This window comes from Chanodichthys erythropterus, chromosome 24 (genome assembly GCF_024489055.1).
Source record: "Chanodichthys erythropterus isolate Z2021 chromosome 24, ASM2448905v1, whole genome shotgun sequence".
Taxonomy (NCBI): Eukaryota; Metazoa; Chordata; class Actinopteri; order Cypriniformes; family Xenocyprididae; genus Chanodichthys; species Chanodichthys erythropterus.
Window position 1 is genome coordinate 18,329,376 of NC_090244.1, and position 63,561 is coordinate 18,392,936.

A 63,561-nucleotide genomic window follows, 5' to 3' on the forward strand; every position below is an offset into this window, starting at 1 on the left:
GAGAAGGGTTGAAGAAAATCGGTATGCAAATTCACTGCAGTTATCTAAAGAAGTAGAAAGCCAAACTGGGGTGACTATTTTCCGTGACACAATACGGCGTACACTGCAGAGGAATGGCGTGCATGGGTGCCGTCCACAAAAGAAGCCTCTCCTAAAGCCCAGGCACAAAAAAGCCCACCTAGAGTTTGCCAGGGCCCATGCTGACAAAGACTACTGGGACTCTGGAGTGATGAGACCAAGATAAATGTTTTTGGAACTGAAGTTTTCAAAACCGTATGGCGTTGCAAAGGTGAGGAATACAAAGAAAAATGCATGGTGCCTACAGTGAAACATGGTGGTGTCAGTGTCCTTATGTGGGGCTGCATGAGTGCTGCTGGTGTCGTTTCATTGCTGGCATCATGAAGTCACAGATGTACTGCTCTATACTGAAAGAGAAGATGCTACCATCACTCCGTGCCCTTGGTCGTCATGCACTTTTCCAACATGACAATGATCCTAAACACACATCTAAGGCCACTGTTGGACTTCTGAAGAAGAACAGGGTGAAAGTGATTCAGTGGCTCCTGATCTGAACCCAATCAAACACCTATGAGGAATTCTGAAGAGACAAGTTGAGCATCACTCTCCATCCAGCATCCAGTCTCTAAAAGAGGTCATTCTTGAAGAATGGAAAAAGATAGATGTTGCATAATGTCACCAACTTGTTCATCATGCCTGGAATTAAAAATCATGGAGGCCATACAAAATATTAGATGTAGTAGTTTATGTTGTGGGGTGTACTCATTTTTGCATCACCATAATTTGAGTAAAACTGAAAAATGTGTAATCTAAGTTAAATTATTAACCTTACTTTCATGTTATAAATTAAACAGATGTTATATTAAACTTGGTGTTGTCAACATTTTGGAAATTGTTTTTGTGTTCATTGAGATACTGTTTAAAATGTTACTTTTCAAAGGGGGTGTACTCATTTACGCTGAGCACTTTATTTCTATATAGCCAGATTCATAGTATTTACACTTGGGGGAAATCAACCTACTAATGGCTTAGTGTTTGTTTGTTTTTTAATAATATTTTTTAAAAAAAATTTTAATTAACATTTTTAAAGATGGTTTTGAAATCTGACCTCAGTTTCAGTATGTCAGTGTGTTTATAATGGGCTCTGATCCAAAGAAGATCTATTGAAGTGCAAAGAAAATATTGGCACAAGAGTTCATCCATAAGGCTTCAAAAGGGGAAATTTTCTCTTTGCAGAAAGTTCTATCAATTGCAGCCTCTTTTTAAATCCTCCTTTGAAAGTCCTCCCTTTGAAAGTAATTTTATCACTTCACATAATTATTTTTCTTGTTTGAGATTTGTATCTCAAATTAAATTTAGAATCCAGGTGTCACTGGTGTGTACAGGCAGGAAGACAAAGACAGAAGAAGAAGATTCCAACACAAACTTCACTAAGATTAATCCAACAGGTAGTGATCCAAACAGGCAAGGGTAATGCACACAACACATTAACATGACCAGACACCGAACAGAACGCAGACAGGAACATAAATACACAGTGATGATTGAAAAACAACGCACAGCTGTGATGAATGAGTCAGTGTCCATGGTGACTGATGAGTGGCGGCAAATGAGAACAGGTAACACATGTGACTGACGAAAACAAACAGAAGGTCCATGAAAACTGAAATTAAACTGAACAGAACTTGACACTAGGTAGATAAATTAAGAAGTTGATTTTACTAAGTATATTGTATGACTTTCAAGATTTAGATTTTTAATTGTAAAGTTAATGTGCTTTTTTATGCAAATTGAATGTATTTAAAGTACCGAACATCACACAACCAACAAGTCCTGCCCAATGACATCATGTCGGTCATCTCAGGTCTTCAGAGAGAGCGCAAAGACACAAAGTCATCTCCCAAAGAAGCCTCAGTGAGGACAGGACTGGGTCGAGAAGGCTGACTCATAGTTATTTATAACAATTTAGCTCTTCCTCCCTCGTGGGAATATCCTGATTGGACTGAAGTTGTGTGTCTGAATGTCTGGTTAAGTCTACTTGGAGAAAAACAACTGTGTGTGTTTGTGCTATTGTTTCCCAACAGATTTGATTATAAACCTATAGTTATGCCATCACTGATAAACAAGTCACAAAAATCTATATAATCTAATCTATAATCTATATCTGCCATTAAATAATATAATTATGTTTCAGGATACAGGATATTAAATTTCTGGCTGATAATGTCAAATCAATCATTGCTTCCATATTATGGTCGCTTATCAATAAACAGCCAATACTAAATTCTACACTATTTTGTCTTAATACATTAAATATAAAAACAATAACAATCTAAAATAAATCATTGTAATGTTATAAGATGCCTGAATTCAGGCATCACAACATTATAATGTACAGAATTAAAAATTGATGTTAATTTTGTCTTAAAGATTACAGTGCTATTAAATTTGTGTTTTTAAAGATTAACTTCAAAAATATGGGAAATTAGCACAATTATTAAATGTCATATATATTTTTATTCAAATATATATGTGTGTGTATATATATATATATATATATATATATATATGTGTGTGAGTGTGTGTGTGTGTGTGTGTGTTTAATATACCCTTAAATGATGGAAAGCCAGTTATAGTGGTGTCTGAAACCATATTGGACATTATCGAGTGCACTCATTCAATCCAATAATGCACCGGAAAGACGAGTGTACAAACTATGTACACCATAGATGTACACTCAACAGCTAGAGAATACCCATAATGCACTGTGAGGGCCGTGCTGAATGAATTCCTGCGACTCGCCAGAAGATGGCGCCCGCAGCTGAATCCAATCATCCATTTTCCAAACCAGTGGTCCAATGTTAGTACAGTGTAATATCTATTTTATTGATTATTAAATTGTTTAAGTAAGGTTTATACATGCTAGTTTCTATGACGGAGTTCAAGATCAATCTTTTCATTACTGCTGGAGGCGCTGCCAGTTTGCTAAGTTTCAAATGATTATTAAAAATTATCGCTCACTCATTTTCATTCACTCCTTCAAGTGGACAAGTGGAACAAAGCTAGTCTTTGTCTGATCTTTATGTTGATATAACGTTAGTTGTTGAAAAAGATGACTGGACTCACCTTTAGATTATATTGGCTTAAGAAAGACTTACCTGTGTTTCTCCATATTTTTTCTGAGCTGAAAGCTTAGTTATCCTGTGTATTTACCTGTCGTTATTACTAAGAAAGATAAGAAGAGTTCATTTGCAAAAACCGATAAACGCCATTTAAAAAAATAATAAATAAATAAATAAATAAATGAACTAAGTGCTGTGCATTATTCTCCATATATAGCACGTTCTGTACCCTAAATTTTGTCAGAAAAGCCGGTTTTGTCCACTGTCAAGGCATCCCAAGTTCACGTTTTACAGCAGAAGCCGACAAGCGCCCTTGTTGTTTGTGTACAGAAACCGTTTTAGAGTCCGCTTTAGCGAATCAGCGCGCAGTATTCAGGTCAGGTGACAAGGCTTCAAGTCGCTTCAAAAAGACGCGCTAGCTGAGGTAAGTTTTGTCAAAGCTGACTAAAAGTGATCGAGGATTTATAATTTCGACTCCTGTAAGTCTTTGTACACCATACACGACTTACATGCTGAAAAATTGGTTGTCCTTTTGCTTGTGTATGTATGTGTGTGTGTGCGCGCGAAAGTATATATACTTTCAATGAACTTTAATTTTTTTAATTTACCTGTATTTTTTACAGGTTATTATTACTTAATCAAAACAACCCAACTGCAGTTTGATTGATATTACTTGGAATGCACAATAAAAAAAAACATGATTTGTGAGAATTCATAAAAATGGAGTTAACTGTTTTGGCAAATAAACTCTGCTTTGTTTATCAGTTTCGTTATATATTGAGTTGCTTACCTGAATCTTCAGTTTTGTTATGATCTGCAAGTTGATCTCAAATGCATTCCAGTGATTTTGTCCTGTTGAAGGAAAGAAGTGGAAAAGTAATTTTCAGAACTTACCTGTATTACTCACGTGTATATTCTGTTAATGCTCCATATTCTGTTATCCTGTTTATTGTAAAAGGCTGTGATCAGCCAGCCTCCTTGCCTGTATAATTATACTTACCAGATTCTGCCTCTGCACTGCAATAAACTCCCACAATTGGGTTAATCTTTATCTTCTGTCTCAGTGTGCATTATAGAATGAGAGTGCACTACTGGAAGCAAACATTACCCACTTTATAGGGCGTGTTTTGGTGTCTTCCCCACTCTGGCCCAAGATTTTCAGTCATGCCTTTAACCCAGATACAGGCAAAAGGCCTAATGGTCCCCCAGAGATCTAATGCCCTAGATATTCTTTCTGCCCCATTTCTGCCAGACCAAGAACCCTGAATCAATTCCATTGAGAAACCATTGAATCACCTTTCCAGCTGGATCAATATTTTAATCTGATACGATTAAGGAAGACAGCAGTGTCCTGAGACTGACCTTCTGGACAAGTGTCCAGAGATTGTTTATCAATGAAAACCGGCTTTGCTGTTTTAAGCTGTAGCTACACGTTTTTGGGCTCAATTATTTATCTAAATCCCTCCATGGCACGTACAAGGCACACAAAACTGATCCCACTTGTCACAGAGAGGAACATTTACCCCCACCAATATGTGACGCATATTAACAGGTAAGGAACGGAGCGACCTGAGCGGACATGTCCATTAAGCATCTATTCTAAGAATAGGGTACACATACGAGTCCTGAATGAATAATGGAGAGGGCCCTCTAGGAACTCATCTCCTCAGTGTCATCTGACCAGAAACCAACCTAATGATCACACAGAGCCAAAGGATGTCATGCATGATTAATGATGAGCAGCTCCTTATCTTCATATAATTCAGCAGCACTCAACCATCTACAAATCCAATTCTGATATCAATTTTAATCTAATTGGTCAAATCTAGATGAAGATGTCAAAGCCATTATTTCATATGTACTCGTCCAACTGCCAATCAGTTGGTTATTGAGGTAGACTAATAAGTTTGTCGTATTTTGTGTAACATTTTTATTTTATTTATTATTATTGATATTATTAATTTTTGGTGAAGCTTTAAAAATGAAAATTATTTCCTTTAACGATACACTTCAAGACAGTTACCACGACACTTTACACCTGATTTTCCCATCATTTATTTTTCATCAGTCAACATTAATTTGAGGGGGAAATCGCACTGACATCTAGACTAAAAAATATGCAGTTTTTAGAAATCTGGTTACCTTATATGGCATATCATACAATGCCTAGGCCTATGTGGTCTATGTTAATGGAATCACTAATTACAAACAAACGTGAAACTGGGTCATTTGTTTAGCATTTGTCTGAACTGTCTGTTCAGTACATCAGTGGGATTTCCATGCTATCCAAATGTAACATTTGCTTACTAGCATGCTGCCCACGTCCAGATGGTAAGAGTTTGCAGTGCGGCCCAGTAAGATCTGGATCACACAAGTGTTTCCCAGAGATCCCGTATACATATTAGCTGCTCTCCATATTTTTATATAAACCCTCTGTTCCATTTTAGTTTCTTTCTGGTTTGAAATGAACACCTGTCAGGCACTCTACATCCTTTTCTAGAAGTAGTAGGCCTATATCAAATAAACAAAATAATAGTATTGTCTAGCCTGAATACATAAGGAAAAAGTGTAAGGCATCTGTGAAATGTTTTTAAACACCTAGCATCCTGTCGGCAGCACATTTAGGCTGAAGATAAAACGATAAATTGATATGGTTGTTTTTGAGCTGTTAATGTTAAACCATTAGACCCTTTTCACATTTCTGGCTTTCTCAGAAGCGGAAGTTGTCATAGTTTGGTGAATGAGAGAATACATTAAAGGATTAGTTCACTTTCAAATTTAAATTTCCTGATCATTTACTCACCCCCAGTCATCCAAGATGTTCATGTCTTTCTTTCCTCATGAAGAAATGAAAGTTTTTGATGAAAACATTCCAAGATTTTTCTCCATATAGTGGACTTCAATGGAGCCCAAATGGTAAAAGGTAAATATTACAGTTCCAATTCAGCTTCAAAAGGGCTTTAAACAATACCAGACAAGGAATAAGGGTCTTATCTAGAGAAACCATCACTCATTTTCTAAAAAATAAAAATAAAAATGATATACGTTTTAACCATAAATGCTCATCTTGAACTAGCGCTCTTCTTCTTCTTCTCTTAGAATTGCGGTAGTGTAGACACTGCTAAGTGTATAACTGCCCTCCACAGGTCAAAGTTTGAACTAATTGTTATATACTTACACTAGCATATTGTATATGACACTTTAGTTCAAACTTTGACCTGTGGAGGGCAGTAATACACTTAGCAGTGTCTACACTGCCGCAATTCAAATAGAGAAGACGAGAGCTAGTTCAAAATGAGCATTTATGGTTAAAATGTATAAAATGTATTTATTTTATCTTTTTAGAAAATGAGCGATGGTTTCTCTAGATAAGACCCTTATTCCTCGTCTGGGATCGCGTAAAACACTTTGAAGCTTCAACCGTCTGGAGGCCATTGAAGTCCACTATAAGGAGAAAAATCCTGGAATGTTTTCATCAAAAACCTTAATTTCTTTTCGACTGAAAAAAGAAAGACATAAAAATCTTGGATGACATGGGGGTGAGTAAATTATCATTAAATTTTCATTTGAAAGTGAATTAATCCTTTATGTATTTTTTTTGTGTTTCCATTTGCTTAAATAGCAAAAGAAACTCCACAATAGTGTTTTCACAACTTTCAAAAAGAATGGCAGTCAGAAGAGAGAAAGATGTCAACTTTACGGTCACTCCCACAGCCGCTGTATTAGAAACACCCTCACAGCTGTGTTAACTAGTTTTTTGTTATTTGATGCAAATGTAATATAATACTAAGTGTAGTATTATAAATGTACATATGTTTTTTTTAAATGAAAATACAAAAAAACTATGCAGAATTTACGATATTGATGACCGTTAAAACACATCATCACAGTCTGTGAAAGGGGTCTTTTGCCAATTTTAAATTAGCCTACCTGTGTATTAATTCTGATGGTACATTTTAAAAGTTGTTTCATGAAGCATCGGAGCACAAATTAATCAGTGTATCGAATCATGATTCAGATCGCGTGTCAAACCGCCAACGGATGAAATCACGTGACTTTGGCGCTCCAAACAGCAGATTCGACACGCTGATTCATAACGCTCCGAAGCTTACTGAAGGTGTGTTTTGAAATCGGCCATCACTAAATAAGTCGTTATTTTCTTTTTTTATGGCGCTCCAAAAATATTCTCGTCGCTTTATAATATTAATATTGAACCACTGTACTCACATGAACTGATTTAAATATGTTTTTAGTACATTAATGGATCTTGAGAGAGGAAATGTCATTGCTGGCAATGCAGGCCTCACTGAGCCATAGGATTTCAACAAAAATAGCTCAATTTGTGTTCCGTAGATGAACGAAGGTATTACGGGTGTGGAACGGCATGAGTGTGAGTAATAAATGACATGATTTTCATTTTTGGGTGCACTAACCCTTTAAACTCTAATGCTGCCTCAGAAGTCTGTCCGAAATCCGTTTCATGAGGTGTCTTCATGCACAAACGCTGCCTTACAAGTCATTGCTTATTAAGGCAGTGAGGCAGCTGGTTTTCGGAGGCAGCCGTTGAGTCGTGACCATGACCAGCGCGCGCTGAATTTTGATAACGGCGGGAAACCCCTCGGGACTTTAATCACGCACGTTCACTTTTGGCCAACAGAGGGGGACATTTGTCACGGTTTCAGTGATCTTCTGGCACAAGGATTTTTTTTTTCCAAGAACGAAATTTAATTTTCCAAAACGAGCAAATACAGCCTGTATGATCATCTTATGATCTTCAACTTAGCCTAGAATGTTTTTAGAACAAATGTAGCCTAGCATTTAATTTGATTTCTTATTTGATTAAATGACAGCCTATACCGACTGCCATCTTCAGATAACTAACATTATATAGCCTAGATTAAATATTAAATAGAAAACAAATAAAACAAAAATTTTGTCAAAACCATCAGATTTTCTGTTTCATGGGGACAACCATAGAGCTGAAAATCAATTATTTATCAAAATTCATAGATTCATGCTAATGAATGGTATATTTGCCGATAATTATAATAAACATAGATTGCCGGTGTTCAGCTAGATGAGCCAAGACAAAATTAATAATAATAGTAATAATAAAATAAATAAAATGTTATGAAAAAAATGCAAGGGGAGATTATTGCACCCAATCATTGGAAAAAGGGCTATATCTAGCTACTACCACTACTACTACTACCACTAATAATAATAATAGCCTAATCATTTAGACTATACATAAACTTATTCAGTTTCTCCTAGCGGCCTATTCAATCATCAGTTCATATGGAAGATACAATGTCTAACCAGTAGGTGGCGCCGTCATTACAATTATCATAACTTCTGATGTGTGCTGATGTTTGGTTAGCCTGGATTTCCTATAACTTACACGTTCACCCAGATCTAATACATAAAATATTTGTATAATTATTTAGCTAGTTAATTAATCGTATTTGTAGCTAGATCTGACTGTGATTGAATTTTACCTTAAGCTGTTTTGACGAAATTAAAAGGCTCCTTTATGTAATTAGCGTGTGCTTGAGTTAGGCCTATCGTATAGCTTGGTGAAAATATGTAGGCCTACAAGTCTGTAAACAATGACTCCCACATTTGTTTAGGACTATACTTTTGCTAAAGATACACAATAGCCTGGGGCAAAAAAGATCATATGTTAACAGTTCCACAGAAGCAATTATATCTTCATTGTGATCTATTGTGTTTTAGCTTACGGCTACTTTCCAGCAACTGCAATTCATTTTTTGTTTTTAAACGGTAACAGACTGATATCAGTTACACTGGTCGATTATTAGTTGCATCAATGATGCTATGATGGTTTAAAATACACTGGAAGCAGATAAGATAAGCCAGATAGGTGAAGAATTAAGCTATCAGATTTTTCCCATAATTCAAGTTGAAGGCCAAAAGGAAGCTTGAAATTTATTGGAAAGTAAGATTTCATCAGTTATGCGGATATTTGTTGAAGAAAGACTTCTGTGGAAATATATGTGTGTGTACCAAGGGTTTTCTTAAAGGAACACTCCACTTTTTTTTGAAAATAGGCTCATTGTCCAACTCCCCTAGAGTTAAACAGTTGAGTTTTACCGTTTTCGAATACATTCAGCCCATCTTTGCTGCCGTATCATGGCTGCAGCAGTGCAATGATATTACGCAGCGTCTCTCATGGTTGCAAGGCACGCTCCCTGTGCAAGCAGGGGCTCACAGGCGCTGCGTAATATCATTGCACTGCTGCAGCCATGGAACGGCAGCAAAGTTCTGAATGAGAGTATAGTTCCTAGCCATATCGGCCTAGAAAATCACAACTTTTCATTTTCCCTCGGTTTTAAATAGGAAAAATATCAAAACTCTGGTCATTTTTAAACGCGATGCTTACGGTCTAATCAGATTCAATGAACTATGCTAAGCTATGCTAAAAGTGGTACTGCCAGAACCGGAGATCGGCTGAATGGATTCGAAAACAGTAAAACTCAACTGTTTAACTCTAGGGGAGTTGGAAAATTAGCCTATTTTCAAAAAAAGTGGAGTGTTCCTTTAAAAATTAGCCTCATGAATCACTGTTGAATAAACCAAAAATGAAAGCACACATTTACAGTTCAGAAATGCTCCACCCCACATAACTAGGATAGTAAACTCTTTCATTGATAACATGCCAGAAACATTTCCAAAGAATTATAGGTCAATCTTAAATCAAGAATCCAGCCATTCGATTAACTCAAAAATGTGAGACATTGTTGATGTTAATGACATTATGACATGTACAACTCCTCTAATCTCATGGAATAACACATTGGCTGTACATATTAATACATTACCAGAACAAATTGGATGGGATAAGGAAGGATTACTGAAATATGTAGGGCAATGGTCTGGAATGGAACAAACATTGGCACACTTGGTCAAATTCAGCTCATTGTTATTAAGAAACGAGTGAAGAAACATTCATCACAAGAATAAGGAAAGCTTTACATTTTTTTACAGAGTCTCTACATTTTGCTCTGGCCTGACTGAATTAGAGGTGAGGGGGGAAAAAAAAGAGAAAACTGGTTCACTTCTTCCGCCGGATACCTTTCACATTGCCACTGGCCTACTTTACTAATGGCAGTTTATTTAGTTCAGGTCAAGTTTTCACCTCAACTGCGTTCAGCTCAATTGAGCCCAAACAACACTGCTGTTGTGAAACTGCCTGACTGACTGGACACGAGGGCAACATTTTCTCACTAACAGACTAATTGTGACACTGAAGTTTTGATTACAGAATAACACAAACCCAGCGCGGTCACTCTAAGTCCTGACTTTGAATTTACTTGTTACATGATCTTAAAAATCTCTTGATATAAATGCTGAAATGGTTGAAACTGTGTAGACTCTTTCAGTACCTGACCTGACCTTACTAGTGAATCAAAAATAATCAAACAAGCACTTCAATAAATATATTAATCATTTATTACTTCTACTATTTGTACAAAAGGGGCAGTTTTTCAATACTTTTTTCATTTTTTCACATTGTTTGTGAACAACACAAGTACAGAGTCATATCAAGAGTAAAAATAAATGGATATGAGGAGATCTTTTTTTTTTTTTTCTTGAGGCACATTTTACGAATATTTTCTATTTAGAGGAAAATCTGGCATTTATACTTGTAAACAATACTGTTTAGTATGGAAGCCCGTTTCTGCCACTAAATAATAAAAAAAATAAAATAAAAACAGTAATTGAGACTTTTTATCTCAGAATTCTGAATAAACTTGCAATTGCGTGATAAAGTCAGAATTGCGAGATATAAACTCGCAATTGCGTGATATAAAGTCACAATTATGAGATATAAACTCGCAATTGCGTGATATAAAGTCAATTCTGAGATATAAACTCGCAATTGCGTGATATAAAGTCACAATTATGAGATATAAACTCACAATTGCGTGATATAAAGTCAATTCTGAGATATAAACTCACAATTGCGTGATATAAAGTCAATTCTGAGATATAAACTAGCAATTGCGTGATATAAAGTCACAATTATGAGATATAAACTCGCAATTGCGTGATATAAAGTCAATTCTGAGATATAAACTCGCAATTGCGTGATATAGTCACAATTATGAGATATAAACTCACAATTGCGTGATATAAAGTCAATTCTGAAATATAAACTCGCAATTGCGTGATATAACGTCAATTCTGAGATATAAACTTGCAATTGCGTGATATAGTCAATTCTGAAATATAAACTCGCAATTGCGTGATATAAAGTCAGAATTGCGAGATATAAACTCGCAATTGCGTGATATAAAGTCAGAATTGCGAGATATAAACTCGCAATTGCGTGATATAAAGTCAATTCTGAGATATAAACTCACAATTGCGTGATATAACGTCAATTCTGAGATATAAACTCACAATTGCGTGATATAAAGTCAATTCTGAGATATAAACTCACAATTGCGTGATATAAAGTCAATTCTGAGATATAAACTCGCAATTGCGTGATATAAAGTCAATTCTGAGATATAAACTCACAATTGCGTGATATAACGTCAATTCTGAGATATAAACTCACAATTGCGTGATATAACGTCAATTCTGAGATATAAACTCACAATTGCATGATATAAAGTCAATTCTGAGATATAAACTCGCAATTGCGTGATATAAAGTTAATTCTGAGATATAAACTCACAATTGCGTGATATAAAGTCAATTCTGAAATATAAACTCGCAATTGCGTGATATAAAGTCAGAATTGCAAGATATAAACTCGCAATTGCGTGATATAAAGTCAGAATTGTGAGATATAAACTCGCAATTGCGTGATATAAAGTCAGAATTGCGAGATATAAAGTCGCAATTGCGTGATATAAAGTCAATTCTGAGATATAAACTCGCAATTGCGTGATATAAAGTCAATTCTGAGATATAAATTCGCAATTGCGTGATATAAAGTCAGAATTGCGAGATATAAACTTGCACTTGCGTGATATAGTCAGAATTGCGAGAAAAAGTTTCACACAATTCTGAGTTTATATCATGCAATTGCGAGTTTATATCTCAGAATTCTGACTTTATTTCTCAAAATTACAAGTGATGAAGTCAGAATTGCGAGAAACAAGTCAGAATTCTTACTTTATAACTTGCAATTGTGAGAAAAAAGCCAGAATTCTGAGATAAAAAGTCGCAGTTACTGTTTTTATTTTTTTATTTAGTGGCGGAAACGGGCTTCAATAGTTTAGTCCCCTAACACCACCAATTATGTGACTGATGCACAGGAAGTGATGCAATACAGGTGTACATTAACATGCATTGAACATGTTTATACATGTAAACCAAAATATTTTTGAACATGTACAGTATGTAATGTATAAATACACACGGCAAAATGGTTTAAAATCGATTAAAGTTTAATACTCTAGCAGAATGAACATTTTCTCACAATTTTTTAAAGAATTAAAATTAAATGAAACCTTTTGAGCCCACTTAGAAAATGACATACAGATTTATAAGCCCATTGTATAGAACACATTCCTGGGAACAATAAGATTCTACAACCTCTTCCTGCTGGTGATGTATGTAGAGCACAGGGCACTGCATGCAGCTTATGACACACTTTCATTCCTACAATCACATTCAGCCTCAAGGCACTGTAATACAATCATTTACATATGCATAACTGTAATCCAGGTGCTTTACTATTAAAAAGTAAATCCATCCATTTTCCAAAACCCTTGTCCTATGTAGGGCCAAGGGGATACTGGAGCCAAAGAGCCAGACAATGGTGTAACTCCAATTTTAGTTTCAAAAGATATGAATACATGTCTCATTTTTATAATTTTGATAACATCTGATCAATAAGTGGCACAGTCCTAAAAAGTCTTAAAGGGATAGTTCACCCAAAAATGAAAATTCTGTCATCATTTACTCACCCTCAAGTTGTTCCAAACCTACAGTGCACAGCATAAATGAGTACACCCACTCTGAACAAATACAAAATATGTATTTTCTTCATGATCACTAATACAATTCATGGAAAGATGGCAAAACTAAAATGTATTAAACATATACATAAAAACTGAGAAATATATGTCATTAATAGTCTTAAAATAAGTAAATTAGCCAATTTTGTTTAAATTAAAGATTGCAAAAATGAGTAAACCCTAGATTTAATTCAACAAATGTATAATATTCTAGCACTTAGTATGCCCTCCATAATTTTGAACATACTGCTCTGACCCTTCTTGGCACGGATTATACAAGTTCATGACAAATTGTCACATCTGTCTTGTTTAACTCCTGGATGATGAGCTCCTTAAATGCCCTGATCTTTAATGTTGCTCAACTCGTCTCTACAGAATTCCCCACAGGAGCTCAAGAGTGTTAAGATTGAGTGCAATACATGTCCACAGAAAGTTTTTCAGCTTGGGAGAATGCATATCCTCATTGTCGTGTTGAAAAAATGCTCAACAATGCAGGGAATGAGGAAAGGGTAACATCTTCTGTTTCAAGTTTGTGTATTAAATTACACAGTGGTGTGGGAATTCATGACAGCATTGATAAAGCACAACTCCCTCACACCTTCAGCACTCATTCATCCCTATATAAGAGCTTTACTACCACTGAACTTTACTGTGGGAACCAGGCACTTCTCACTGTACTCCTCCTCTAGCAACACCAGAACATTTTGGATGCTGTTAGATTCAAAATGATTGATTTGGTCTCATGAGACCACAGTATTGATTCCCAGAATCGATATTTTGTAAGTATGGACTTTTGAAATGGCTAACTGACTTTATTGTGCTTTGGCTACAGTAGGTACAACCTCAACCATGCATGTCATTTCTGCAGGCTGCATCTTACTCTGTGAGATAAACAGTCACTCTTTTCATAGCTTTTGCTGGCTCTGAGTAACTTGCTTGGTATTTCTCCTATTCTTTGTTTAGCAAAAAAATCCCTCATCACTAAATGAAAGCTTAAAATGAAGACCTGATTATTTCAGGGGCCTTGTCACAAGTCCATTGTTTTTAAAATTTCTGTGTTACTTTTTGCTATATTTTCACACTTAAAACAATGATTTGGTAATCCTCTTGTACCACTGTCCTCTTTTGTGCTAAGAAATAAGTCTCCTGACATTTCTCTCCCAAGTGCTTCCATTGTTGTCAGTTTTAAGTCTGAGAATGATGGGCTATATAACACTTTTAATTGTCAAGACATTACTTCTCTTTAAATGTTTTTGTTCAACTTATCTGTTGACCAAACATTGCCTTAAACTTACACCAGAACATTTTTATTTAGTTTTATTTAGTAACTTTTAGGAGGGTGTACTCATTTTTGCTACACAAAATTTTATCACCTTGATGAGAAAATCTTATTTTCCTTAATAGTTTTGACATGCTTCTTTGGTAATTGATTAAGCAGACTTGCTGGAACAATATTTTTCTAAAGAACCCTCACATATCTTCTAAGTAATTGAGTAATTGCTGAGAAGTTTCAGAGGAGGTGTACTCATTTATGCTGTGCACTGTGTTTTCATCCAAAGTTGCAAATTTTACTTATGCTCAAAATTGGAATATTGCATAAAACATTTGCGAATAAAGCACTGTTTCCATCATGTGTTTAAGAGAACAAAATTGTCACTTCCTATGACATTGGCGCAAAAGATCTGTAATAATAATGGAAGCTGCTGCAATCGAGAAAGCAATTCCTCCATCATAAATGACTTGCACCTCAGACCTTAGTCCAGTTATCCAGTCACATCCACTGTTGAGGCAGTCACATGAGGTTTTTTTGTTGTGCATCAAGAGATTAATGTGTTTCCATCGTAGTTTATGCATGTCTTATCAGATAAAAAATCCACTTCAATTGAGCGCATAACTTGTTTGTGCACATTTTTTAAATGTTTTTTATGCGATATTCCAAAATGTGCATAAAAATAAGTGGATGGGAACATAACTAATGATATAGTACATACAAAGTTTAATTTCACAATCCAACAGCATGCCAATTCCTACTTGTCCTTTCCCGATAGAGGAAGGGACAAAAAATCTACCCTGATCTCAATAAACATAGGTTTTTGAAATCAAAAGGAATGGCATCTGATACATCATTATTGTCTTAAGAGCTTTACAAGTCATTGTCGACCCAGGCTTGATAATTGACCTAAATTTAAGACGCTTAATAGCTAATACATAGAGTATTACACGGTTTTAAACTGGATTTCAAACCCAGTCCATTTGACACTGGCTTGCTTCGTCAAATGCATCCTTTAAAAGTGCGGAAGAAATTTTACATGCAAAAAGGTCCACTGTCAATAGTGTAGCGATATATGAAGCACAGCTCACAAAGAAGTCATTTTCAAGAAATTTTCTGTTGGTCATCGTGCAAAATTCATTTGACCAACTGCAAAATCAGGGTGGGGAGAATGTTCACAAATGTGGATTTAAATATTCGCAATTTCCCACGAAAATCTGCAGAATAACAGTGAATGTGACCACACCTTGAGACAATAATCTGCGCAATAAAAGTATAAAAATGACGTATAACATCAACAAATTTCATACAGAATAAATGAAGTTGGCTATATCAGTAATGCACCGTTTAAATGCAAAAATAATTTGAAGGCGTTTAATAAAGGAAAGCAAAAATGTGGCACATATTAAGACAGACAGGGCTCGAGGAAAAGTGGCGTGTGACGTTAAACATCTCTAATATGTATTTTAACATTGTACAAGTAAACTTTACATACAAACTTGTAATACATCCAGTAAAATCTTCCCTATCCCATTATGTACATTAATACATTTATACTCGACTTTAAAACATGAGCGATCTATATTTGCCACAACTGCACTTGTTGCATCATGTTTACAGACGTGGTGACAAATAATAATTGCATCTCTATGAAGTCAAACAAACCACATACAGACCTCAATGACCCTTTCTAAAAACACTTCAGCCTGTGTGCATTTGGAAAAGGCACACGCGCTGCTGGTTCACCTCAAAACCAGCGTGCGGCTGGGATGCTTGTATTGTGGTCGGTCGGAGGAGCAGCAAGGAATTTCAGGAGGTGCTACTTCTCTTCCTGGTTCGAGGTTTCCTCAGCATCACCTCCTCCTCTTGATCGCTCTCACACTCTCTTTCGAACATGGCCACTGTGCGCCCTACGTAGCCCATCTTGGGTTTGTCCTGTAAACCCCGACAAAGATATTGAGATGCATTCGTAAAATGGTATTCGACAGATACCAACGTGATCTTGAGATCTTAGAGGGTCGCTCTTGTGATTTAACAGGTCATATTATTACCTGGAGAATGCTGGACCAACCAGACAATTAACTTTATTGGGTTTAACAAAGTATAATTGAGCAGGGCTCATGCAGTACCTGTGGTTTGGGGTGACCTTTCTTCATCATGCGTGTCAAGTGATTGCAGAGGGCCACGATTCTGAAAGAAAGCTATTGGAGAGCAGGGAGAAAATTTAATTAAATTTTATTTTAGACTAAACACTACCATTCAAAAGTTTGGGGTCAGTAATTTTTTTTTTTTTTTTTTTTTTTTAAAGAAACAGATACTTTTTTGATCAGAAGTGGCAGTAAAGACATTTATGATGTTACAAAAGATTTTTAATCCAAATAAATGCTGTTCTTTTAAACTTTCAATTTAAAGAATCCTGGAAAACGGTTCTCACAAAGATTTTGAGCAGCAACTGTTTTTAACACTGATAATAATAAGAAATGTTTCTTGAGCAAATCACCATATGTGACACATGCTGGCAAAATTAGTTATTGAGTATTCTTAAATAAATTTCAAAATGATTTATGATTTATTGGAATCAGACAAAAAATGACTGGGCTACACCTGTTTGAAGTCAATAGATTCAGCAACCCTCAGTTTTCTGATCATCATCTAGCAATACCTTAAAATCCCTGGAAATACCACCAAATTTGGCACAAACCAAGTCAAAACCCATATCTATAGGAAAAATATCTATATTCAACTTTTTCCCCATGATTCCCCAATTGTTTGATTAACAGACAGCCTATATATACTGTATCACACGGATCTAATATAATGTTACACATTAGATGTTTTTCCCCAACAGTTAACCAAACATTTACTTAAGACATAACATATAATGTTTGCGTGAATACTCGCCAAGACTGTACTGTTATTCTGTAATTCTGTGTATATCGGGATTGCGCACTGTCTGAGGCTTTGGATGTGTCAGTCAGCGCGAGTAAGATCATTTTGTTTACATCAGCATTGGTTCAGACTCGAGAATTCGCTATGGATATTCACAAAGTTGGAATGCTACACTTTACAACAATACCAAACTTGTGCTGAGGGGAAGCGCCAATCGTCCAGAAGCGAACAGTGAAAAACAGAATTTTTCATGGTGAAAAGAAAGGTATTCCTGTCAGAAAAAGTACAAATAAAGATACTTTTAGATGTTTAATTGCTATTTGGAGCATCGCTAGACGAGGGCTTAATGAACAAATTTTTGTAAAAACCTCAATTTCGACCAAAATTGACATTTTCATTTGTTTTGCCTGTTGCTCGAAATTAGCCCGTGCATATTCCGACTCATTTTACCAGCATGGGTCACATATTAGAATGATTTCTGAAGGATCATGTGACACTGAAGACTGGAGTAATGCTGAAAATTCAGCTTTACCATTACTGGAATAAATTACATTTGAAACATATTTTAAATTGCAATTATATTTCACAATATTACTGTTTGTACTGTGTTTTTTGATCAAATAAAAAAGAGACTTTTTTCAAAAACATTAAAAAAAAGCCTACAGACCTTCAAATAGTTTTCAATTGCTGATAATGCACAGTATTTCAACCCCGTCATAGTAAGTTTGAAATGCATATGCTTATAATTTTAACAAATAACTAAGTAAATTCTAGTAGTATCACAGCTTCCATGTGCCTTACAAATAAAATCACACATTAAGTTGTACACAAAGTAAACCCACAAATAACAAGCAACATTTCTCTCAACCCTGTTACATTCATACTTTACAAGGTTAAAGATCAATGTCTAAAAACAACCGTAGTTTGAAAATTATATTGAATCAGGCCACATTTACAGACAGTATTATTGTTCTTTTTTGTCAAAAATAATATTTCTGTCATGACAGTGTTTGGCATGGTAATGGATATGACAATGTTGATACTGTATGTTTGGTCTTGGTGGAATAGATCTGCTACGCTGCTGCTGTTATTGCTGTTGCAGAGCAAATACGGGACTTGCTACTGCCGATACATACACAACACACTGATATGAGCAAGTAAGACATGCTGCTGCTGACCTATCAGCCTGTGCCATTTAGAGTTTCATGACAAAACTTTGTATTTTTATACTTTTACACCTAAAACAGGCCACTCCCCCAATCCCTATTTTAAGCACTGTTTCCACCTGGTATTAAGATTTTGGTTGATCAGAATACAAGTGGATGAGGAAGACACATAGCCGTTTACACCTGGTATTTTAATCTGTCCCTTCTGTCCACTTTCAACCACGTCTGTCCTGATTTCTTCAAGGGGAGGGTCTACGGGTTTTTTTATAAATCTTTCAATCTAATGGACAAAATAAGCTCACACGTTTTACACATGAACACGCCCATGACAATGGAAAAACATATGGAGTGCAGCCACATTCGTTTCTGCTCTGACAGCCGCAAGACCTACCGAATGCTGTAAATGTGTGTGTTAGAAATCAGGAATGGTGAGAGAACATTGTGATTGGTAAATTTTTCATCTTCAAACCAATCCTGGTTCTTCAGCCGACAAAGTTTAAATCCCTGGCTAGCGTGCTTCCCATAATGTTTTTTGTGGTTGTTTGAACACATTCGACCACATTAGCGTTTACACTACGAAAGCAATCCGGTCGAATGTGTTTTCGACTACCTCTGGAACTGGTGAAAAGTGGATAAGCTTAAAACGTTTTACATCCCGTTTACACCTGTATTTAGCGTCGTCCACTTGTGATCTGATGGACCAGGATACATAATACCAGGTCGAAACAGGGCCTTACTTTAAGGGTAGATGTCCCAACAGGATTGAACAGTGCAGAGATACATTTTAAAAGTATTGGTAAAAATGTAGGTTGGGGCAGCACCATTTCAAGATCTAAAGCGATGTAAAACTCCTACCTGCCACCTCCTCCGGGCGTATTGTCTCCTGAAGTTCTCAATGTTCACCACAGATTGTCGTCTCACCAGGGCTTGTCGGGGGTTTATGGGCTAAAGGACAAACACAATCACATTGTCGTTACCATTCAATATACTGCAAGTCTTCAGATTTCCCCATTTTATCAAATATCAGATGAAAAATGTTAAGTCTGACTGCCTCTCCTCAACAAGCTAACAGTGCTGTGTTCACACCAAACGCGAATAGAGCGTCTGGCGCGAATGATTTCAATGTTAAGTCAATGTACAGACGCGTTTACGCGCGTCTGGAGGTCTCGCGGCGCGAATGAGACGTTTAGCGCGGCGCGTTTGACGCGAATTCGCGTCTGACGCCCAAGTTGAAAAATTTGAACTTTGGCGTAAATTCGCGCCGCCTTAACCAACCAGGAGCCTGCTTGCTGCTGTGGCGGCAGGCCCGCCCGGAGTCACTCATTCAAAATGGAGGAACGACTGATATTATCAGTGAGCAGTTACCCAGAGATTTATGACACAAGTTCATACTTCAGACAGGAATAAAAAGGACCTCGCTTGGAAGAGTGTCGGTGCAGATTGGGCTACCTGGTAAAGGTGCGGTCACACTGCACTTTTCGTTCCATTGACTTCCATTCAAACGCATGCGAATGCGTCAGACTGGAAACGCAAGCTTGTGCGAAAAATTTTGCATTTCGCTGCGTTCCAAAGTTCAAGTTTGGTGAACTCTGACCTGCGAATTCGCATCACGTGAAGACGTGCGACCAATAGAAGATCGATTCGTCATGGCATGACCTCTTGGCTGAATTAAAAGAATTATATTTTTGCAGTAAAGTCAAGTTGGTTCTATATTTTTACATTTTAAATGTATTACTTTAAGTTATGTGTTGAATTCATGTTTATAAAAAAGACGCTGTAGACCGTGACGTCATATCACGACCGTTAAAGCATCCGAAAAAATTTCGCACGTTCAAAGTCTAGTGTGACCGCGGCTTAAGTTGTAAGTACACATTTCACTTTTGAGTCAAGTATACACGTTTATCGACCCGCGGCCTTCCCGCGACGCTGACCCCTACGCCGCTGTTCTGCTCCAGAGTAAATACAAAGCGGTAGCTCTCTCGATGAACGCACGATCAACATCAGCCATCTTGCAAACAGACAACCGCCTGCACTTGCCCCTCCCACAAGAAGCGGATTTCGCCTCGGACGTGCGTCAATTTCGCTTCAAACGCTTGTTTTTTACGCGCGTCAATTTCGCTTCAAACGCTTGTTTTTTACGCGCGTCTATTTCGCTCTAGACGCGCGAATGCATTCAAACTGTTAAAGCGGCAAACTAGACGCGGTAGACGCGAATTTGACGCTCTATTCGCGTTTGGTGTGAACGCAGCAGGGTCAAATCGGTAGCCCGTATAAGCAATAGTAAAAGTGATGCCTTAGCAAATAGCACATGACTGCACAATTTCCAAGAAAAACACAGCCCTGAGGGACTGAATACACTTCATCTCCATGACCAGCTGCAGGACTAATGATCAGTGTGAGGTATATAATCATCATTCCAGTGCTTTATTCAGTGTAGAAAGAAATGACATCTCTGTTTACATCATGACATGCTGAAGAAAACGTCCAAGTGCTGTCGTTCACAAATCAATGCACATCACATATCACAAATATGACTTTTGAATGAAATTAAAGTATAAAGTAACAGGAATATACATTAAATTACATGTGCAAGAAAAAAAAGTCAGTTTAAATGTAAAATTAAAACTGGCAACGAGCATGTAATGTTTCTAAAAGTACTTCAAATAGGTGCATTAAAAATAAATTAGAGAACTTAAAACTAAGAGAGAAAAAAACAAAGCAAGTTCAAATTTATGGCTCTTGTAAACAAAAGAAAGAAAAACAACCCATGCATAAAGATGACAAAAGGAATGAAATCAGAAAGGCTGGCATCATCTCAACTGTTCAATCTTGCCGTTAAAAAAAAGGAAAGAAATGTTTTATGGATGTTTGGTCAGTATTTGACCATAAATAACAACCAACTTAAATAATACTGACAAGAACAACCATATTGGTGAATATGTTCAATTCAAAGTATGCTCTTGAATCCAGTAGGGTACCAACATGTGCATAACTTAAATATTTTATAGTCTCAAGTATATACAAAACAAGCAAGTTACAAATAAACAGCAACATTTTATGCAAAACTGACTTTAAAAGAAGGTACTACAGTAATACCTTTTTTGAGGTACTACAGTAAAATTAATTAAAAAAGTGTCTCAGTTTAAAGTTTCATTGAGATAATGATCTTTAATTGTTAGTTTAAGTCTTGTGATATAAGCGTTATTAGCCTGGCTCATGAATATTAATAAGGTGACAATGTGGGTACTTGTACTTGCATATTCATCCATTTCACTGCCAAACCCTACTTTGCTTGGTCTTGAAGTACTTGTTTTTTGTGGCTATTTTTAATTTATTTTTTCTTTTCGCAAAAATGAACACTTAAAATATTATTATATTCCAAAAAGTACAGGACGAGGTCAAGAATTTCATCAAGTGGATGAGATATTCCATCCAGAGTTATAAAAAGTTGCTACACCCTGGGCTGTAGATGTTTTAAACCTTATCAGCCTAGCTCATGAATATTAATTAGGTCATAAAAGTCTTTAGGACTTCAAAAATTAATAAAAATTTAATTGTCATTTCAAACCTGTATGACTTTCTTTCTTCTGTGCAATACATAAAAAGGTATTTTGAAGAATGTTGGTAACCAAACATTTTTTGTTGGTAACCAAAAACCTGAGACATTTCTCAAAATATCTTCTTTTGTGCTCCACCCAATTCATACAAGTTTGGAATGACATGAGGGTAAGTAAATCATGACAAAATTACATCTTTAAATCTTTAAAATATTACTATTGTCCAAAATGTGGGGTGACAAACTTATACATTTCTTTCACAGTGGTTGCGACTCTACGCCACTGATTACACATCCTGGAACGCTCCTAATCCCAGTGTATTACCACTGCAGTCTAATCTCCATTAGCTAGACTCAGAGATGTCGGGTTGTGCTCGAGGACATAGTTCGCTCCCACAGGCCCTGCTCAACAGCTCCTTCAGGGCCTCGTTCACCTCATTGTTCAGTGCTGAGATGGAACCCAAGCCCCTGTTCCCACCCTCTCCGTTTAGTGATCCCATAACCTCCTGCAGCCAGCGGAGTTCTGCGTTCAGCTCCTGTCTGAGGGAGTTCAGGTGGGCTTCTCTAGTCAGGTAGCGTCTGTCAATGCTGGCTAAGTTGGCGTCGGTTGTCCTCAAGTCCTCCTGGAGGCCTTTCCTCAAACCCTCCGCTTTGCGTAACTCATAGCGCACCTGCGAGATTTCCTGTCGGATGCTCTCGCTTTCCTCTTTATACCAAGTTTCCTTCTCACTGTAGATGGAAAGAAGAGCCTCGATGTCGTCCTGAAGGGATTCACGCTTCTGAGCCACATTTTTGAGACCCATTTCCACCAACGAGATGTCCTCCAGAACTTTGGCGAAACGCTCAAAGTTGACATAGGTGTTGTTGGGGGGCATGCTGGAGTGGGATTGAATGGTGTACTCTTTCAGGCGTTTGGTCTTCAGTTGCTGTGATTCCACTTTCGCTTGCGCCTCTAGGGTGGCACTGCTGTCCTCTGGCTGTTCGTGGGTCTTCGCATAGAGAAATTAGGAGGAAGAATGATTAAGAAGCTAGTTTGCTTTTTCACCAGGGAGTCAAAGCACTCAACTCACGCAAGGGCAAACAGCGGACCCAGGCAGGAAGATGTGGAGTTAATGCTGGTCTCGGATCAAAGGGACGGTGGTGTTAGGATGAGGAGAACAGCATGGTAAACATTGGATTGAGTCGTCTCTACAGTCCATTCATCGATTAGAAGAATTCATCGACATGCGATTGCTTCCATAATGAAGACATGCATACGTGCATCTAGTAGTTGGCCATCAAGGTAATACGAGGATACCTTGATAGTTTACCCAAAAATGAAAATTCAGGCATCATTTACTCAGCCTCATATCGTTCCAGATATTTTTAAGGATTTTTAAACTGCTTTTGCTTGTGCAAGAAGTCCAAAACAACATTGGACCCCACTGACTTTTATTGTATAGTCAAAACAAAGGTTCAAAATATCTTCTTTTGAGTTGAAATACTAAAGAAAATAAGTCAAACAGTTTTGGAAAGACATGAGGTTGAGTAGATGATGACAGAATGTTCATTTGTGGTTGAACTTTCACTTTAATTGCACAATTCCTATAGAGTGCGTCATATGTCATAAAGCATGTTTACAGTAAGTTTGCCTGTCGTATGTTTCGTTGTTAATGATGTGCGTACAACCCAGGTCAGTTCACTCTGAACAGCAGAGCAAAGTTCAACACTCATATATGTTATAATGCCAGTAAGAAGCACTGATTTTAAATAAGCTGAACAAGCATAGATAAACATGCTTTCGACTGTGCATGTTTCAGGCATAATCCAAGAGTAAGTTACCTTAATCCAGGGGTGGTTGAGTGCGTCTTGTATCTTAAGCCTCTTTCTGCAAAGAAAACAAAGACAAAATTGAAGGTAAATGCAAGAAAAGAAAAAAAGAAAAGAAACTTTGAAAAATATGAGGTATACTAGATCCGTGGGATGCTACATTAGAACATAATATAGGATACTGGTAATACTGGTTTGAGTATGGAAGCTTGTTTCCGACATTAAATAAAAAAATAAAAAGTAATTGGGACATTTTATCTCATAATTCTGACTTTTTTCTAGCAATTTTATCGCAGAATTGCGAGATATAAACTCACAATTGTGAGTTATAGTCAGAATTGTGTGATATAAATTCAGAATTTTGTTATAAAGTCATAACCACAAATCTGACTTTTTTTCTCGCAATTGCGAGATTTTATCCTGCAATTCTGACTTTATATCTCACAATTTTTCCTTTTTTCTCAGAATTGCGATATAAACTAGTTGCGAGTTATAAATTCAGAATTGTGAGAAAAAAACGTCAGTCTTTTTTCCCTCACATTTGGACATTATAACTCGCAATTCTGACTTTATAACTCGCAATTCTGACTTTATAACTCGCAATTCTGACTTTATATCACACAATTCTGAGTTTATAACTCGCAATTCTGACTTTACTTCATGCAATACTGAGTTTATAACTCATAATTCTGACTTTATTTCATGCAATTCTGACTTTATATCTCACAATTCTGACTTTATTTCACCCAATTCTGAGTTTATAACTCGCAATTCTGACTTTATTTCACGCAATACTGAGTTTATAACTCGTAATTCTGACTTTATATCACGTAATTCTGAGTTTATAACTCGCAATTCTGACTTTATTTCACGCAATACTGAGTTTATAACTCGTAATTCTGACTTTATATCACGTAATTCTGACTTCATAACTCGCAATTCTGACTTTATTTCATGCAATACTGAGTTTATAACTCGTAATTCTGACTTTATATCACGTAATTCTGACTTCATAACTCGCAATTCTGACTTTATAACTCGCAATTCTGACTTTATATCATCTAATTCTGAGTTTATAACTCGCAATTCTGACTTTATTTCACGCAGTACTGAGTTTATAACTCACAATTCTGACTATAACTCGGAATTCTGACTTTACAACTTGCAGTTGTGAGTTTATATCTCGCAATTCTAAGAAAAAAAGTCAGAATTGTGAGATAAAGTCGCAATTACCTTTTTTATTTCCTTTTTCATACGAGGCATCATTTTACAAATTAACGTTAATATTAAAGTCAAAAGCTCACCCGTCTAACAGTATAAATTATTTTTAAATGCTAATAATGACAAATTCCATTAAACTGTAAAAATTAGCATGTTTATGCATGTTATATAGAATATTTTGAGTTTTTTGTACTTGTGACTAGTAAAAACACTTGTATAAATATATTCAAAAAGAAATTTAACTACAAAAATATTAGATTTAATTATAATTAAAAATGTAATTGACAGGCCTTCTAAACAAATAAATAAAAAATAAAATAAAAAAATCTACAAAAAAAGACCCAAAGTCACACTGAAGCCTTTATGGTCGAAACCTGATTTGACCTCTCACCTTGTATCTTTCACCAGCAGCTGTTTGATGAAGCTTTTGGCCAGTTCACTGGTGCTGCCGAAGAACTCCTCATCAAATTCAAAGTTAACTGCTGATATGTTTGCAAGAGTTTCCTGCTTGGAGTCACCCAGGAACGGTGAAGCCCCGCTCAATCTAAAAAACAAGGACAAATGCTTGACCTGTGTACAAGCACATTGGAAATTCTTGCTAATTAATATTCCTGTAACTGATCTGACAGTGGAATCCAAACACGTGCAGGAGTTTATGCATCAGACAGCTGTTAAGAGCCATAATTATGTTTAAAATGGTGATGGGTGGAACATTTTGGGTGCGACTGTGACTGTCTGATGGCCCAAGGCTCAACCTGTCATTCATTATTCACTTTTCTGGTATATCGTTGTTATGTTTACTTTTATCATTCTCAATGAACATAATTGTGAACTGCTAATATCATATTTATTTAATTTATCTGATTGTTGTTTATTTTTCTGCTTTTGTCAGTAAGATTTTTTCTAAAGAAATTATACACTACATTGATCAAAAGTGATGAATATTTTTATATTGCTACAACATTTGAATCGTGTATTAATCTATCCCCATTCCATTTTGCTATTTTTATTATTGGATATTGTTTGTTCTACTATATTACCGATATTTGACATGAATTATATTACTAATATAGAAGAAAATCATTTAAATACTATAAAATTATTGTCAGATTTATTAATCAAAACAAAAACACCCTAGTATAAACTGAGTTTGGGTGCGATCAGATATTCATCTCAATAATAAAAAAGCATCCTAATCATGTTCCTGTTGGCAATAGGTGTAACATTATAATGGGTGTTATTGTTTGATATGTGAGAACCACTCATTCATTATTCACCGGCGCGGTTCATCAATACATTTGTTCAGCATGTGACCAGTTAATTCCATGTGTATGGAACTCAATGGAATGTTTATGAATGTTTGGATGTTTAGTCAGAGAAGAAGGAATCAACATTCCTCCATTCACACTCACAGGATGTATGTGATGACTCCGATGCTCCTGGAGGAAACAGAGGGGCGGAAGAGAGCACATGGTTAAGCCATTGCCGAGCTTTGACGCTTACTTTATGTAAAGTACAAAGCGTGATGTGCTTAAAAGTTCTCACCACATGTCGGCCTCTAATCCCAGCTGCTCATAGTTGACTATCTCTGGAGCTGAAAATAAACCAGGTTAGAGGCATCAGCTACATTTGATTCAAAACAACAATGTAGGATGTCCAAAGATGGTAGAGAATTTCAGCAGCGTCTGATCCATCAGCGTCGTTTGGTAATATGAATCACTCACTTAGCATTTTACATCATGAACTTTTGAACTTACCAACAAATTCTGGAGTCCCAAAAATGTTTTTGAACTCTACTCCATCTTTGATCCTATGTGCCAAACCGAAGTCGATAAGCTTGATCCGCGGCAGTTGGATGTTGTTATCCAGGAGCATGATGTTCTCAGGCTGGAAAACAATTAAATTACCCATTAAATCCATAAACAGTCATCAGTCAAGAAATTAAGTACTTGACAGCTGTTTCCATTGACATTATGGGTGTCACTGTCTGACCGTCCAAGACTGAACCTGTCATTCATTATTCACAGTTCTAGTTTATCCCTATATTCCTTGACCTTTATTATTTTAAATGACTGTATGAGCGTGTGAGAAGTGAATTCCATAATTATTTATTCAATTATTTATTCAATTATCATATTTATGCATTTACCTGCTTAATAATAATTTAATTTATCTCAATTCTACAATCAAGTGGGAAACACTTGATTCAGTGTGAAACTGAAATGTGTGAGTTCACAGAGCACATTGTAGCCTGATAGCTAATATTAAAGATGAGTCTTGCTAACCTTGCGTAGACTGACAGAAAATACAAGCTTTTTTAGTGCACCATGTATCATTCATGACAATGAAAACAAGCTTTCCATTTTCAAGTCCATCTCAGTAAAAGGTATGGCTGTTATGTGTGTGTACGGCTAATCAGCATTAACCTCCACCTCAGCAGTTTGCATGCTGATGAAGTGGCTGAAGGTTTCATGTAATTCTGAGGGACGCTGCGTGGGACTCAACACCTGTTATGTTCCCATATTAATGCCTCTACGCACCCAAGAGGTGAAAAGAGGCATTTGGCTGACTTCAAGTGCGGAGGAGGACGTACACTATGTTCCCTTAGGAATTGTGCCACTTTTTAGGATGTACAAGTACGGACATGTACCTCCTTGTCAATGTAAATAGTCAATTAGTATCGGTCTACTTCCTAATATCTGAATTTAGCTGTTAGCTAAATTAACCTTTTCTATGAACAATTCTTCTGTGAGCATGACACAAGACTTTGTTTACATAGCAGTTAGCATTTGTTGTTTTGAGCAAGAACAGAAGTTATGCTAAGCTAATATCATTTTGATTGGATTCTTTGGGAGTTATGCTAAGCTAAGCTAATATACAGAGACCTAATTAGTATCTGTCTACTTCCTAAATATCTCAATTTAGCTGTTAGCTAAATTAACCTTTTTTATGAACAATTCTTCCTTGAGCAGGGCACAAGACTTTGTTTACATAGCAGTTAGCATGTGTTTTTTTGAGCAAGAACAGAAGTTATGCTAAGCTAATATCATTTTGATTGGGTTCTTTGGGGGTTATGCTAAGCTAAGCCAATATACAGTGACCTGATAAGTATCTGTCTACTTCCTAAACATCTGAATTTAGCTGTTAGCTAAATTAACCTTTTTTATGAATAATTCTTCTGTGAGCATGACACAAGACTTTGTTTACATAGCAGTTAGCATGTGTTGTTTTGAGCAAGAACAGTAGGGTGACCAGACGTCCCAGTTTTCCGGGGACAGTCCCGGTTTTTGGTGCTCCGTCCCCGACTGGAGCTGTCCCCGGAAATGTCCCCGTTTTATATCTCGTTCATAATAATCCGCGAATACATTGCAAAAAAGTCTGGCCAGCATACAGCATAGAGGTTTCTTAATAGTGTTGTTAATATATATATTTTTTTCTAAACATATCTCTATTAAAATATGTTAAACAGTTCAATCCCGCTTTTCTACAGTATCCATATACACCGGCAGCGCGTTCACACCATAGGTTCGTGCAGCTGAACACAGACACGCCTCCTGTCACTCACTCAGAGCAGCGACAGGCCTTCAGACTCTCGTTCGGTCTGGTTGAAGGGTTTTTGTTATGATATAACACCTGATATGACAACTTTAGCACATTTATCAGCTATACATTCATTCAGTGTCTCCCATTAATGACCCTGTGCGCTGCCACCATTTCATAATGAACCGAAAATTTTAAACATAAATCGTCTCTACGTTGTATTTTTCCAACGAACTTTGTGCCTTTATAAAACAGCAAAATACAGTGATTAAGTATATATATACAGTCTGTGTTGCGTGTATTAAAGAGAAGTGTGCACTTTGCTCACGCGATCAGCTGGCGATTTGGTGATCAAAATTAAAGCTCAAGAATTTATCTTAGAAATCGGCTACAAACTAGTATTTTAATTTATAGGTTGTGTAATGTAGCCTAACCAAAAAAATAATTAATAAATAAATAAATAAATAAATATATATATATATATAGCCTCATGAATAATTATATAGCTAAGCCTAAAACATTATTATATTATTATTTTATTGTAATAATTGTTTGGCATCCTACAACACCTAAAACGATATAGACTTTATATCACAACTAAAAAGAAGAACTAAAAACCCTCTTTAATGTCCAGGTACAAGTTAATGCTGTTTTCTTTTTGTTCAATGTGCACACAGTACATGGGTTGAAACTCTTAATTTTGAGCTTCCAAAGTGCACCAGATTGATGCATTTAACCTTAAAATGTACAAAATTTACTTACAGGGGGGCAATTTAGCCTACATTTTGTCAACTTTATTCAAGAATACTACATCAGAGCTCCTTTCGTATCAGTAAAGCTGTTAACAAAAAATGAAAATATCATTGGACAAAAGTTGTAATTTCGTACAGTATAAACAGCTTGTGAAAAATATTCAATTCAATAATAAATGTTGCAATTATTATTTGTTATTTATCTCATATTTTGTAATGTGATTTTTCAAAATAGTGTAATAGTTTAAAAGTTTTTTGTAGTTAGGCCTACTGGCTAGTTATTTTGGTGAAATGTATTAAAACCAGACCAAAAATTAATAAAATTAAATTAGACCTATTAATAAAATTAAATAATAATAAGTATTAATGTAAAATGTGAAACCCACAACAATAAAAAAATAAAAAATGTACTGTCCCCGTTTTTTAATTAATAGATAATAACAAATGAGATTTTGGTGGTATTTTGACCACTCACATAGGAAATGTCCCCGGTGCCATTTCAGAAATCTGGTCACCTTAAAGAACAGAAGTTATGCTAAGCTAATATCATTTTGACTGGATTCTTTGAGAGTTATGCTAAGTTAAGCTGATATACAGTGATCTAATTAGTATCTGTCTACTTCCTAAATATCTACATTTAGCTGTTAGCTAAATTAACACGTTTCAAGGCCAATTCTTTTGTGAGCATGGCATGTTTTGTCAGCGGTTAGCATATGTTTATTGGTGTAAGCAAGAGAGTTATGCAAAGCTCATATATTTGAGTGAACGTTTTTGGGAGTAAAGAACTGTTCATACCAAGATGAATATTCAGTAACAGATTTAGTGTGATAAACATTGTAATTTGAATGAATGCTGATAATGCATCTGTTCAGATCAGCTAATGTTATAGATTTTTTATTTTTTATTTTTTTTACAGATATGTTTTAATGTCTAATTTTCTATAATAAAAAAGTCACTACTGTTACAATAAAACTACGACTTGGTGTCACTCAATAAACTATTTCACTACGTAAGAGTGAATAGCAGAGGAAGAATCCAGACCTGGCAGTTTTATTTGGTGTGAGCATGGCATGGTGTGTTTGTCAAAATAGCAGTAAGCATGTTGTTTTGAGAAAGAAAAGAAGTTCTGCTAAGCTAATATCTTTTCCACTGAGAGACTTTGGGAGTTATGCTAAGCTGAGGTAAGCTAATATCCAGTGACCTAAATAGTTACTGCCTACCTCTTAAATCTTTGAATTTAGCTTTTAGCTAAAATAGCTATTTTTATGAACAATTCATTTTATGAACACTACACTTTTTGTTTAGCAGTTAGCATGTTTTGTTTTAAACAAGTAACTGAGTTATGCTAAGCTAATTGTTTGATAAACACCATAGCGAATACAAAATCTGAACGGCTGTTTGAAAGCCTACAAATACTGTTTGACTTCCCTGTCAGAAGCGTAAAGTTACGTAGCACTTTGTGTAAACAGGATATTTCTGCAAAGGGAATCTGAATTTTCATTCAGTCCATCTGCTGGTTTTTGCGCATTGGTCTGAACAGGCCAAGCGATATCCTGTGATCTACTGTAATTAGTCACTGGCTACTTCCTAAATCTCTCAATTTTGCTGCTAGCTAAATTAGCTATTTTTATTGCAATTCTTTTGCAAGCATTGTTCGGAATGGCATGTTTTGTTTACAAAGCAGTTAGCATGTGTTGACTGGAGCAAGAGAGGAAGTTAGCCAAAGTAATATCTTTTAAGTGTCTCTGGCTGCCCTTGTAGCTCAAGACTGGCGACTGTGGAGACGCAGCTCTTAGGAAAACAGGATGGAGATTATTGCAGAGAACAGCGTGGGTGACATGTCTCATCATGTGCTGCTGATAACCTTGCTGTGTCAGAATGTCTGGATCCGGGCCAGGCTGGACGAGGAACACATGTGAATGGGGTACAAACACACGTACGCTCTCAGCCCATGATGGGACGGTGTTTGTCACAGTGATTAGTTAGAGCTGTCATTAGCAGAGGAAGTTGTTTATAAGCTGAAAAGACTGAAAGGAAGGAATTTCCAGACGGTTGACAGAAATGGGGTCATGTATGCATTCCCAAGAAACAGTACAATAGCAGGTCTTAGAAAAGTGAATAGCTATTTTGTCATGCAAAGTTTCAGGTGTTGCCATGCAACAGACCCGATTGTTCTTCGGTAAAGGCCAATTCACCTCTGCTTGAGGAAGAGCTATACTGTTGCCATGGCAACCGTTGTAGCTGTTTCTCGCCTCCACAACCAAGCCATTTATAGGAAACTATACGACTGACTTGAGATCTGTGAGACAGCCGTGGACAAAACTTGTTTTGTACCTTCAGGTCAAAATGTGTAATTTTCTTGGAGTGCAGGTACTGAACTCCGTTGAGAATCTGTTTGATGAATTCTGTGGCTTCCTCTTCACTCAATGACTCCTTCTGAGCCAGGAAGTCGAAGAGCTCGCCTCCTGAAACACTGAAAAAAAAAAAAAAACAGTTTCAGTTGGTTAGAAGTGTTCATCTGGTCCAGTTTGTTCTATCTATCTATCTATCTATCTATCTATCTATCTATCTATCTATCTATCTATCTATCTATCTATCTATCTATCTATCATCCATCCATCCATCCATCCATCCATCCATCCATCCATCCATCTATCATCCATCCATCCATCCATCCATCCATCCATCCATCTATCTATCTATCTATCTATCTATCTATCTATCTATCTATCTATCTATCTATCTATCTATCTATCTATCTATCTAACTATCTATCTATCTATCCATCCATCCATCCATCATCTATCCATCTATCTATCTATCTATCTATCATCCATCCATCCATCCATCCATCCATCCATCCATCCATCCATCCATCTATCTATCTATCTATCTATCTATCTATCTATCTATCTATCTATCTATCTATCTATCTATCTATCTATCTATATCCATCCATCCATCCATCTATCTATCTATCTATCTATCTATCTATCTATCTATCTATCTATCTATCTATCTATCTATCTATCTATCTATCTATCTATCTATCTATCTATCTATCATCCATCCATCCATCCATCCATCCATCCATCCATCCATCATCCATCCATCCATTCATCTATCCATCCATCTATCTATCTATCAGCCATCCATTTATCTATCTATCTATCTATCTATCTATCTATCTATCTATCTATCTATCTATCTATCTATCTATCTATCTATCATCCATCCATCCATCCATCCATCCATCTATCATCCATCCATCCATCCATCCATCCATCCATCCATCCATCCATCCATCTATCTATCTATCTATCTATCTATCTATCTATCTATCTATCTATCTATCTATCTATCTATCTATCATCCATCCATCCATCCATCCATCCATCCATCCATCCATCCATCCATCCATCCATCTATCTATCTATCTATCTATCTATCTATCTATCTATCTATCTATCTATCTATCTATCTATCTATCTATCTATCTATCTATCTATCTATCATCCATTCCTGATGCATTTTTGCTATTTCTAAAATTGTACATCATTTGTACTGTATATTTAAATTTCATTATGTAAATATTTCTAATAACAATAATTTCTAATAAATAAAACCTACAATCAATGTTAAAAACCATTTATTTGTCTAAATTAAAAAAGGTCCTCCTAACTGAGTATAAACTGAGCACAGAAAGTTTAACACATACAGGGATGTTCATCTCAACTAAATGAGACTAGCAAACTTCCTCTGTGACAGTTAACCACAGCAGAGTTCGAACAGCTTAGCACAGTCCTTTTTATCACCAACATCAAGCCACTTTATCATAGCTCTGCAGAAATCTCTTTCCCATACACTCACAGACATTTAATACATTAATATATCAGCTTAGCTGAACTCTACAATGTCTGAGTAGTACACCCAGAAAGATGCTTTTCACTTAAAGGATTAGTTCACTTTTAAATATAATTTTCCTGATAATTTACTCACCCCCATGTCATCCAAGATGTTCATGTCTTTCTCTCTTCAGTCGAAAAGAAATTAAGGTTTTTGATGAAAATATTCCAGGATTATTCTCCTTATAGTGGACTTCAATGGCCTCCAAACGGATGAAGGTCAAAATTACATTTTCAGTGCAGCTTCAAAGGGCTTTAAACGATACCAGACGAGGAATAAGGGTCTTGTCTAGAGAAATAATTGGTCCATGCTTTAATGATCGGTATATGCTTTATAAACACAAAATATCGCCTTGCACGTGCTTCCGCTTTCCGCATTCTTCAAAACGCTTGCGCTTTATGTCCTACGCCTTCCTTATTCTACTTACATTAACCTTAACTAAACTGGCGCCGCGTTCATTCCATAAGTAGAATAGTCTGGAGTCCATTGAAGTCCACTATAAGGAGAATAATCCTGGAGTATTTTCATCAAAAACCTTAATTTCTTTTCAACTGAAGAAAGAAAGACATGAACATCTTGGATGACATGGGGGTGAGTAAATTATCAGGAAAATTTTATTTAAAAGTGAACTAATCCTTTAAAATGCTGAACAGCTGACAGTCACAGACAGTCCATTTAACTACCGTTCTGATTGGATTCAGGCCACAATTAGTCCTAATTGAGATTCCACGCTCCCATGCACACATTTCAGGCAGGGAAAACCTGAGCCGGGCCTCCCAGCAACTCTAGAGCTCTGACATTTACTACAGCTTCCCCTACACATTCAGAGAATGACAAACACACAGGCCTCCAGACCACGAGATACAACAAATTGCAAATTGTTCCCTTTAAAATGACGTAAGGGAAAAGTCAACAATGCATACTGGAAATGTTAATATATTTGAGTATGTAAACAACAGTATGCCAGTAATGTTCATACATTTAAAAATAGGTAGCATGGTAGTTTAGTCATGGGTAATGTTAGATTAAAAAAAGAGCCAAACTGATGCACTGATGAAAATTCAATAGAAATACATACTATATAGAAGTACTGTGCCATCTTTGCACCTTTGGCATAATATTTACAACGCACAATGATTTGGATGCACCAATCCTAATGTCACATACTGTGTAGGATGGAGAAAATGCAAAATAAGATTCGAACTACATCATGCAGCCAATGTTTTTGCCCACTAATGCATCCAACCCAATGAATCAGATGTTTGTTGACTGAAATGGTACTTCAAGCAGCTGTTATAGCTCAGGACTAGATGGTAAGAGTTCTTTTGAGAAAGCTTTAAGTTGAGAACTAAGTTCAAACAGCAGTGAGTCAGATAAATTATGAGCTCTTGGATGAGGGCGGCAGGCATTAGTCAACTAAAGAGGAATGTCATTTGAGGACAGGCACTTGAAATCAAGCAGTAGCTCACATTCATTTGAAGGTACAACCCTGTTTGTTATAATTGTTTCCTATCACATTTTCACAAATGTCCTTCAAATTCATATCATTTTTTGCTGTATTTTTCATTTACATTCAGAAGTCTTAAGTACGAATGAAAAACACATCCTTCTGAATTCTAAGGGTCAGACAAAAGATGAGTTCATGTAAAACTAAGGCTGTGTCTGAAAGCTCAAGGCACATCCGAATTCAATGATTGTACCACATCCTGTCTATTGAAATACTTTCATCAAATTTTTTTTTTTTTTAACAGACAGCATGTATCCTTCACTGCCTTTGATATCCCACAATCCTTGTGCTTTCCATTCTGTAACAGTTGAGCTAAAATAAAATATAAATATGGCGTCTGAAAGTTGTGGTTGGTGGTCAGTTTGTGTGTAAATGTAGCAGAACCTGATTTCACGAAGTGCAACATGTTCCTGGATCAACATCTTTACAGCTTATGTCAAGTTTAGGCTTACAACCAGGGTATTCACCTATGATTTCCCTCTGATTTTAGGGATAAGTTATGGGTTGGGATAGGTTTAGGGATTGGGATAGGGTTAGGACAAAATTTTCAGAACGCATCTAACTCTGCAAAATCAGGCTGTGCGTTAGTTGTTCTACATCAGTGTTATTCACTGTTAATCATTTCCCTCTGATTTTAGGAATAACTTGTGGGTATGGTTAGGTTTAGGAGTAGGAATATGGTTGGGACTAAATTTTTGGACAGGAATGTTGTTCCTAGATTTACAAAATATGTTGATCCAGGAACGCATCTACCTTGGCATAATCAGGATGTGCATAAATGTATGTTTTAAGACCGTTTTTTTTATACTTTTAATGTAATTTCTAGTAAAACACTAGTATTGAGCATCATTCAACTGTTATGCTGCCTCAGAAGTCAGTCCAAAATCAGTTTTGTGTGATAATTAGACAAACGTTGCCTGCAAAGTCATAGGTAACGAGACAAGTCAGCTTCCTAATCTTTTGGGTGCAACTTGCCATAAAACTTTGAAATTGGCTTAGAAACAGGGAAAAAAATCAACGATAAAAGGGTTTAGGATGTGGCCCCTTTAAGAGCTATACAGTGAGGACAACTGTGCGAGTGGGTAATTGTAGCTCTTCACAAACGACGTGGGAGGACGTATTCTCACTCACAGCTCCAGGATGAGCACCACGTCAGTGCGGTTCTCGTAAACGTCATGCAGCGTGATGATGTTGGGGTGCTGGAGATCCTGAAGAATGTCCACCTCTCTCTCGATCTCCTCTCGCCGAACGCCTCTCCGGCTCGCCCGACTTTGCCGCTTTTTTATGAACTTTGCAGCATATTCCACACCCGTACTCTTCTCCGTACAGCGTTTCACAATAGCAAACTGCCCACTGAGTAAAAGAAAGAGTGAGAGAGAGAAAAAACATTCAGTTCTTCTGCATAATGAGACAGATGATGAATGATCTGAGTAATCACTTCAAACATTCATCTCCCTAGGACATGGTTAATAACGCAATAGCACAAGCTGCCACTTCGTGGTAGTTTTGAAGGATTTAAACAGTCCAGGGGATCAAAACATTTTCTTCAAACATTACTTAAAATAATCGACAGCACAAGAATAAAATGAACATTAGGAACAATGTATATAAACCACTCAATTACCTAAAGTGACACAGTAAAAGGCAGTGCTTTTTCCCCCTCTTTGCACTCACTAATGCACTCATTTAGACATTTAAGTGTGATTCAAATGTGAAGGTTGTAATGACAAAATATATGAAATTAGTGTTGGCAACTATTTTCAATGGGAAGTAGCTAAAAAAGAGGATAAATGTCGCTAGATGATGGAATGTGCCAATTGTCGGCACTTTACACATGTTTTCGATCCTAATCTGTGCTCACATACTGTACTTTAAAGGTGCCATCGAATTGAAAATTGAATTTATCTTGGCATAGTTGAATTACAAGAGTTCAGTACATGGAAATGACATACAGTGAGTCTCAAACACCATTGCTTCCTCCTTGTGTAAATCTCATTTATTTAAAAGACCTCCGACGAACAGGCAAATCTCATAACATCAACATAACACCGACTGTTATGTAACAGTCAGGATCATTAATATGTATGACCCCACTATTTGCATATGCCAGCCCATGTTCAAGGCATTAGACAAGGGCAGCCAGTATTAACATCTGGATCTGTGCACAGCTGAATCAACAGACTAGGTAAGCAAGCAAGAACAATAGCGAAAAATGGCAGATGGAGCAATAATAACTGACATGATATTTTTAGTGATGTTTGTAAATTGTCTTTCTAAATGTTTTGTTAGCATGTTGCTAATGTACTGTTAAATGTGGTTAAAGTTACCATTGTTTCTTACTGTATTCATGGAGACAAAGAGTCGTCGCTATTTTCATTATTAAACACTTGCAGTCTGTATAATTCATAAACACAACTTCATTATTTATAAATCTCTCCAACAGTGTGTAATGTTAGCTTTAGCCACGGAGCACTATCAAACTCATTCAGAATCAAATGTAAACATCCAAATAAATACAATACTTACGCGATTAGTCATGCTGCATGACGAACACTTTGTAAATATCCATTTTGAGGGTTATATTAGCTGTGTGAACTTTGTTTATGCAATGATAGAGTCGAGAGCTCGGGAGGGGGAGGGGGCGGGGAGCGTGAGCAATTAAAGGGGCCGCAGCCTGAATCGGCGCATTTCTAATTAAGCCTCAAAATAGGCAGTTAAAAAAATTAATAAAAAAAAAATCTATGGGGTATTTTGAGCTGCAACTTCACAGACACATTCAGGGGACACCTTAGACTTATATTACATCTTGCAAAAAAACGTTCTATGGCACCTTTAATATAAAGTTGAATGTCCAATAAAGCTGTTCCCATTTAAACCTACATAATTATCTGTCAGACAACAGAATGAGTATAATATATTGACTGACTAAATGCTAACCAGCAGTCCAAAAAGTCCCTAGATTTGTCGCTTGTTCCATTTTTTGAAAAAAATAAAAGCTGTTAAAGGGGCATGAAAAGTTGCTAATCTAGCTACAAAGTTGATAAATTGACAACACTGAATGCAAATCAAAGGGGTCAAACTGGTGGAAATGGACAGACTAATGTTGGCACTAATGTGAGACTTTTGGTATATCTGAATCTATATCAAACTGAAACACAAATCTAAATCTGATCTGTAAGTAAGTTGTTTTTTAAGCATCACAGTTTGGTTAAATTAAAATGTGCACCTTCGTGTCATACTAAATTTATGGTGTTTATTCATGGAAATTTGTTTGTATATTTCTTGTATGTGTTCATTTTTATATGATTAATTGTTCAAACTGAATATAAAAGTAACAAAACATAATTAATTAAATATAATACTAGCAGCAAAAAATGTATGTAAATGAAGTATATGCCTTCAAATTTGAACCAAAGTCCCTTTAAGACAAGTCATTTCACTCGGCGGCCAACTTTGAAATGCCTCTCGGGCATCCAAGTGCAGCTTCTATCTCTTTAAGTGGGGAAACATCAAATTCTCCAAAGCTGTTTGCCAAGCTTCCGATTAAATTTCATATTTGAAATCACCAATGAAATCTGACAACTGCCTCATAAATTTTGTTTCTAAATGCTCGAATTGTGACAAAAAACTGTATTTTTCAGGCTGGATCAACCTAATGCGCATGCGTAGTCCTAAGTGCGCATCTCTATAGTAAGCGCACGTCTGACTGTTTCTATAGGAACGGGAGCTTCTAATGGCCGCTGCAGTGACGCCATGACTTTACCAGTCGGTGATTGGCTCTTATTTAGAAGGCGGGACTTATTCCGCCATATTGCGCGTTGCACTTTCTCCCATTCATAATAATACGAGTGACGCGTCTTGTGTTTTTCTATAGTGTTTGCTTGAACATGAATTGACACTGGACTAAAACATCCAAACCCAGAGAGGAGACTTTACCTCCACTGCAAAAGTCGACAACATGCCACTGAGACATTACTAGGAATAGTTTCAATAAAAGCTTAATTTCCTTAAATGTAAACAGAAATCCTTGAAATCCTTTAACGCCAACTGGCAGAAACAAGAGAAAATACTTAACTGGTGCCAAATTAGTGTCAGTCTAATAATAGTCTCTATAAGCTCTATTTAGCTGCATCAAATTCAACATATAGCACCACATTTTCCAGTTTAATTACAGAGACTCTTATGCAAGGGATACAGATATCACAAGTACATTAACATATGACCGCCCACGTTCAGTATTTAGTAACTTGGCATAGCTTTGCTCTTAGCCTGTGAAACCCATTGGGTTTGCGCTGTTGTACTGAACAATCAGTTATGTGTTGGATCTTTAATGCTGCAATATGTCTGCAAGGATATTTTGTTCTTGAGCTCCCTATAGAAACTCAGAAAAGAGCATTTCTTGCATAGCGAAAGCCTAAGAGGAAATCCTGCCGCAGGGACGCGCACCAACTGGGGTCATGGTGTGGGAGGAAAACGCTCTGAGAGAAGAGAGAGACAGAGAAGAGGAATGCCACCCACCCACCGCTTCTATGTCAAAGACGCTTTTGCTTCCTCACACACGCTTTGAACATTTCAAACAATATCTCCCCAGTCAATCCCGACAGATGAAATATGTCTGCTGCTCATGTTATCTATTGGTTTGTGTAGACTGCGGGCAGGAAAGATTAAAGTAGAAATTAGGGGTGCACCAATACTGATAAATGATTCCAGATTCAGCAACGTCCAGGAAGAATGTATAAAGGGTTTTAACCCTTAAATGCATACCTTGGGTCTTTAGTGACCCGGGACATCATTCACTACCCTCCTCCTCGTTCATTTTTTTAAAGTTAGACATCAACCTTCTTGGTATTCCTCAATCAATTCATTATAAAGAATATAACAAGAAAAAAATTATAAAAGAATGCCTATTTTTGTATTCATTTTTTAAAAAAAAATTGTATAGGGTCGCTAATGAGTGTATGAGTGTACATATATTCTTTCTGCACAACAATAATTGAATCTTAGATTTCTGAATCTTAGAATTTAGACAGAAAACGAAATAATAAGAGAAAAATGAAATGGTATACTGCAGAGCAAGTACTGAACGCAATCAAATATGACTGTAACTGTTACTGGATGAATCTGGTGAAGCTGTTAGCGATCGAAATATTGATTTTGAAGATGTTGAAAATTATATAGTTTTGAGAATATGTTTGAGATCGCAAATGGGCTTATATTCATGACCTCAAACATAAAACTAGCTCATTATTTGTTGAATTTACTGGGAAATGAGCTCTGACGAGGACAGTGGTGATGACATAAAACATCTGCTCAAACTGAGCCCTTTCAAGCTCCAAAAGGTAACAAAATATGCTTTATTTTATTCTTCTGTAATTGTTACTCTAATATCAGAGTTTTATATTATCACGACAGGTAGAGATCCTTCCGTGTTAGATATTGATCCGGGTCGATAAAGACCCCAATATGTAAGAATGATTGGCGAAATGCGTCATGCATTTAAGGGTTAAAGAGGTGGTTGATTATGATTTCACTTTTTTTAACTTTAGTTAGTGTGTAATGTTGTTGTTTGAGCATAAACAACATCTGCAAAGTTACGACACTCAAAGTTCAATGCAAAGGGAGATATTTCAGAAATCGCTTTATGAGGACTAAAACAAACAGCTGGTAGGAACTTCTTCCTGGGTTGGTGACATCACTAACTCTAAAATTTACATAAACCCCGCCCCCAAGAACACACAACAAAGGGGGTGATCCTCATTCCTCATTCCTCAATCCTCATTTTGGCTGTGTGAGATTGTCCAGCTTTGTTGTTGTTGAACAACCGAAGCGTGAGCTGTTAAAGCTGTTATAATAAATGATCTGTGGGGTATTTTAAGTTGGAACTTCACAGACACATTCTGGGGACACCAGAGGCTTATATTGCATCTTGTAAAAAGGGACATTATATTGTAGGTTCCATTTAAAGGGGATCGTATAATACAAAACAGGATCTTTCTTTCTCTTTTGATATAAAAGTGATTTATCACATTCTGCAGACGTACTCTAATAATACAGAAATTCATTCCTGATGCACATGGATGGGCAGCACTTGACGTAAGCAGATTTAGGAAGTGTCTCTGAGTCACGCCTATATCTAGCATGTGTCTATCAGACCACAGATCTAGACGAACTGCTTCTAAACTGACTAAGCTGGCAGTTCTTGACATCATGCCTCACGTCTGTACATTTGGCCTGGCTTATTACCAGCTGTGACCAGGAAATATTGTCCAACTCCTCTGGTGCTCGTGCCAGACGGCTCGTACCATCACAGAGGGACAGAGCAGAGAGGAGGGATTAGGGGAAAATTGACAACAGGATGAGGGGGAAAAGAACAACAAGGGATGATGTCTTCTCTTTGAAATGTGCGGGATGTTTTGCAAGGTTTCTAAACAATGACATCTGTAGGAATGTCTTCCAGAAGACCACAGCAGACTATGTAAATAGTGGACTGTGTTTTAGTCATAGCATTCTTAGTTGCTAAAGTCTGATATATATCTTTCTTTTAGTATGTTTCACTTTAAAATGTCCCAACATACATGTTGACTATTAGTTCAGTTACATATAAGAAGATCATGCAAACAACTTTCTGAATCTTTTAAGTACTTCTGTGTTCCTGTTCCCTTTTCTCTGATCTCACAAGGGAAGTATATAAAAATATGATGCTGCAGACTAAAGTTTGGTTTGTCACCTAATGTTTTTGTTCATGCATCATTCCAAATGCGCTGTGAGAATAGGCTGTGTAGATTATGCACAGCGATCAGATGATTAGGCCATGATTGCTGCCAGTTATTTCCTGTGTTTCACATGAAGCCCCACTGAGAGGTTCCATAAAGGCTGCGATAGTACTATATGTGTGTATATCATATCAATACTGGGATAATTTTAGATCCCACCCTATATCTCTTCTACCTGCTGTTACAGGCTACAGATTTTTGGTCATCCCAGAGAGGGTCATACATTCTCATGAATCTCATAAAACCTCTCAAGGACATGTCCGAATCACATTTCACCCAAAAATATTTTAAGACTGAAGAAGCCCTTTTTGGTTACACTTTGTTTTGATGGTCGCCTTTAGACATTTTGTAACTTTGCACCTACATGTTAACTAACTCTCATTAGAGTCTTACAAGACTAGGGTTAGGGTTAGTAGAATAAGCTGACGTGTAGTTGTAAAATTACTTATAGTCAGTAGAATGATTAACGCTGCATTCACACGGGGCATCGGCATTAACCTCTTCTCTATAATTTCAATGGGTGATGTCATGCGTTGCCGAACTGAATTGTGGGTTCCGTCGCATCGCTTCACTAGCATTGCTCGCGGTTGAAGATTTCTCAACTGTTTAAGTGTCAACGCAGGTGTCAGCCAATCAGATCACAGATGTTAGCCAATTGCATTCATGCAACACCGGAAAGTAATGTGATTGGCTGTTGTACTATGACGCTTGCGTCAGCTCAAGCTTCAGACACGCCCTCCGTCAAGCATTGATGCCGATGCCCCGTGTGAATGCAGTGTAATAGTCAGGAGAATGTCTAATAGGGCACCCTCAAAATAAAGTGTTAGCAGATATTAAGCAAACAGTCTACTAATACTCTACTAATACTCTGATGACAGTTAGTTGAAATGTGCGTGCAAATGGCACTTACAGTTAGTACAATGTCTAAATTGGACCATCGAAATAAAGTGTTACCCACTTTTTTCCCCCACAGTGATGTTATTTTTGACAATTAAGCACATTTCCCCCATAATTCTCATTAAAAAGCAGAAAAAAGTCGGCACACCATAGCTCCAAAAATAAGCAAAAATTTTAATATAAGACAGACAAGTCGACTTTTTTCTGCGATTTTATTTTTATTTTTTTGTTGAGCACCCATCTTTGTGCATATTTTTGTCGGCCATTATTGTCATGATTTTCCCATAATTCTCATTACCATAAATAAAATGTCATTCTCATTAGTCTGAGAAAAAATATTAAATTGTAAAATATTTATACATTAAAGTACTTTTTTGCGTGCTACATTAAATTATGCTGATTTAATAAATAAAAGATAAAACAGCATAAAAGTATTGTACTAATTGAGAATTAAATGAAAAATCATTACTGAGAATATGCATTAAGGTTAGAATTAGAGAGGAAAATGTGCCATGAAAATTGTCACGAACATATATATATATATATTCAACGCAGTAATGGTAGACTTTGTTGTTTGTTTGTTCCCAGATGGCACACAGCCTCAAGGCCAAGGGGAATTTGCCTGTTTGTTTTATTGCAAAATCGCAAATATAATAAAGACAGAGAGATGTGTACGCTGAGACAAGAAACACTGATTTTAAAACAACAACTTTTATTTCACTCAGAGGACATTTTTCTCACTGTGTCTAATGCGGTTTTCTGTTCATGTAATAAAATCAAGAGAAGAATTGCATTACAGTTCAGTGCCTTTGGCAAACAGAACCGAATAAGTTTGATTGCTAAATCAGTAGGGACTATTGGCCGCATCAATAACTATGTTTGTTTAACAACCAATAACCCACTGAGGTACAAGGACGCCAAACACTGCGAGGCCTCCGCCTGGAAAAAGGGTCGGGCTGTCCGTGGAGAGTTCAGAGCGGCCTATAAGATAAGAGGTTTGCCTCATACACACACAGCACAGGCGTGGAAAACCAAAACAGTCCGAACAGGAATGTGTGTCCCAAGGGATGGCTGGTCTCTCCGAGAGCCACGGGAGAAAGCAAACCTAGACCAAAACAACTCAGCGTCTCAAGTTTTCTTTTCATTTATCACATTAGAGGCATATTTCACCTCTACAGGAAACAATAATGTCATTTATAGCCGCTTGGCTTTCAAGTCGCAACACCTGAAGATGCAGGCAATGTGTGTGTGAGGTGAATCATAGAGGAATTTACTCAAAACACATAATTTTCTCATTAAGGTACATTTCTGTATTAATTTAGCTACATCTTGAATTTTTGAGGGGTCCATATTTAATATGACCCAAAATTACCTTTGTTTGGACATATGCAGTTGTAAATGAATATTCAGTTATGGTGGATATTCTGAATAAGGTGTTTAAGACCCAAAAATCTGATACAGAAAATAGTCCAGCCAAAAATCTAATACAGAAATATTCCAACCATTTTATGCAGATTTCAAGAAACTGGAATATTGGCTTAATCTGGTTTTGGTTGTAAATGTATTCACAAAAAGCTTCGGAATGGCCATATTCTGATTAATATTGGAATATTTTTGCTTGTAAACACATTAAAAAAATAAATTATTCTAAAGTGAAAAAAACTCCAATGTTATTGTCAATAGTGTAGCAATGTATGAAGCAGCTCACACAGAAAACCAAGCAGCTTTCTGTTGATCAACTTGAACCCTCATAAGAAATTTTCAATAGCGTGGATTCCTTTTAAAATGTATGGGGTCCCACACATGACATGCAGGAAAAAAATAGTAGGTTAAATTGATTTACTTAAGTCGTTCTGTGAATTTATAAATCGTGCGCACAATTTACTTATTTGTTCCCTCAATTTATAAATTGTGCGCATGCTTAACTAAATCATTCCCTCTATTTATAAATCGTGCGCACAATTTACTTATTTGTTCCCTCAATTTATAAATTGTGCGCATGCTTAACTAAATCATTCCCTCTATTTATAAATCGCACGCACAATTTACTTATTCATTCCCTCGATTTAAAAATCATGCGCACGATTTACGAAGTCGTTCCCTCAATTTAAAAATCATGCGCACGATTTACGAAGTCGTTCCCTCAATTTATAAATCGTGCGCACAATTTACTTATTTATTCCCTCGATTTAAAAATCATGCACACGATTTACCAAGTCGTTCCCTCAATTTATAAATTGTGCGCATGCTTAACTAAATCATTCCCTCTATTTATAAATCGTGCGCACAATTTACTTATTTGTTCCCTCGATTTAAAATCATGCGCACAATTTACTAAGACGTTCCCTCGATTTATAAATCGTGTGCACGATTTACTTATTCGTTCCTTTGATTTATAAATCATGTGCACGCTTTACTAAGTCGTTCCCTCAATTTATAAATTGTGCGCATGCTTAACTAAATCATTCCCTCTATTTATAAATCGTGCGCACAATTTACTTATTCATTCCCTCGATTTAAAAATCATGCGCATGATTTACTAAGTCGTTCTGTGAATTTATAAATCGTGCGCACAATTTACTTATTTGTTCCCTCAATTTATAAATTGTGCGCATGCTTAACTAAATCATTCCCTCTATTTATAAATCGTGCGCACAATTTACTTATTCGTTCCCTCAATTTATAAATCGTGCGCACAATTTACTTATTCATTCCCTCGATTTAAAAATCATGCGCATGATTTACTAAGTCGTTCTGTGAATTTATAAATCGTGCGCACAATTTACTTATTTGTTCCCTCGATTTAAAATCATGCGCACAATTTACTAAGACGTTCCCTCGATTTATAAATCGTGTGCACGATTTACTTATTCGTTCCTTTGATTTATAAATCATGTGCACGCTTTACTAAGTCGTTCCCTCAATTTATAAATTGTGCGCATGCTTAACTAAATCATTCCCTCTATTTATAAATCGTGCGCACAATTTACTTATTCATTCCCTCGATTTAAAAATCATGCGCATGATTTACTAAGTCGTTCTGTGAATTTATAAATCGTGCGCACAATTTACTTATTTGTTCCCTCAATTTATAAATTGTGCGCATGCTTAACTAAATCATTCCCTCTATTTATAAATCGTGCGCACAATTTACTTATTCGTTCCCTCAATTTATAAATCGTGCGCACAATTTACTTATTCATTCCCTCGATTTAAAAATCATGCGCATGATTTACTAAGTCGTTCTGTGAATTTATAAATCGTGCGCACAATTTACCTCTTTGTTCCCTCAATTTATAAATTGTGCGCATGCTTAACTAAATCATTCCCTCTATTTATAAATCGTGCGCACAATTTACTTATTCGTTCCCTCTATTTATAAATCGTGCGCACAATTTACTTATTTGTTCCCTCGATTTATAAATCATGCACACGCTTTACTAAGTCGTTCCCTGAATTTATAAATCGTGCGCACGATTTACGTATTTGTTCCCTCGATTTATAAATCATGCGCATGCTTTACTGAATCATTCCCTCAATTTATAAATCGTGCGCACAATTTACTTATTCATTCCCTCGATTTAAAAATCATGCGCACGATTTACTTATTTGTTCCCTCAATTTATAAATCATGCGCACGATTTACTTATTTGTGCCCTCGATTTATAAATCGTGTGCACGATTTACTTATTCGTTCCTTTGATTTATAAATCATGTGCACACTTTACTAAGTCGTTCCCTCAATTTATAAATCGTGTGCATGTCATGTGCGGGGCTCCGTAAAAAGGATTGAATTTTGCCTGTAAAGGCATTCTTTCAAACCAAACAAACACTTCGCAAACTGATCCTGACATTCAAAAATTTGTCTTGGTTTGTTTGACAGTGGTGTTAAATGCTTTGTCGGAGGTGCAATTTGCAGAAAAGCTGAGGGAGGAGAGAGGCATCCCATAGCAGGCGTGCCATTAGTTTCTGCTCTAAGCCCGCTTGTGTTTTTGACAACTGGAGGTCTCAGTGGACTTTCCACTCCCAACAGCTGCTGGTTATTAGCCGCAGGGCCTCACTGGCTGTGCGCTTGACCAAACGGCGCCAGTACAATATTCAAATACAGGTCCAGTATGATGGCCTGAGGGGACATTATAACACTGAGTTTCATTGTATCCATGTGTGTATATATGAAAAACTGTGTCCTCTGCTTTGACAAAAGGATGGAACAGATGTTAATGCATTCATTATCGGTCTTTAAAACAACAGAGTGTGTGTTTTTATTCCATCACAAGGGAACAAGTGCATATTTCATCGAACAATCAGCATACAGGACCGGAAGAACTCATTTCATGTAAAAACAATAAAATATTATTGCATTATGGATGTCATTTCTTTTAAATCCTGGCAGCGAGTTTCTCTCTAACTGAACACAGACTGTCAACCCTCCCACACAATCTATCATAACAGCTTTTCAACTCCTTCACTTCACAGCTGCCAAATACTTCCTTTTCAACACTCTGGGCAGATGATTTTTTTTGTGGAGAAAACATTAACAGATTCTTCATCAAACATCTTGTTTGTGCTACATGAGGAAAAACAGCAGTGGGGGAAGAATGCAAGGAATGTGCGTTGATGTTACGACAGATCCCCTTTCCTCCAACTCCTTTACTAATTTTTTGTTGACATACACAAAGATTCACTATAATTGCTCTAGGAGCTTTGTGTTGACTGCGACAGCCTGTGTTTTAGCTTGCTTAAAATAGCCAACTTTACCCAGATACCCCCGATCAGGACTGTATGTCGGCTCAATGTAGGGATCCATAGCACCTGTCATTGACTTCAGTAGTCAGACACATACATGTCTGGCCTTGAGCGTAGAAAAAAATTGATTCTTCAACAGAGCTTTAAAATGGAAATTGACTAGTAGACAATATTTGATGCAAATGAAAGGTTTTTACTGTAATTTAAGTTTTCTATAATGAACAATCACCCCTCAGGTATCTGACTTATTGAATGGAGTGTACTTCTGTCAATTACCGCCTTGTTTCTGTATATGTCAAATTTTATATGACGTCCACTCTGAATAAAGTCTAAAGGCAGCTGCCTCCTTACATGACTTGCTGAAATATGAGTCAAAAATGTCTTGACTAGTGTATTATCAAGTGTGCGGCATGATTACTTATAGTATTAGTCATTGCAGTGTTCACTCTATGACTCATAAATATACTTTCACTCTGACAGGGCAGAAAAGTTTGAGAATATTCTCCATTAAAATAATAATTAAATTAATGGGGGCCTGGAACAACAGATTTATGAGTTGGGACATTATTGACATTAGTGAGTCCCTCTTGTCACCCGGTTGTCCTAATGACGACAGCCCTGTATATTGAGTATACGATGACTCACAGATACGTACACAGAAACATGATATGTGGTTATGGGGAAAAAACCCTCACAAACCAAAAGCTGGGAATATAGTCTGTTGCTATGGGGATGATTTGCATGATCTCTTGCAGCAGAAACTTGTCAAAACATACAGGACATTACCAAACAGATCAACTCTAAAAACTGCACCAATTCGTCTTTCTTCAATGGCTTTCATCACTTCCTCCTATTACTTAACCTCAAGACAGTGAAGGGGAAGATGGCATGAGTTGTCTTTTTTTGTGGCATGAAAAAGAGGGTATGAGTATTTTTTTTTTTTTCTTGTGAAACAAGTCTGGCTAAATTTAAAATTGTTAAATGCTGTTCATGGAGGGCCATCCAGCATCATCCGTCTATACTGAGCTCAGCAGCACATGCCGGATGTATAAACTGAATGCTTTAACCAAATATAGGTTTGCTTATGAAAGAGACAGATTTGCCAAAGCCTGCTGACTCAAAAGAACAGTTAAGCAATGTAACAGGATCACTATGTATGTTGGTTACATAAGAGCTCTTCCTCCATCTTACCTGTCGACTATCAAACTAGCTGGAACTGGTATCTGCGCCACTACAACATACTATATATACTGACTGGATTATATAAATCCAAACCTAAGGCTACATTCACACTGTCCAAATCTGATTGTTTGTGTATCCGATTGACTATTCAGATCCAATTTGTGTGTCCCATGCCGCTCTTTTGTTTTTCCGGATTATCTGCATTGGTTTCTATGGCACTGATGTTGCGTTGCTTGGTATACATAAAAAACAACAACAACAACCGCAACATGTAGGGGTTTGCAATACAGATGTTGTCTTATTTACAACATGATATTATGTAGCCGCTGCACTGGACTACTGCTGTTGTCTTCGTCGGCCTCAAAATATCTTTCTGATATATTGTAATTTTAGCTGTCCGGCACTTTGCAACAACACAACCTTGTTTCTGTAGTGACTTTCAGCATGTTTCCTATAACAATGTCTGACGTTTAGTTTTACGTGCTGTGAGAAAGTCACATAAACCACTTGAAATGCAATCAAAGCAGTCAGACTGAAACTGACTTCCAGAAATGCGATTTGAATAGGATTTCAAACCACATATGAATGTAGCTTGAAAAAAAACGTATTTCATGTGCCGTTCACACTCGCTAAATCTGATCTGATTTCAATCGGATATGCGCAAAAATCGGATTTGGAATTACAGACCTTTAGGTTACATTCACACTACAAGCCTTAATGCCTTTGCACACTGAGTCCGAAATTCGCATGCGAAATTTTCGCACGTTAAAAAATAAATTCGACCTCACGTTATGTCAATCACGTTTGCACACTGCCTCCGAAACTTTCGTCCATCAAAAAAATATTCAGATCAGGTTCGATTTTCTGCGTTTTTCGCATCCGTGGCACGCATTTTGAGAGACGTTTTGACAATTCAGAGCCACCGTACGCGAACGCAAAAATCCAGAATGCCATCTGACAAGTTGATCCATGTCGTCTACAGCACAAAACAGCAGCACTGAATGACAAACAACGTGAGGAATACAAAGAGACCGAATATAAAGACAGATTGTGCCAGTAGAAAAGCATCAAACTGAGCGACTTACATCCTGAAGTAAACTTTGAAACACTCAGGATAATCACACAGCTCCTTGATGAGGCGAATTCCCCTTTCTCTCTATGCAATCTCAAAATTGGATGGACCCAATATTTCCTCTTTTTAAGGAGAGAGAGGACAACTAAATCGTGCTCACTGCTTGAAGACTTCATTTTGTATTGTTTTGCGATTTTTTTTGCAACGCATTCATTAATACGCATCGGACTCGTGTGCAAGGTCTTTGTGCGTGACGATTTTTTAGAATTACGAATACGGAAAAACGCATGCGAAAATTTCGGACTCAGTGTGCAAAGGCCTTCAGTGCTCAATTCCGATTTACTGCTCAGATCAGATTTTTATTTATTTTTTTTGTATAGCTGTTCACATCGTTGCTTTAAATAAGGTCAATATCAGATTCCAGTGTGAACAGATCATGGTCCTGGACTGACCCGCATGCACAAAAGAACAATAAAAAGATGTCAAGCAGCACGCTGTCATACAGAAGTAAACATGGAGGACATTAAAGTAAGCGATTACACATTTATTTATAGTGTGATCTGCCATGGAAGCCAGCGATGAGTATGTGAAAAAGGAGATTTTAAACATTTATGATATGAGCCCTCATGTTTTGCCTGCAGAGCTGACACTGTAATATTTATGAGTTGTGACACATCTCTGTCCTTCCACTGACTACCTTTTGTAACTGTCTTGATAACTTCGTAAAATGTGACTCCCATGAGCGCAGAATTGTGACGAATGTTGATCTAGAGTGACTTAAAGCTGCTGTCCGTGATTTTTGGCCCTCTAGCGGTTAATAAACAGAACTGCATGCATCTTGCGGAAGAACATTGTAGCCGGAGCTACTTTTCTCTGTGTATGTCTATGGCGAGTCAAGCAGTAACTGTGATACTCTGCGGCGGATCCTACCAGTCCGGTCTGAAATAGTCCAAATATAAACACTTATTATAAGTGTACTATAATGATTCAGGATAAGACAAAAACAAGGTTTGGAAAATGGATTCATGTTGTATATTCTCATTATATAATTTTTGTAAATTTTTTACACAAAAAAGTTGCGGACTGCAGCTTTAAATGTCGCATGAATTCCGATTTGACTGTTCAGACTGAGATCGCATTACAAAACATCTCCTGTATCAGAGTCAGGACCACATTTGGAAGTGACACAAATCGGATTTGAAAAGATCTGATTCCATGTGATTTGTGCTGTTCACACTGTCATGAGAAAAACAGATCTGAGCCAGATCTGAGCAAAAAAAAAAAAAAAGATTCAAAAGATCAAAGTGAGACTGTGCGCGATAGAAGTACAATCTTGAGTAGGCACTACATTTGAATTTAGACTTTCTTTGTGACCGTTAAAAAAGTATTTTCTGAACATGGGTAGTATGAATGAATTTGGACGTACTACATCCGTCATGTTGTTACTGTCATGTGACCTACCAGCGTCAGTTGCGTCGCTAAACTGCCATTCATAAATCCTCTCCAGTTGCCTCATGGGACATTGAATGTACACTTCAGAATCTCAGTGGAAGTAGAAGGTCCTTCAGGTACATTTTGCCTACTTTTTTTCAAATACTACACAGTAAAATCCCCAGAGTTAAATCACCTCTGCTTAGAGTACATATGGTCCCTCTCTAAATAGTGTTAAAATAACACTGAAGCAGAGTTAAAGTTAATGAGATAATTAAGAAATTAATAAGGCTGTGACTGAAGTCAGTTGTAGTTCTTGTGTTTCTCTTTTCTTCAGTGATTCTGCTTGTTAACAGCAGGTGTTCATCACTAATGCACAATCATCACTTAATTGATTGTTTAATTATCTCATTAACTTTAACTCTGCTTTAGTGTTACTTTAACACTATTTAGAAAGGGACCATATGTACTCTGAGCAGAGTTGATTTAACTGGAGATTTTGCTGTGTATATATTCGGACATATTACTCTGTTGGTGTACTGTTTTTCACATACTATATAGTAGGGAAGTATTCGAATATTTGAGTGTTAATCAATGTTTATATGTGAATAAAAGGCTAAATTAAATCTGTTCATCATATAAAGTGATTGTGTGTCTCTCAAGAAGACCACTCGTTTCATATGGATTTATTTTAGGATCCCTTTATGAATATTGTGACGTGTTATAGTTTTTGGGTGAAATCTCTCCGATTTCATTTAAAATATCGTCATTTGTGTTTCGAAAGATGGGGTTTGGCACGACATGAGGGTGAAATGATGACAGAATTTTCATTTTGAGTGAACCAACCCTTTTAGGCCGTGTCGTATTGTATTGTATATTCTCAATACAGCCATACCTTATAAGCAAAGGTGGTTAGTAATGCAAACTATGCTACAAAAATGTTAGATTTACATCACCGTAATCTCTTTAAATTAAATTTTCTATAACAAACATGCACAATGACTGAGACAACTTGTTCACTGTCATCAGCCCATAACGGGGCTTTACTCATAAATAACAATGTGGGACAAATGAGACCCTTTTACAAAACCATTTTGTTCCTTGCAGGTGGGGGCTTGTTGCTGATAGGGGCTTTACTCATAAATGATAGGAGTAAAGCCCCTATCAGCAACAAGCCCCCAAAAAGGGTCTAAAGGTAAAAGGGTCTCATTTGTCCCACACTGTCAACCTTTAAAGCAGGTGATTCATGCGGTGCTGTGACAGCCAGTCTCCTCCAACCTACACGGAACACGACGGCTGGTGGGAGTTTGTGAGTGTGAACAACTCTTTGCGTTTAAGTGTCTTTATGTTTCCCTTCAGTATCTCTCTCGCTGTCCTCTTCTAACAGGCATGTTTGCAGCTGCTAATGTGTTACAGATCATCACACACAGCTCTGTGAAACCACAAATGAGCTATTTCCTCTTTCACACGCAAGATACGTGTCTGTGTGCGTGAGTAGTATTTCCACCCTTTAAACGAGGCTGACCCTCCATGACATGTCTGTGGGGATTGAGGTATCATTCCGAAACAAGAAACCAAAACATTGCAAAGAGAACCAACAATTTCTAGGCAGTAAACAGTATCTTGAGGACCTGATTGCTATTAACACACATTGCTAACAATCTAACAACCTTTAGCTTTTGTACGTTTTGTTTTAGTCATCACTACAAAATGAGGTTTATTGTATCTTCTCTGCTGTAAAAATCACTATCGGCTCATATATAGGGTATTACTAAGTAAAGGTTAAACCTAACATTAAAGCTCATTACTGAGCTGACAAGTGTCTGTGGCCTACATAGGAAACTGCCTTCTAATACAGCATCCTAACGATCACAGAACCAGATAAGTGACTAATTTGAAGCATCAACTCAACACCCAAAAAGTGCTCCATACAGGCGATCTCAGTTAGCATTTGATATTATTAGAGTTAGCATGTTGCTAAGCTAACAACACAATGAGGTATGCATTGACGTCATTTTCCCATTGGAACAAGCCCCCTCAGCAGAACTGAGAGGCAAAAGAGCCTGTCACATGACTGGATTTATTAAGGGAAACTGTGAAAACGCGAGTAAAACAAACGATTATCAGTTTAAACTAAAGGTTGGACTCGATATAGTGTTCTTTACAACTTATCAAAGATCCATGGATATTGACATGCAGCCATGAATCGTATTTCCTGACTTTTAGATGTGACTGATTTCGACGCCGGGGAAATACATAAAGTAAATTTGCCTGTCAATGCGAATAAGGTTTTTAAAAGTGTAAAAAAAAAAACAGAATGGAGACAATTAATTTTGATGTTTTATTAAGTGTTAACAATGAGATTATGTGTTTTTTATAATTAGTTAACAATGCTTTTGTCTTTTTTACAAGATGGACAAAATGTGTAACCAAAAGAAGTCATTCAGTTTAACCAAAATTTCGGTTTTACCGAATGACACTTTTGGTTTTACCGAATGACGATATTTTCAAACAATGCTAACAGGCTGATATCTAGCCAGACAAGGACAATCAAACATTTTATATTTAGTACAAGTTTTTGAATGTGGTCCATTGCATGCGTCTAAATGATGTCACATCCTGCCACATGATATTGACCACATGACTTGATTCAAAATGGTCCCTTTATATTGGTTACTCCGAATGACATCAATGAAATTCATTTTTCCGAATATTCTTTCTCATAACAAAGCAACTTCTACACATAATTTTAATACCATTTTGCACTATGTTGATAAATGATGACATAAAATCATGCCAGAATAAAAAATATATACATTTATTATATTTTAAGATATTTTAATAACAAATTAAATGGCTGTATTAGCCTTTGGATGGTTAAACCAAATTACTTTTTGACACTTCAAAATCTTTGAAATACCTTTATATGTAGCAAAATATAATTAAAACCTTTTGGATTCAATAAAAGAGATCTAGTTGTGCTACCTTACATACTTTGGATGTCATATCTTTGTTTTTTATTATTATTAAATCCGGGTGGTCACTTATATCAATGTTATATACTGTATATCATCCAGTCCTAAAACTTGTATAGATTTTGTCAGACTTTATCGAAAAACATCCAATTATGCAGAATATAAGATGGTAAATATTTAATTTATGAGTTGTCAACACAATATATAACAATACAATATACAGGGTATGATTTTCCCCAAAATTCAACATTATGACACAAAATGATAACTGCGAATTTATGTTTCTCTGCCTGGAGTCCAGTTATTTCTGTGAATTGCAAATTTTGGCATTCACGCTGAAAACCAATGCTGCCACTGCCTTCTTTTTGCAACTCAGCGGGCGTAACCACAGTCACTTTGGCCGACGGTGACGTCAGATGCATACCTCGATACTCTAATAAGCATAAAATACATAGCATAGCACACACGAATATAGGGTATAGTACTACAAAAATACTTAATACTAAAAATACTCAATAAAAACTACAATATTTTAACACTTCTTCTACTCATTTTTTCCACCCCACTGAGCTCACTGCAATGCATTCTTAGTAAAGAACATGTGAATTTGGCCTGGGGCATGATAAAACAGGCGGGGGGGGGATCCCATAGACTTACACTGAAATAAGGAACCAAGCCATTTCTGGAAATCAGAATATCATAGAGAATTGGAGATGGGTTCTTTCGATTTAAGGTCTTTTAACACCAAGGACGATGACTATAACGTTTTAATAGTCATTCTAATTCTATGAGAATAGGGAAGTCCACTCCACAACAATATCACTAATGACACAGAAGTACAATTTTGTTGGAATCACTTTCACTTCCAGAACCATAAGAACACTGACAGCCAATCAGAATCCATCCTGCTTGAGCATTTAAAGCAGCAGAGGACAAAACCACAACAAGCTTATAATAAACAGAACACTATCGTCTGTTGGTCTGGATGCAAATATAGTTACAGTTATTTTTATAGTTATCGTTCATGGAGTGAATGTGCCTTTAGGCCAGTAAAGCATTCCAATATGTAGGCTTATGCTATTATGCTGTTAGCAACATGCAAACTTCAAACTGTTAAAGGGTTAGTTCACCCAAAAATGAAATTTCTGTCATTAATTACTCACCCTCATGTCGTTCCACACCCTGTTCATCTTCAGAACACAAATCAAGAGCTTTTTGATGAAATCTGAGAGATTTCTGTCCCTCCATTGACAGCTACACAACTACCACTTTGACGCTTCAAAAAGTTTGAAGTCATATGAATTGAGTGGTTTAGTTTAAATTTTCTGAAGAGGCGATCACTTTGTATGATGAACAGATTTAATTTAGGCTATTATTCACATATAAACATTGATCAACTCACACATCAGATATGGTAAACGGAAGCTCAAGCATGTTTGATTGACAAGTGCGAGAACCAATGAGGTTCATTCTCCTGTTTCGCAGGTTCGGTTGAGCTTCTGTTTATATTCGCTGATCAATGTTTATATGTGAATAAAAGCCTGAATTCAATCTGTCCGTCATATAAAGCGATTGAGTCTCAATTAATATGGATTAGTTTTACAATCTCTTTTTGAACTTTTTGAAGCATCAATAGCTGTCTATGGAGGGACAGAAATCTCTAAGATTTCATCAAAAATATCTTAATTCGTGTGATGAACGAAGGTCTTACAGGTTTGGAATAACATGAGGCTGAGTAATTACTAACTCTTCAATATCAAATGTGAGTTTTTCAGAAAATTAAGCCTAAAAATCTAGCTGCATTAAAGGTTTGAAAACACAAAACTGGCCCTTCATTAATATAAAGTAACTCCCTCCCTGTAAACGTACTGCACTATCAGTCCCGTTCTCAGTTACAGTCCTGCAAGGGAGGTCAGGTATCTCATCTAATCCAGGGTGTGTCATAGAAACTGTGCCATTGAGTGGACACAAAGCCATCCAGACAGATGGCTGAGCTGTTACATATTGCACACAATAACCAACATCTGTCTTTCTGCCCTTAGTACCTCAACTAGGAGGACTCTGTGACAAAAGGGAACAACCTTTCCGAATTACAGGAGGACGCCCGGAGAACAGTTTTATGGCCTTTCTTGCACAAGTTTTGATAAGGGAAACTATTGACAGATAAGTGCCAAAGGGTGACTTTCACCTGTAACCTACGGCCAGGGGCGAGACACGGCAGTCAACTGGGTGTGAGACTACACCTTTCCTGAATGTTCACGTTGTTTAGAACTTCCTGTCCAGATGGATTTGCAACTTCCTTCTGCTGAAATGGTAGAAATGCTGTTACTATAACAGGTTTTTTTGCATTAATAAGTATTAGGCTTGCCGCTTGCCTGTTGGGGCAGCTTTTAAGGGGAGTGTGCTTTGTAAGAAAGTACAAAACATGACTCAAGAATTGAAGAACTGGTGCCAAGGGAAAGGAGGGTGGGGGGCTCACGTTTTTGTTCAGTAGACTGTAGGACAATATTTTTCCAATGAATATGTCATTTTTAAGATTAATAAATGTAATATGATAGTTCTTCCAGAAATTATAAATGTTTTTGTGTTTTGTATGTGCATTCAATGAATGTCCACAAAACCCAAACAGAAAACAGTTAAAGTCGCCATGAAATCAAAATGGATAAAGCCTTTTTAATGGAGTATTGTAGTATTTATTGTAGCACATCATTACTGTTTTAAAATTCATGCGCCCTCATAATCTTTAATCAAAATAACTTCCCCCCTCTTGCAACCACATCTCTTATCTGATGATATGTGTACTGGTACAAGGGCGGAGCACCTGTCACTCACATGACATCACAGCAATAGCAAATGACAATGATCCAATCAAGTCCCACCCTACTTTTTTTTGTTGTTGTTGTTGTTCAAGAAGTGTTTCACTCAGATATCACAATAGGGAAGAAAAGATTGTAACTTCTGTTTCATGGCGACTTTAAGATTATTGACAACAATATGTTAAAAATCTGAAAAATGTCTTTGTGTTTGTTTGTCTATTTAAGAAAAGGGCCCAAAGCAATACTGGACCCCACTCTCCGAAAAATGCGGTTTTACCATGGAATTGGGCTACTTTAACACTGTTGTTGCAGGTTGTTTTTCATGTCCGCGGGTTTAAGCGACTACAAATAACATGATATTTATCCTCTGAAATGCTTATTTTACCAGGAGAACCCCGCCAATAACGCAGATTTTACCCCCCAGAATGTGATTTTTACCAGGGGGGACCTCCCTGAAACACGATTGGGCTACTTTTGGGCTAATTTTGAGTAGCAATTGGGCGGGTTTTGTTGTGAAAACCTGGCAACCCTGCCACTGACTTTCATTATATGAACAAAAACAGTTGGAACATTCTTCAAAATATCTTCTTTTGTGTTCCTGTTACGGCCTGTGCCTTGTGTGTGACGTCATTACTCTGTTTCTTCCTGAGAGTTTTGATTGTAGGTCCGCCCTTGTGCACCTGCTTCTAGTTGCGTGTGCTGAAGGAGACTGAAGCGAGGAGACACACCAGCAAACAAGCTTTTTCCCTTGTTTCTTTATTTTGTCTTTATTTAAGTTGATTTGTTTGTCTTGGTTAAGTCAGGTATATATTTATTTATTTATTATTATTAATTTGGGTTTATTGTTGTGTATTGGGCATTTATTTGGGTTGTTTTTCCGTATGATAGGCTACGTGTTCCCGATTTCTTGTTGCTTGTTGAATAAATATTTAACGATGTACTGGGTTTCACGTGTCCTTCTTTGTGTTGCGGTTCCCCTTTTCTGCCTTTAAAGTAGGGGTGCGTAACATAAACTGGGGGCTCGTCCGGGATTTTTATTTATTTATTTTGTTGAGCAAATTATTATAATGGTGCAAAACAAACTCCGGATAGGTAGCGTAAACCATGAGGACCGTGTCTAACGCCAGCCCTTACTACGGTTTACTGATTTATTGTTTTTCCTTTGTTATTTTAGTTTGTTATTTTTGGAGGTAAACCGGGGGGAGGCTCACCTCTCAATCGGTACCCTCTGAAGACTAGTTCGGTTTTATTTAATTTTTGGCTTGGTAGGTTTAGGCCTGGAGTTGTTTGCGCTATTGAAAAAGTAAATTTAAAACAGAAGAAAAAGTAAATTACAATCAACATAAGGGTACATAAATGATTATAGAATACTTTGGATGCATTTTGTTAATGTCTAGTGACTTGCCAAGTTATAAGGGAAAACCTTTCTTCTAGCTCACCAGATTTTAACCTGTCCTGTAAATATCCTTCATGCAGCTTGTCAACAACAAACAAAAGCAGGAAGCAATTATAAGACATCCTCAGGCAACCATTCATATCACTCACCTTCCAAGTTCATCACCAATATCATAGAAATCCTCCACTTTTTGTTGTTTGAACACAGCCATTCCTAATGTCCTCATTGATGATGATGTCTCGGTAAACAAGGGACAGCAGGCCAAATCTGTCTTAAAGTGTCCCTCGAGAATCACACAAGCTCAGGGAAGTTCTGTTGAATTGTAGGGTGCAACTCTGAAAGTCACAGACACTCACATAAGCACATGTTCCAGCATGCTGCACTGCATTCCTTCACTTGCAAGAAGGTGTACGAAAATGTATTGCATTTTCCTTATTAGGATGTATAATGCAATGTGATCATGTAAAAAAAAAAAAAAAAACCTTGGCACTTCAAGTTTAGCTTACTGAAGAATGAAATGTCAAAGCGGATCATTAAAAGTGATCAAATTACTTTCTTTAGAGGAAAATGAGGGTTCAATGTCATGAGAATTATCAGGTGAAATTGAGACTGCTGTCTAGGTGTTTAAATGCCAACCACCCTGTGCAGCATTAGTGTTCTGACAGGCTGACTGTACTTACAGTTTTATTGTTACAAAAGTAGAATACATTGATGATATTATGAAAATATTTACCTCATAAACTGTTACTGTTGTTACTATATGAGCTGCATACCCAGTTAACAAACATATGTACTAAGAACGTTTTCTATCCTTCCCATTAAGTTATGAAAACATTATATACATAATGTGCCCTGAATTTTCAAAATAACCAGTTTTATAAACGTTTTAAAACATTTTTGGTTGTGCAAACTTTGAAGGAACCTTCCTTTTGTTTATTGCAGACATTTTTAGAAAGTTAGCGACATTTAAAAAAAAAAAAACAGAATTTAAAAAACGTTCCATAAACGATGTGTAAAGTTATTAAAGAACAGACAACTCTGAACAAACGTTCTATTAATGTAAACAGAACGCTTGTTCATAACTTTGTTAGAACGTTAGAAAAGTTCTGAGAACGTTCACTATTTGCTGGGTAATGACCATGAGAATCATTCACACAATAATTTCTCCTCCTGTTCACAAGTTTTACAAGACACGAACTACAAGAAGCGTTTACTTCAGTTATTCGATATTGTAAATTAGTAAAAACATATATAAAAGGCTATATAATAATAAAATGGGATGTCTTACCTCTTTTTAAGAAATGACTCTTATATTACTGTATTCCGCTGACATTTGTAGCATATTCCCGTGTCTGAGCTCGTTTTATGCGCGAGTCGCGCTGTTCAACTGGAGACTGGATGAGCGCGCGCGCTTATGTTGTCAATCTCGAGCTCGCTCACGCGCCACCTGTTGAGCGCAGCGGTGATGTCAGATTGACAAATCTTTCTAGTGAATCAGTTGAACCGTTTCAAGCACACCGTCATTTAGAAATTGATTTGAATAGTTAGTTTTCTAATCAAAATGCTATTTTCAGTCAGTTTTTTGGCTATTTTAATCGTTCAAACTTAGATTACTCGATATATTTTGGCTTTTTCCACAGCATGTTTGTGCTCTTATTCCAAAATATTCAATTTTAAGCTTGTGCCATCATGTGTTGGATAGACATGAAGACTGTAGCTCGAGTAAACCAATAATTTGACTGGAGTAGAAACGTTACAAATAATATTTACTGGAAATAAATGACAGTAACAAATATACGAAATAGGGTTTTAATAAATAGCAAGATATGTAAATTGTTTCGAGTATATTATACGCTTCAGCGTTCATGACTACTGAAGCGTATAATATACTCGAAACAATTTACATATCTTACTATTTATTAAAACCAAAACCCAATGATTATGTCTGATTTGAGTAGGCCAGTTCATTTGGTTCGGTTCCTTTTCAGTGATTCGGTCAAACCCGGTTCGCGAATCAGTTTGTATCAACTATGAATGATTTATTAGGGCACGCTGTGAATTTTGGAGTCAAGGATACTAAATCAATAATTTAGCCTGCTGTCTTTATTGCTTGTGTTTGCTGTATTATGTTTGCACTGTTATCGCCATCTGCTGGACATAATAAGAAACAACCGAGGTGCATCTGTTTGAGACACCAGGACTGCGTTCCAGTTCGGTTTTTAAATGCCCTTCCCTCGCTAACTTCCCTCGGTCTCGTTGACTCGGATGTACGTCATTGCTTACGTTGCACGAGTGCCCACTTCTGACGGAACCTTTGCAATGGGCTGAACTGGAACGTCCTAAGCCCTTGATCACTTGGAATCCGCAATGGAGCTGATTTTTTTTTTTTTTTTCCCTTACAAATGTGTTTAATACAGCATTCTATATGTATATATGTGTGTTTTAAATGTTTAAAAAATAATTAATATATCATAGAATTGTTTGTGGTAGGGTAAATTAAACACCATATGCAGTGATGTCATAATCGTGTTGCATTGTGGGTTATGGAGCTGCCTGAAGTGTACATGTGAAGTAGACTCGCTCCTTCGGTTAAAATCGAGGGAGCGAGGGTCTGTCCATGTAAACTTCCCTCGTCCGCTTCACGAAGTGGAACGCACTTCAAAATGGCGGCAGGGATTCCCCCGAGGGGAAGTGTGTAGGGAAGTTTGCAAGTGCGTGTCTAAAACTGGAGTGGAACGCAGCCTATATAGTCGATAAATAATGTAGGGGTCATTGACGATTAAAGGATTAGTTCACTTTCAAATTAATTTTTCCTGATAATTTACTCACCCCCATGTCATCCAAGATATTCATGTCCTTCTTTCTTCAGTCGAAAAGAAATTACGGTTTTTGATGAAAATATTCCAGGATTTTTCTCCATATAGTGGACTTCAATGGCCTCCAAACGGTTGAAGGTCAAAATTACAGTTTCAGTGCAGCTTCAAAGGGCTTTAAACGATATCAGACGAGGAATAAGAGTCTTATCTAGAGAAACGATTTTAAAAAAATGTAAATGTATATGCTTTATATAAACAAATGATCGCCTTCCAAGTGGTTCCGCCAAAACCACACTTTCTGTTTGTCTTACGCTGTATGTCCTACGCCTTCCCTATTGTACTTACGGAAAAAATGGAACTGCCACTGCGTTCGTTCCATAAGTAGAATTCTTCAAAGGGCTTCAAAAGCTTACGCTGTATGTCCTACACCAGGGATGGACAACTCCGGTCCTGGAGGGTCAGTGTCCTGCAGAGTCAGTGTCCTGCAGAGTTTATCTCCATCCCTGATAAAAACTCACTTGCCTATAATTTTCTACTAATCCTAAAGACCTTGATTACCTGGTTCAGGTGTGTTTGATTAGGGTTGGAGCTAAACTCTGCTGGACACTGGTCCTCCAGGACCGGAGTTGTCCATCCCTGGTGTAGGACATACAGCGTAAGCTTTTGAAGCCCTTTGAAGCTGCACTGAAACTGTAATTTTGACCTTCAACTGTTTGGAGGCCATTGAAGTCCACTATAAGGAGAAAAATCCTGGAATGTTTTCCTCAAAAACCTTAATTTCTTTTCGACTGAAGAAAGACATGAACATCTTGGATGACGTGGGGGTGAGTAAATGATCAGGAAAATTTAATTTGAAAGTGAACTAATCCTTTAAGGTTTTTAAAAGTGCAAAAATAGCATAATGGAGATATCATTGATTTTGATGTTTTATTAAGTGTTAACAATGAGATTATGTGGTTTTTATAATCAATTAGCACTGCTTTTGTCATTTTTTACAAGATGGACAAAATTTGTCACCAAAAAAGTAATTTGGTTTAACCAAAATTTTGGTTTTACCAAATGATGATATTTTCAAACAATGATAACAGGCTGATATCTAGCAAAAAGACAATCAAACATTTTATATTTAGTACAAGTTTTTAAAATATTACAAGATTTCTCATGTTTTATAGCGGTTGCACCGAATGACCTGATATTTTGGGACATGCGTATAAGCAAGTGAAAACATGAATTTTTCAAGTAGTTAAGTTACTTTGCTTCATGACCATGCGGTCCTTTGCAGGTGTGTGAATGATGTCACATCCTGTCACATGATATTGACCGCATGACTTGATCCAAAATGGTCCCTTTATATTTTAAAGTATCAACACGCGCCAAGGGACCATTTTGAATCAAGTCATGCGGTCAATATCATGTGACAGGATGTGACATCATTTAGACACCTGCAAAGGTGGTCGAGAAAAGCAAAGTAACTAACTCTCTCTTAACTATTTGATCAAAACATTCCAGGATTATTCTCCTTATAGTGGACCTTCAATGGACTCCAGATGGTTGAAGGTCAAAATTACAGTTTCAGTGCAGCTTCAAAGAGCTTCAAAAGCTTATGCTGAATGTCCTACGCCTTCCCTATTCTACTTGATCCAAAATGGTCCCTTTATATCGGTTACTCCGAATGACATCAATAAAATTCATTTTTCCAGACATTCTTTCTCATAACAAAGCGACTTCTACACATCATTTTAATACCATTTTGCACTATGTTGATATATGATGTTATAAAATCAAGCCAGAATAAAAAATATATACATTTATTACATTTTAAGATTTATTACATTTTGATATTTTAATCACAAATGAAATGGCTGTATTGGCCTTTGGACGGTTAAACCGAATGACCTTTTGACACTTTTAAATCTTTAAAATACCTTTATATGTAGCAAAATATAATTAAAACCTTTTGGATTCAATAAAAGAGATCTAGTTGTGCTACCTTACATACTTTGGATGTAATATCTTAGTTTTTTATTAAGTCCTTTGGGGAAAAAAATGACCCGTCACGTCATTGAAGAGTATATTTTCAGATGTCGCAGGATTTAATATTTTAAAATATGACCATCACAAAAACAGGAACTCTATTGTTGTGCTAATGCAGTATTTCCTGTGAAACGGTTTGTTTTCATGTAGGAAGACCTGGTATTGTTCATGTAGAGCGCAGCTGCTGAGACAGGCGATAAAAGTGTATATAAAAACTACACAACAATTGTATGCAATAGACATTTATTGTATAATCATGCATAAGTAAAAAAAACAACAAAAAAAACAAAACAAAAACAGAACTGGATGATTATAATGACGCAAGTTTCAGTAACATTTCTTAAGAATTCAATAATTTCGTTTACTCAAAGGCCTGTGCAACAGCAACAAAGACGGTTTGAAATCATAGCTTACTCACTGAACACGTACAGCTCACGTAACATACTTGATGGCTAAATAACATGGGTAGTATGAAAAAAATTAAGGAATCTCCCAACAATGTATGTAAAGAAAAAATATGTAAATGAGGGATTAGACCGTCTTAAAAATCAGGTTCTTTATAAGGGCAGTGTGGCTGACAAATCTACGTCCTACATGTAAAACCTTGTTTATTATGAGAGACCAGCTCTCAAAGTAAACCAAACCAGACAACAGTTTTACATCTTTGTT

The 63,561-nt window shown here is 36.7% G+C and overlaps 1 protein-coding gene across 2 annotated transcripts; it reads right to left on the minus strand.

Annotated features, from left to right (window-relative positions):
- Positions 1 to 15,836: 15,836 nt before the first annotated feature.
- dapk2b (death-associated protein kinase 2b) lies at positions 15,837 to 59,507 on the minus strand. Of its 2 annotated transcripts, XM_067380693.1 has the most exons (12): positions 59,331 to 59,483; positions 58,192 to 58,377; positions 35,886 to 36,107; positions 31,676 to 31,814; positions 26,807 to 26,936; positions 26,595 to 26,643; positions 26,462 to 26,488; positions 25,441 to 25,593; positions 23,841 to 23,886; positions 19,319 to 19,408; positions 16,538 to 16,609; positions 15,837 to 16,343 (listed from the first exon to the last, which is right to left on the minus strand). In XM_067380693.1, exons 2-12 carry the CDS (start codon positions 58,266 to 58,268, stop codon positions 16,218 to 16,220), a joined length of 1,131 nt encoding a protein of 376 aa, XP_067236794.1. In that variant the 5' UTR covers positions 58,269 to 58,377; positions 59,331 to 59,483; the 3' UTR covers positions 15,837 to 16,217. The 2 variants fall into 2 exon arrangements, with proteins under 2 accessions (XP_067236794.1, XP_067236793.1); XM_067380692.1 differs by lacking the exons at positions 15,837 to 16,343; positions 16,538 to 16,609; positions 19,319 to 19,408 and adding an exon at positions 19,415 to 23,008 and having other exon boundaries at positions 59,331 to 59,507.
- Between the last annotated feature and the right edge of the window lie 4,054 nt (positions 59,508 to 63,561).

What these genes read in the sequence shown, in the direction of transcription:
- dapk2b (XM_067380692.1), bottom strand. Translation starts at nt 58,268, where the DNA reads ATGAGGACATTAGGAATGGCTGTGTTCAAACAACAAAAAGTGGAGGAT. An exon ending in TGGGACTCCAGAATTTGTTG is followed by an intron (nt 26,644 to 26,806) that starts GTAAGTTCAAAA and finishes GTTTATTTTCAG; the next exon opens with CTCCAGAGATAGTCAACTAT. An exon ending in GGAGTCATCACATACATCCT is followed by an intron (nt 25,594 to 26,461) that starts GTGAGTGTGAAT and finishes CTTGTTTTTTAG; the next exon opens with ATTGAGCGGGGCTTCACCGT.